Source organism: Lutra lutra, chromosome 3 (assembly GCF_902655055.1).
Source record: "Lutra lutra chromosome 3, mLutLut1.2, whole genome shotgun sequence".
NCBI classification, from domain to species: domain Eukaryota; kingdom Metazoa; phylum Chordata; class Mammalia; order Carnivora; family Mustelidae; genus Lutra; species Lutra lutra.
The window spans coordinates 195,880,363-195,952,451 of record NC_062280.1 but is presented as its reverse complement, the minus strand read 5'-3'; positions in this window follow the sequence as shown (position 1 = coordinate 195,952,451).

Below are 72,089 nucleotides of genomic sequence, written 5' to 3'. Positions count from 1 at the left end.
ACAGGGTCTACACCGCGTCATAATTCAAAACGCAGAAGGGTTGTGGGGAGGGGGCAGGGGTGTCCTATAATCCCGGAGGGCAGAGCCTGGCCCCTCTGTGGCTGTGACTGCCATCAAATTAGATGTTTATTTGCACCCAGGGGTTAGCTTACTAATGGAGAAGTCTGTAGCCTGGGGACCTCATGTCATTTTGCATATTTGTCAATGAATTGGAAGACACAAAACGTTGCCCAGGGTTTCAACTTGGGGATTCATTGTTGTTTGAGGATATGAATTCCTTATTTATTTATTTATTCTTCAAAGATAGAGGAAAGATTTAAAAAAAAAAAAAAAAAAACGTGTTCTTGAAACCCTGGTCTACTCAGGAGAAAAACACCAGCCAAATTCTGTTACCAGAACATTCTGCAAAGGACCTGGCCAGCCCTCCTCAAAGCTCTCAGAAACAAGGAAGAGCCCGAGAAACATTCACAGCCGGGAGGACTGTGGGCACGTGGTATCCTGGACGAGATTCTAGAACAAAGAAAGGGCACATGGGGGAAACTAAGGAACTATACAGAGAAGCTAAGGACTTCCAATACAAATAATTAGTTACAACAAATTGAGGCTGTTGGCAATAACAGAGAGTGGTGGATATTGGAAAACTCTGTACTGTCTCCATAACTTTTCTGTATATGTAAAACTGCTCTAAAACATAGATAGTATACTTAAGACTAAATGAAAAATATATATAGAGAGAAAGTCTGTTACTAAACCTTGATAATTACAGATCCTAATTATTATTATTGATAAAATGATCTTCGTGTTTCTACTTTTAAGATATTTTTCTTTTTATTGAACAAAAAGTGCTTCCTTCTTACTTGGCCAGTGCATTACTTTGGGACATTAGCATTCTTTATGATCTTAAATGTCGTTTTTTAAAACCTCACTCAGCCAGGCATTCTTTCTATTCATTGTAGCATATTTCTGTAATTATTACTTCAGTATAAATACCTCAGTTTCTCAGTTAAGAGCTAGGAATAATTTTAGGATGTCTGTAAGTGTTGCCAAATCCCTCCCCAAATTTGTGCCACTGTGCACTCAAATAAGCCACGACAGAGAGCCTCTGGGATGTCCCTTCCTTAATTAGATCGGCTATTCAACAGGAAAACATTCGAGATACACTTGTATGTACCATGTTCTCGTTGTAAAAGGCCCTGTGGTCAAAATATAAACTAGATTAAAGGGAATTTTCAAAAGAAATTCTTACATTTTGAAATAATCATGTACATTAAAAAATATTTTGGGTTCTTTCCCTCATTGCTCTATTAAAAACTGTAAATTAACATTTTTAGATATAAAATACATTAATGAAGGAGGAGACACGGACACGTCCTGGTGCCTATCTAAAATTCCACTTCCCTTCACAACGAGGCTCCAGCTAAAATCAGTTCGCGAGCATGTTTATAATTTTGATAAATTTGTAAATTGGAAATTGGTTTGGCTTATCATTGCTGCATATCTCTGGCCGGCTCCTGAGCTGCAGCCTTCAGTGTGTTTTACATAAAAGAGTAAGTATAACATAATTATTGTGGGAAGAATGCCTTTTGGCCAACAGGATGAAGTGTATAGGAAATGTTCCTTTATTTTCTGGAAGTCAGCTTCTCTGGCTCTCCGTGCCCGGTGTTTCCAGCCTTATGGGAAATGCAATCTCAGCTATGACCACGTCCCCCCATCTCCAGAACTGTGGAGCTTGTTCCAGAAGCAGCCACCCAGGTTCCCACATGGTCCTTGTAGGTTCGGAGGCTCTGATGTCTCTGCACTGGCAGGTTCCTTTCAGGGATCGGGTTCCTGCTGGGGTGGCGGGGGGCAGAGACTAAAGACCCCCCCCACCCTTCTAAATCCAGAACCAGCTCGTTCTCTACCTGGGCCCTCAGTCCACGCAAAAGCCAGTCCGGTGTGGCCCTGTGTGTGCTTTCTGCCTGCAAAAGAGAGACTCAGCCTCCAAGGGAAGCGGTTTTTACTTTTCAGCCCTGCAGAAATTCCTCAGGCAAAGTCTCCCAAAGCAGCAGCTACCTACAGAGGGAAACACAGAAGAAAGAGAAGACACAAAATCACACTTCAACCAATCAACTCCCTTTCTCTCTCCCTTTCTTTCTCTCTCCCTTTCTGTCTTTCTTTCTTTCTTCTTTTCAGAGGAGGATCTTGCCTAGTGTAGATAGTATTATCAGCTGCCCTGAGATAACTCTCTCTCTGGAAATCTCAATTGCTTGGGAACTAGCACTTTAGGGGGAAACAGAATCTGAGCAATTTCAGTACAGGAGAAACAGACAAAGAACACCCTGGGCTGGGAGTCACACCGAAGTCACGGCTTCTGTTGAGGCTCTGCTGATGCCAGTATGGGGGGGTCAGGGTCGCTGGAGACATTTCTACGACAGGGGAGGTTTGCCCTGCTTTCTCCTTCCAGGCCTGTTCTCCTCCATCAGGTGTTTACATTCGACACTGGCTCTCCCTCCTCCTTTGCTCTCACACTCCAGCTGCTTGCACTCTCCAGGGGCGCCCAACACCTAAGCACCGACACACGCGCCGGCTGCAAACGGAAAACCCACCTGGAGCTCCTCAGGGACCAAGGTGTGAGTGAGCAGCCTAGAGAGGCAGCTTTCCTAGAGGGAATGTCCTGCCTGGCTTTGGAAAGGAAGCGGCTCTTACACACCAGCAGAGGAGACGCTCGGGAGCACGCCCACGAGTCAGACCTTCTGCAAGCTCAGGAGTACGATGTTCAAAGAGCCTCCTGGCTCTGCCTCACCAGGAGCACTGAGTCACTCCACTCCCTTGAAAGGCCGGCCATGACCATGTGGAGCTGGGATGAGGGTAGGGGACTGCACACATTCAAGGATCTCTGAAGTAACAACCTAGCCAGGGAGGTATCTGTTGACCATAAACTTCTACATAAAAGTTTTCTCTTTTCCCCACTTAAACTGAATACCCAGTCCAGCCTGCTCCTGGAGTCAGAATTAATTCATCCATCTCTGGACCCAAGTGACATGTTGTTTGGATAGGCACTGATGTGCGAGGTTTGGTTCTGCCATTGCTGTGTATGTACTGGTCTCCTCTGGTAGGCTCTAAACAGCTCCGGAACAGGGGCCAGACCTCCGTCCTATATTCACTCACTCATTCAAGTAATGTCGTGTTCTCTGCTCCAAGGAGGACGGCAGCTAAGAAGCTGGCAGATTTCTTAGCTGGGTGATAGTAAGCCAACAGGAGGAGAGAGGACACGGATCTCACTGACATCGAGAAACTGACCCTTTTGCCCCTTGAGTCCGAGCACACAGCACAGCGCTCGGCATGCATGGGGGACCATGTTCGTGCACTGGGGCCCATGCTTGCCCTGCGAATTAAGTAAGTATGTGGTTGTGTCTACAGTCCGACTTTGATTTGGAGTCTTGGTAGTCATGTAACATGTGGCCCTGGCTCTGACTACTGAAAACAGATGATCTGTGTTAAAAACAAAAGGGGGGATTATTGTCCTATAAAATGATGCTGTCCTAAAGATACCCGAGCAAGCAATGCTTCTTCAATGTCAGTACTGGAATCTGTTTTCAATCTCCACAAAATAATCAGAATAGTCATGTCAGTGGGAAAAAGGTACAAAGAAATTATTTAGCAGTCCAAACTTCTGTGTGTGTGTGTGTGTGTGTGTGTGTGTGTGTGTGGCTGGGAACACTGAGTCCAGACTGGGCTCAAGATTGAGACATTGGAAAATGTCCTCGTCTCCATAATGATGGGTAAACACATCCATCTGGGGCTTTGAAGATTTTATTTATACCCCCACGATCTCAGCAATTAATATTTATAGATTACAACAGCTTTATGTTCTTTCTGGAAGTGTAACTAACTATTTAAGTTGTCTTAAACTTCTGTTTATATCTCCTATAGGACCACTGAGGTTTTGGTGTGAGAACTTAATCATTTGCATCTTTTATACTAATGTCCTTGTTGATAATTATCTGAATGAATGAATGAATGAATGAATGGTATCTTTAATGTAGACTGAATGCTAGCTCTATTTGGATTCTGCAGTACTGATGCTTTTTTTCAGTTTGAGCCTATTAGTCAACTGAGGGAAACCTTTCTAATCAGTATCGCCCCTTTTCCTCTAAAGAATCAGTTTCCTTTTTGGAAGTTAACAGAAATGAATTTGCAAAGATCTGAGCAGGGTCCTACATACAAATTGAATAAACAGACACAAGTTCTTGTGACCAATAAACTTGTATTACTTGTAATCAAAGCTCTGGTTTCTTTATTCAATACTTGGCTCTTGGCCCATACACAAAATTAACATAACACATTCCAGGGAAAAATTCTGTGAGATTGGGTGGGAGATATCTCACAATCTGTAACATCTTTAGTCTGTGCAAGCATTAAAAAGCAACCTTAAACACACTTCATCATTTGTAAAGACCAACGTGTTAGGATGGTTACCTTCCTTCTGTTCAGAAAAAGAAATGATTTCAAACACTTGTAAAGCCATTTTATACATAAGTGCTTTTAAAAATCACAACTGACTATTAACCATTCATGAGAAGGAGCCCTTCCGTCCCGATGAGAAGTCAATCATGTTTAGACAAATTTAGGAGATGACATTCTAGACCTAGCAACACCTAGAAGATCTCTTCACACATCATTTGGTTGTTTTTTTTTTTTCCTTCTTTTTGATGGATGGCTGAGCAAACTTTAAGGAACTAATGAGCAGACAAAAGTTGAAACGGGAATGGACAGTAATGATAAGACAAGTTAAAAGCTCTTCCTGACACCAGGTCCCAACACTGCCTCCCCAGCCGCTTCCCCTGTGAACTTTTTGTGTTTCATTCATTTTGCTGGAATTGGAAGTGGAGAGGCCAAGAAAAGGCCATCTCCTGCTTCATTGACTAAAGCTATCCTGTAAGCGAGTTTAATGGGTTAGAAGTTAATACAGTGACAGTTCTAAGGAAAGTTACAAGTATTTCCAGTGCCTGGAGAGGCTCCCTGTGGCTCTGGCTTCTCAGCCTTTCCTTCCACTCGCCTTGTCTCTTATGTGTGGAAGCTTCCATGACAAACCTCTCAGGAAACAAAGCCAGCTGCTAATAGGAGTGCGAAGAGCCTCATTAACGCAGGGTCTGGCGAAGAACTAGCTGTAATTACAGCTGACCTAGAAGTGTTGGTCACATGAGCAGATAAGCTCTTACGGGAGAAATCAAATTTCCTTTAAATTTGCGAACTGTTGTTTTCTCGTAGTCACCTTCTGAGGCGGGGTCCTCCTCTGCGGCACTGTAAACCCTCTCAGTTACACTCTGTTCTTCTGCGCCCTTCTATTTTCCCATCTTCTTTTGTCATTTTATCACTTTCTCACATGGTTTTCCGCCAAAGCACCTCAAGGAAGGGGCAACAGTGCCACGAAGTTCTTTCTGTCAACTGAGCACAATGGCGCCATCCAGACATATGCTCTGTGATACACAGTTTTGCCTTTTTGCTGGAGTAGTATACGTGAGAGAACAGCGCACAGTTCCTAAATGTGCAGCTTTCCAAGTTTTCACAAAAAGAAAACTCCCATCTAATTATCCTAGCACCCAGATTAAGCAAAGTATGTGGCCAGCTGTGGAAATGAGGGGCTCAAGTCTCCCAGATCTAGAGGCTAAGCATCTCCAAATCAAGGTGTTAGCAGGGCTGGTTCCTTCTCGAAGCTGTCATTCTGGCCCTTTCCCTTAGCTGGAGGGATTCCTGGAAATCCTTGGGGTACCTTGGCTGGTCAATGCGTCCCTCCAGTCTCTGTCTCTGTCTTCCCATGACCTCTTCTGTGTGTGCCCTCTTTTCTTCTTATGAGGACACTCTGATGGTGAGCTTTAACCCGATGACCTCAGCAAAAGCTCTTATTTCCAAATTAGGTCACACTCCCAGGTACTGAGGGTTATGGCTTCAACATCTCTTTCAGAGGAACATAATTTAGCCCATAACAATCAGTTTCTAGACACCCTCACACCCTCCTTTCCAATCACTCTCTCCTCCCAATCTAGGACCAACACTGTCATGACTTCTGACAGCACACAACCCTTTGTGCCAGGATATGATTCTTAAGGGTTGGCTTCCCAAATGTTACTGGTCATTCAGATTCTCTGAATTGGCTCCACAGTTAATACTCCTAATTAGCACTTACTTACATAAACAATATATAGTATTACGAATCAGTTAACCAATTATAAAATAATTATGCAATTATTATGGAAGAGAATTGAGGGGGTTTAGAACTCACTACGCCGAACTATGGCGCCTTGGAATATTGGAAATTCTGAGCTGAATGACTTTGAAAAATGGACGCCACCTGCCCCTTCTCTGGGACGGGTCCTAGGACCCTTGTGTGAGAAGTGTCCTCACCATACCCAGAGAAGAAGGGCATACTCTCTCCAAGATGCAGGGACACCACAAAGAAGCTGAGCCAACAAGACCTGTTGAGTTTCCTCCCGTTTACTACCTTTGCCTAATACTCCTTAACCTATCATATCTGTCAAGTACTGCCCACTTGGCATCAAACCTAACATAGAAACACAGTTCACTCTTTCTTCATGTCTTCATTTCCTTATGAAATGTCACATATTAAATATGTGTGTGTCCTGTGAATATGTCCTTGTCAGTCCAATTTCAGACCAAGCCAGGGACCCTAAAAGAGTGGAGGAAAAATTTTCTTCCTCCACAGAAGAAAGCAAAGTAAGCGTGTTTATAAGCAATGGTTCTATAGACATGGCAACACATTACACGAACTCATTAGATACAGTCAGTTCAGCTCCCCAATATTTATAGGATTAGGAGTGCAAGAAAGTCACCTCCCCTAATTTCTAGTTTTAAGCCAGCAAGCACTCCACTAGGACAGTAGAAACTTAACCACTGTAAGGGTTATGTTTCCTGGGAGTTGGCTCTAAGTTCTGGGGAGCTATGCAGTGGAGAGCCCTGGGGAAGGTTTATGGATCTCTGGGTCACCTTGTCTCTGCAGGTGTGTGCTGACATGTCCATGGCCTCTGACTCTGGGCTGTTAGTCCACGTTGGGCCATGGAACAGCTCAGCTCTCAGCTCTGTCTCCTGCACTTCCTAGTTTCCTGACAATCTTCCTGCTATGTCTAGGCTATGTGAGGCCCTGGGGTCTCTGAGCCCATTTCTTTGTTCCTGTCTGCCTCAAGCTTTGTGCCTCCCCAGAATTCCCCAGGGAAGGAGAAGCAGGTTGCAAGAATAGGCTGCTCTTATCTCATGTCCTTTCCCATGGCCATTCTACCAGCCCAGGAAGATCTGTTTCTCCATGGCAGAGAAGGGAGTTCTTTTTCTTGACCCTTCTCCCAACTCTCTCATCTAAGCCTTGGCTTCTCTAAGTTCCCTTAAAATTTTTCATTTTTCAAGTCTAGCCCTATTTTAAAACAATGACCACAATGTGGACAACCTGATTGTGTACCTTTGGACAAGTTATCTATTCTAATTAAAGACTTCCCTTGTCTATGAGGAAGGGATAAAGACAGTTTCCACCTCAGAGAGTTTTTTTCAGAAAAAGGAATTGAATTAGTTGAGTTTATTTCTGTAAACACTTATAACTATGCCAGGCACATAGAGAGATTCTATACTGTCAGTTGTTACTAATTCATGCATTTATTAATTCTTTAAATAGGGAGTGGAATATAAAATAATAGGAGGAAACAAATTCAGTCTGCAAATTAGAACAGGTAGTTATTTCCTAAACTTATAAAAGTCACTCTAAATCCAATAACAGGATGGTGGAAATGAACTGGAGTGAAATGCCAAGAAAGGAAATGTGATTTATGCTCTATTCACTCTAATATGGTAGCTGATGGTATTCTGAGAGTTTGGGGGGAACCCTCGCATGCATCCTAGAAAAAAGATTTTCCTCTCTCAGAGGTAAAAAGCTGGCAGGTAGATAAGCCAACATCACTTCTTTTCATTAAGGTTAAACCATTAGAGCATGATAAAGTTAAGGCACCCATTCCATCTAAAACCATGGAAGGAGAAACAAAGGCATCATGAGAACTATAATGAACTTTTCAGAGGAGTACAGAATGAGTCAGTGAAGTAAAAGCCATGGGTTGTCAACACCACAATTAGGCCTCCCATGCTGAGTAAACAGAAGGTCAAGTCGGCACTTCTAAATAGTTTCATCTTGTCACTTTCCACAGTGTCAAATACACTACAATTAAGACTCAGGTAGCACGTTAAGTGATCCTGGTCTCACTGAATCTAAAGATCACTTTCCCAGTAAACACTTTGTTTGGAGTGCCAGACACCCAGTGGGGAGAATAAATATTCAATGGAAATGATCCTGATACCCAAGGTGTCCCATGTCTGACATGTTGACAATCATCTCAGCTGGAAAGCATGGAAATCCAACTGGATGTCTATTCTACTCTGCTCGTTATATTCTCGGACAAGTGAGAAGCCTTTTGAAAGAGAGAATTAGTGACCAGCTGTTCTCCCTCCCCATTGAAAAGGTGGGGAAACGTAGCTAAAGTGCAGTGGGAGGGATTTTAGTTACATGGGAGATGGGACACGTTCACAGACAGTGGAAGATACTCAACCCATGCAGGTACTAGCAAGCGTAATTGTAGGATCTTCCCTAAGTATACTAAAAGACCAGAGACAAAATCTGTGAAGATACATGTACACGGATAGCAAATTAAGGCATACAGATTAAAGTGAACGGGTTAGAGTAAACTGAGTGCTGTTCTGAGATGTCTTCTATCCCTCAGGACTGTAACATTTTTAAAATGCAAGTATTGAAGAGAGTCCTACAGTGCTTAGACTTACCTCAAACTTTCTGCAAATCTTAGGAATTTGATTCTGCATTAAATTCTTGCAGGTCCTTGTTACAGTAAGTTACTACTACAGAATAATTTGGTGGATAACGTGGAGACTAGCAATAGCAAAAGGATTTATATAAATTCTATTATGACCATTAATGTATCATGTATCCTGCACTTTAATCATGAATTATCAAGAAAGTACTTTCCCAGTGAGTGATTTAAATAAGTCTGGTGCACTGTTTTCTTTTCAATAGAATTCAAAATATTTATTAGCATAGAATTCAGTGCAGTGATTATTTGTGTAGAATAATATTTAATGATTTGGGGAAAAGTTGCCAATATATCGGTCTTTAAAAAAAAAAGTAAATTACCTAACTATGTAAATTACCATTTTGCCTTTTTTTTAAAAGAGACATGTTTGTAAATAGAAAGAAAATACAAGGATAAAAAAATATAAACTAATATTTAGCAATATTGCTCGGTGACAGAATTAAAGGTGGATATTTGTCTTGTTGGTGTTTTCTATACTTTCTATAATGAATATGTATTAGTGCATAATGAGAAGCAAAAGCTATTATAAAAGTAAAGAACATTGTGTCTTAATGGTGAGGAACAGGTTAACATTCTCAAGAAGAAAATGTTGTCACGGAGTCATCACTGATTCTCCGCACCCCAGCCTTCTCCTCCAGCCCAAGTGGAGGCAAGAATGTTTATGGGACTGAGCAGAGAGGTGACAAACATCTATTTAAAAACATCAGCTGGCTTCACCAAATGTTGCAGAAATCGCCTGGCATTTCAGGGTATATGATTCACGCGGCGGCAGAGGGAGGGGAGGGGGGACCTGCTCTGATGAAACAGAGCTACCCTCTCAACACTGTGCCTCTACACCCCCACTCTAGTGTGTCTGATGCGACTTGTGATAGAGACCCTCACCTTATCCAGGCATACTCCTGATAATGTGGCACTGGGGAAAGCTTGGGCAAATTGTCACCTTAGCAAAATCTGTGCCTGTGTTGCAAATGAATTACAGCGCTGCCGACGTTAACAATTCACAAAACCCCTTTCAAACAGCGTCGCTTTTTAAAAATGTATTAACTCACGTTCCTCCTTCAACTATAATGCAGTTTTTAAAATAGTCATTAATTTCCATAAAACCTTCACATTAGAATCAGGGCAGGACCATGTAAAGGGTTGAGAGAGATGTCAGTTGCTCTCTAAACCTCTTCCAGATCATCAGCAAAGGGAATCAAGCCTCTGTGTGTGTACTTTGTGGAATAGAAACTAATTGTCAATATTTAATTTTTAAGAGTGTATTGGAGAGAAAATTGGATGTGACGAAGGTCTACTGCCTGGGCATAGAAAGTGGACCAGTGCCTTGTCCCTGGAGAACCACTCTGTGGTGGGAGGTGCCAGGACCTCAGGAGCTCTCGGGGAAATCCTGGGTTTCCTGAAGCATCACAGGGAGACTTCCAGGGTGCAGTCCCGGGCAGCCACCTCCTCTCAGAGAGGCCTCCCATCCCACAGAGCTTCTGAGCGCTGGAGTAGCGGCTCTCTCCAAGATGCTTCCGCCACAATAGTCACCTGCACCCGTGAAATGCACATTTGGGCCCCACCTCAGACCTACTGAATCAGAAACTCTGGGGTGAGGCTCAGCACTCTATCAAGCCTTCTGGCATCCCTGATGCACCCTTTGGCTTAAGAGCCACCGCTGTGGAGGTACAAAGACCGAGGCAGGCACCGAGTAAGACAAAAGCGGAGGTTATGAGCAGTTACCACTCCTCCCCAGATATCTTCCTGGGCCTGCCATGGGATTGCATTCGCTTCATCCTAAAAGTTAGAATAGCCAAGTGGTTTGCTTTGGTGGGTCAAATGTGAGTGGAAATGCCACGTGTCATGTTGGAGAAGCCAGCTGTCACACCTGCTGGGTCCTGGGGGGATTAGGAGCAAGGTCCAGCTGGCTCCTGGAGGATAAGTCACATGAGCAAAATGAACCAGTACTTCTTTACGCCACTGATTTTTTTTTAAAAGATTTTATTTATTTATTTGACAGATAGAGATCACAAGCAGGCAGAGAGGCAGGCAGAGAGAGAGAGAGGAGGAAGCAGGCTCCCTGCTGAGCAGAGAGCCCGATGGGGGGCTCGATCCCAGGATCCTGGGATCATGACCTGAGCCGAAGGCAGAGGCCTAACCCACTGAGGCACCCAGGCGCCCCTACGCCACTGATCTTTGAGGGTTACCCACCACAACATAACCTAGCCTATCCCAACTGATGAAAGAGATTAAAGGACTATGCGCTGCCACCCAGACCAGCCCACATGCTCAGCTACGTCCATCCCAGCACTTCCAATGCCAAGGCAGCATTAGAGCCTCCCTGGACTTCCCGAGAAAGGAAGGATGGGGACCAAACAGCGAAAACAAGCAAACTGGGAGAGACAAATTGTACGTTCAGAGAAAACTTAAAAACTGTATTTCTGATGACCGTACGTTGTAGCAAGGACAACTGTGCAGCTACTGTACACACATGAGGCTCAAAAATCACGCACAGTGGACCTCCTCTTGGCCGGAGATCAGTGCGAGGCCTTTCCATGGCGTCCTAATGTTGTGAGCCCTAAAGGCCATCTCGGAAGGAGGGATCAAGAGGGAGGAACAAAGGCAGCAGGAAAGACTGAGCATTGACATCCAGATCAGAATTGATGGAGGCAAACTGGGACTGATGGATTACCTGGGATTGGACTTGGTGGTGGTGATTTCTACAACTGATGCAAAATTAAGGCACAGGATCCTATTAAAGAGAAATGTGAAAGGCTACATTTGTGTGTATCTGATCTGTCCTGTGCTATTTTAAATCTAGTTAAGAAAACAAAAAATGACTCCATTCACAGTGTAATTTATGAGGCAATGGACAGAGAAGACTAGGCAGATGGAGCTACCTTACAAAAGGTGGGTCTAGGCAGCCTTTTTGGGAAGCAACACTTTAACTTTTGAAATTTTGAGCGAGTCTTAATGACGCCAAGGAGCCCGCTCTTGGAGGCTCTGGGAAAAGTGAAGTCCTGGCAACAGAGTGAGCAAATGCAAAGGCCCGGAGCAGGTATTGGCCTCCAAAGGACAAGAAGAACATCTCCGTTATCTACAAGTCTGGAAGGCTTTCTCCACCAGGATTGCCAGGAGAATTCAGTCCTGCAGGAAATGACCTGAGTGACAATATTCTCAGCTCTCTCAATTTTGATACCATTCTAGGTGTTCTGGAGAGAAGCCAGTATGCACAAGGCATGCTTAGGGCACTACTAATTCTCTCAAAGAACCACAACGGAGAAGGGCTAGCTGGAGGGAGGGATGTCGAGAACCTAGATGAAGTAGGTGAGGTAATAGGCAGTCATCAGCTCAGGACCATGAGTCTTGTGTATGCACAGTGGCAAGCGCTGGAGGGCATTAAGCAGTGAGATGATGCACTTACATTTATAGATCATTGGCTGCTGTTTGGAGAATGGACTACAGAAAGCCAAGAAAGACAAGGAAAAAGGCACTCAGTCGGGAGGCTTCTATGTTACTCCAGATGAGAGATGACAAGCCAAAGATAGCTGGAGTGGGAGGTGATGACAAAAGTCCACTTTAGAATATAATTTAGTATAGAGCCGGATTCACTTGTGGGCTCAATATGGGGCCAGGTGGGAGGAGAGGGCCAGGGAAGACACAATGAGACAAAGTCCAGAGTCAGACATGATTCCTGAGCAAGTCACGGTTGTGATGCCAGCAGAGGATGTAGGGAAGACTAGAGGGAGAATGGAACTCGGGATGGGAGAATGACGTAGATGTCCAAGTCAATAGCTGGATATATGAATGTGGAGCTCAAAGGAGAGGCCAAGTCTGGATATGTAAATAAGGGTATCATGCATATATGAAAGTGTTTAAACCATACAATGGGATGATGTCATGTCACCCTAATAATTTCTTTTAGAAAGCCAAACTTCCTTTTATTTGCACTGCCATTAATCTTTGCTTCCCAAAGCCCCACTGCAGTACTTCTGTACCTGGTGTGTGGTCTCTCTCCTCAGCCGTCCTTCTTGATCATAACTTCAATTTATCTTCATTTTGCACAAATTAGATCATTCTTTCATTCAATAAAATCTAAGTATACTCATTGTGTGCAAATCTCTGCTAGGCGCTTTGGTGACTCAAGAATGAATAAGAAATAGATTCTGACACTAGGAGTTTGTAGGCTATAGAAATGACAGGTTTGTACAAAAAAATACATATTTCTGGCTCGCAAGTAATAAAAGTCTTAAGAAGGAAATGCAAAAAGGAATATTGAGAATTTTAGGAAATGGAGAGATGACTTTTAGCTTCATAGGTCTACAACCTCTTTTTAGGGAAGGTCGCGTATGAGTTGGGAGGAGATGCCAATATGATGTCTTGGTCTTGTTGGTTAGGTTCATGACGCTCCATGGTCCCTGATCTTCCAAGATCTCCATATTTGGCTGCTCTTCTATCCTCTGACTGTTAAACATCGGGTTCTTTTTCTCCCTCCTGGTGCAACACTCATTCCCTAGGTAAACTCATCTACTCTGATGGCAAATCTACCATGCCCTCCAACTTTCTGGCCACACAACATCGTTTAAAAATGCAAATCTTATTCTGACACCCCCCTGCTTAAAATGTATCAACCCTACTGCTGTTAGGACAAAATCCAAAATCTGGTGCCCCACTCTTAGCCTGCTTTTCCCCGCTTTGCTCTCTGAACTCTAGTCTGAAGTAGTGTTCCTCTAATAAGACATGTTCTATCCTGCCTCAGGGACATGATCCATGAGATTCTTGGGGTTTGCAACATTTCTTCATTCCCATCTTCCTCCAGGAACCAGCTCATTCCTACTACCTCCCAGATGAAACAGCGACCTCAGGAGGCCTTCCCTGATTCTGCTGGACGTGCCTGTTACCCATTCTCACAGCAGCTTGTGATTTTCCTTCAATGAACCATCAGAAGTATAATGAATTTATTTGTGCAATAGTTGTGTTCTTGTCCCAGTAGCGCCACCAGACCTAAAGCCAGGGTGTGCTCACTTGTACAAAAAGACCCGGATCATGACACTTGAAGTTTTACCACTCAAGGTCTCTGTGCTACTCCTCGGTTTCCCAACCCAACTTTATGCCCCCTCATTTCTTGGACATAGCCACCCTTGACCGCTCCAATACCATTTCTCCTGCCATGTTCTACATCCCATTTCCACCTGTTAGGACTCGAGGCCTTTGGAGGTCATCCTCTTCTCCCTCTTGATGGAGAAATGTGCCTCCCCATTCACTCCTGCCCACAATGGTCTCCCTTCCTCTAAACCTGGGGTGCATTTTCTGGTTACTCCAACTGACATAGATCACTACTGTCAAGCTCTACGATGATCTGTGAGCATGTATGTCCCTGACTCCGATTTTTAAGCTGTCAGGTGGTAAGGACTATGTATTCTATAATTTTGATGCACTGCTAACACCTACCATAAGATTTTAGAATTTGGGAAGTATTCAGATCTCACTTGCAAAATGAATGGTTTAAAAAAAAGTTGGTACTTAAAGGGTTAATGTTAAACTATTCAGAAAATTCTCAAATAGAACAGTTTGTTCCTGAATGACATTGGATAAAGAGAGAATTACTGTTCTTGCATGTGAACTATGATTCCCAAAGAGCTAAAATATAATTTTCTTGTTCTCGGCTGTTAATCAACATTAAGTAGTTGTTCCTAATCCATTTGTTGTAAGGATAATGAAATCTTGCTAGAGTAAGGACAGCTTATATGACCTTCTATGTCTAAGTGGTCAGGTCCCCCTAAACCACATCATTGGGGGACCCATTAGGGGTATGCAGCTGTTTAGCTCATAGGAGGACATAATATGAAAGGGAAAGAGGCATCCTGGCTGTCTTCAAATATTAAAAAGTCTCTCCGATGGAAGAGGAAATAGACTTATCCAAAATGGTCCCAAAAAGCCTTTCTAGGAATAAAGAATAGCTATTTCAGGGAGATGGAAGTTTCCTTAAGATAGAGGAGACCATTACAATATCCAGAACGCTCCAATGAAAGAATGAATTACTTTCACTCGGTGCCGAGACTCCTTTCACTCGGGGCATGGAAGGAGATGCATGAATATTTAACAAGAACGTTATAGGAGATCTCAAACACCACAAGGCTGGATCTCATACTTTTCACACCTGAGATGCTTTGATTCTACCATAATGAGAGCAAAAACATACAGAGCATTAACCACAGGCCACATCCCGTCCTGAGCCTTTTACACATGTTACGTCATTTCATTGTCACAGCTGTTATTACACCCCTGCATGATTAAAGACAAGAAAATGGAGGCACAGAGACATTAAGTAATTTGCCCAAGTTCCCACAATGAGTAAGAGTCTGACACCGGGACATCTCATTTATGTTGCCTTTCAGAAGCACATGACAGATGTGAGTCCAAGAAGGGAAGGCACTTGCCTGGAAAGAGGCATGAGAAGATCGAGACATGAGTTGATCTCAGGAAGGGTGTGCTGAGAATGACTGCTCAGTATTGCACATTCCACGTGTGGGGTAATCCTGTTTCTGTCTTAGTCCCTTTCAGGCTGCTATAACAGAATCCCATAGACTGGGAGGCTTACAGACAACAGAACTTTATTTCTCACAATTCGGTATGTCCTCCCAGGATGGAAGGGACAAGAGACCTCTCTGGTATCTCTTTGATAAAGGCATGAATCCCATTCAGGAGGGCTCCCCCTCATGACCTAATCACCACCCAGAGACCTCACCTCCTAATCCTGGAGCTATGATTTCCCCAATACATTGGGGGTTAATATATTGGGGGGTAGGATTTCTATGTATAAATGTGGGAGGTGGGAATTGGGGGACACAAACATTCAGTGCATAACAGACAATTAAGCCGGGGATGTGGTCTTGGTGAGGGGGTAAAAATGTAGCCGTGTTGACTGAGGAGTTTGGACTCTAGGTATCTGACTGGATATCCTCATGAATGTTAAAGAACAAGATGATGGCTGGAGGCAGGGTAGAAAATGATGAGTCAGAAGCTGAAGTCCATAATAATTGGAGGGCATGTTCAAGACTTCTTCTGAACATGAAGAAGAAAGTTACGTGAGGGTAGGACCTGAGGGCAGGAACCTCAAAGGAGGAAGATGTTCTGAACATGAGGTTAGGGTCAATCTGCGGCCATGGCCTGCTCAGTTCTTAGTGATGCTGTAAAAACCACCACAGACTTACTGGCTTCAAACAACAGAAATGTATTCTTTTGTAGTTCTGGAGGCGGAAGTTCAACCTGAGTCTTCTGGGACCACCAGCAAGGATCAGCAGATCCTACCTCTCATCTCCTCTGGCTTCTGGGGGACCACTAGCATCCCCTGTTATGAGGCCTCATAAGAGTAGACTTTCCCTCCATGTCCGCATTGCCCTCTCCCTCATGCGCACGTGTCTGCCTCTCTCTCATGAGGAGAAATGTGGCTACATTTGAGATCTACCTAGATAATTCAGGAAAAAACCTCCCCACTTCAAGATCTTTAAGCACGTCTGCAAAGAGGTCTCTTTCTCTCTTCTTCTTATCCACACAAAGTAGCATTTGCAGGACCCAGAGATGAGGATGTGGCTATCCTTTGGGAGGTGTCTGTTTAGTCTATCACAAATGGTAAAGTAGAGGTAAGGAGGTTCCCCAGGAATGAGCTAGACTTCGGTAAGAAGCAGGGTCTGCAGACCACAGGCTGGAGGCCAGTGCCTGTGTGTGTAAACAGTTTTCTGAGAACGCAGCTGTGCCAACTTGTTTACACATCGTCTCTGGCTGCTTTCCTGCTACAGGGCAGCATTGAGTCATTTCGACAATAACCATATGGTCCTCAAAGCTGAAAATATTTATTATCTGGCCCTTTACAGGAAAAGTTTGCCAGTCTCTGGGTTAGACCAAGAATGTGACAGAATCATCCTAGGGAGGTGTTTTCATTTACAAGTGATCAGCAGTCATGTGTGGATAAGAAGGTTGGTGGGAGGAAAACCTACAAAAAAAAAAAAATCCTAGAAAATGCCCTTGGATCTTACAGTTCAGAGCTTATAGACTGATATAAAAATATTTTATTAAAATGGTGAATGTAGGAAATGGGTATTAAGAAGAAAATTCTAGGGGCGCCTGGGTGGCTCAGTGGGTTTAGCCTCTGCCTTCGGCTCAGGTCATGATCTCAGGTCCTGGGATCGAGCCCCACATCGGGCTCTCTGCTCAGCGGGGAGCCTGCTTCCCCCCACCCTCTCTGCCTGCTTCTCTGTCTACTTGTGATCTCTCTCTCTGTCAAATAAATAAAATCTAAAAAAAAAGAAGAAGAAAATTCTAAGAAAATGGGTATCAGTAAAATATTTTGTTATTGGCTTAATAAAACATTCGTTATCCTCTGTATTCATATACATATGTATACAATATGTATATTGACTAATTACATATTCACAGGTGAAATATATTTGCTTGAAAAGACTTTTCTCGAAGTCTGTGTATGTTGTTAAAGGGAAAAATTAGGATGGGAACATGTCGTGAAGAAAGGTGAAAGTTAAAGTAGGCTTAGGGTAATGTTTGATTATGTCAACAAAGACAGGAAAAAGTAGATAACCTGGGAGTGAGAGATTGATGGAACGGGGCGGGGATGGGAAAGTAGGGGTTGTGTGTAGCTCAGAGGGACCAAGGGGACAGCACTGGGGAGCTCAGGGAGGAGGGTCGCCTTCGAAAGCAACATGGAGCCCCGTCCCTCTCCAGGCACCAGGGAGGAGGAAATGGTTGAAGATGTTGAGGAAATGGTTGGAGATGCCGAGAAACCCTGAGGTTAGAGATCCATGCCACAATGGACTTTGGGAGCTTTATAACAAATGGAATGCATCGAATCATAGATTTTTAGCAGCACAAGGGTCTATACAGGATCCTGATGAAATTGAGATCCTGGAGAATTCAGTGAGAAAGTTTTATTAGAAACCCAAAGAGTAGGGTCGTCTGCTGAGTGGAAGGAAGACCAGCCTGAGGCTGGGCTGTGGGAAATGTGTCTGCCAGCTGTTGGAGGGAGCGTATGGAGGGTCCCCACGGGAGGCCCCAGAAGGGTTTAAGCTCCACTGGGGAGCACGGGTTTGACCCAGTCGGCAGGGAGGTGGTCCATGCGTGCGTGTGTGTGTGTGTGTGTGTGTGTGTTAAGAAAGAGAGAGAGTGAGACAGGTATGCAGAAAGAGAGCAACTGAGAAGCTCTCAGACAGAGTCCTGCAATCCTGGAACAGACATGCCGAAGGGCGACAGCTAGGGCTTTCTTCGGCCCATGGCTCCCTGCAGTGGAGTGGGCCCGGGTGAGGCCCCAAGGGACTCTGAGAGAGCAGACCACGTAACCCCCCGTGCTTCCACGTGAACACAGCAGCAGCGGTAGGTGCTTGGGGAAAGAGGAGGAAATTTTCTGTTCATTCTCACATCCGTGGTGACTAGAGCAGCTCCCGACACGAGGGAGGCGCTCGGATAGGTGGGGCCTGGATTAATGATGAATTATGCATCCGAGAGCCTACTGCTGTCCAAGCCCAACCCTCTCAAATAACAATCCCCCAAGGGGTGGTGTTCTCAGTGCCCTACACCCCACCCTCAGCATCGGCTGCTGTGAACGCAGGGCACAGGGAGCTGATCAGGTTTGTCGGAATTGACAGCAGCTCAGGGGCAGAGCTGGGTCGCGAACTCAGGTCCGGTTACCCACTCTAAATCTTTCCCACTCTCTCCATGCCCTCTGGAAAACCTGCAGAGGCCAGTGAGGACCTCGGGGCCCCGTGGCGGGTGGGAGAAGGGAGATCGACTCCCCTTTTACGCTCTTAGTGGAAGCTCTGAGTTTGTAGCTTCTGTGAAAGCTGGTGTCATCAATATCCGTCCTTGTCATCACCTGCTCCTCTGCCGTCTGCTTGTCCAAACTTTCTGGCGAGCAGAGGCCCTGAGAGGCTGCCCATGGGGATGGGCCTGGAGGAAGGGGAGACAGAAGGAAGAGCTAGCAACCATGGAGACAGTGTAAACAACATCAAAGGAGCCATCACCAGGGGCTGGGGTGGAGAGGAAATTCTCCTGGATGCTGAGGTTGGGGACGCAGCAGTGGGGGAAGCCAGGGCCTCCCTGGTTGGGACTCCAGGCTCCCCACTGGTCTGGGAGAGCAAGCATGAAGGGGATCGAGTCAATCTGGACAACACGGAGGTCATTTCCCTTGTGCTGTGCGTTCTCAGTGACCAGTCTGTGCTGGGATACTGCCTTCCCCTGGTCGTTTTCCAACTCGGGACTCTCCTCCTGTAACCAACGTCAGGCTCGGGACGGGCTTCTTAGACACCTGTCTTCTCCCTGCTGCGAGTCTGGAGTTTGCCCTCACAGCTGCTCTCTGTCGCTTTGAAAGCCACGGTGCAGAGCTGCAGAGCTCTCTTTGTGTGTGATAAGTTACAATTAGTTTGTGATTATTTAGGCTTCTTAGACTCCTCTGGGGAAGGCTCATAGCCCTTGCAGAAGACAGAAGACGGAGTTTCCAGAAGTGAAATTTCCTCTCAAGTAGGGCCTCTTGGAGTCTGTCCAGATCAGAGTTTTCCAAATGCCCAACATCACAGGCCTGAGGCCTAGTAGCCACCAGGCTCTCTCCAGCCTCCCACAGAGCTCTTACGACAACAAGCTCCCGTCCCACCAGCCTTCTCGCTCCTCCCCTGCGTCCAGTGAAATCTCACCCACCTCCTGCTGCCCCTGCTTTCAGGATTAGTCCATTTTTCATCCAGGAGAACTTCAGAAACAATTCAGAAAAGCGGGAAGTTTCATGCACGCTGTTCCAGTCCCCCTGGCCATGGAAAAGTGCAAGCCGGCTACACTTCCCAGGAAAATGCAGTGGACCAAACCAATTAGCACCCACAGCCTGGTCCCTACCTTCTGAGTGTGGCCCTGACGGTCGCCCAGCAGGCACAGGCTGCAGAGTCCGGAGCCGGGAGGAGGAGAAGCAGCGAGCAGATCACCAGTCAACCATCGGCTTTCCAAGCGAAGCCAAATAGGCAGTCGGCACTCAGATCCTGGGCTGTTTTCTTCTCCGAGGCTCCCTGCCCTCCCCCCTGCTTTCAAGCATACCCCACGTCTCTACAAACAAAAATATTAGGGGCACACGGGTCCTTCCAACAGAGCAAGATGTGGCCCCTTTGTGGCGGCTGCATCAATAAATGCGGGGCTCTCCCGGGCTCCAGAAGAGCAGCATCAGACGTGCGTGGGGATGGTACGAATGGGCAGTGCAGAAACTTGTTTTTCCTGTAACCCCTGGAGTAAGGAAAGTCCAGAGGGACAAGGAAGAACGGTGTTTCTTAAGTCTGTCTTTGAGATTTGTTTTCCCTCCGTAGCAGGGACCTGTCCGCCAAACTCCTAAAGTAGGAAAATGGAGATTTTTACCAAAAGGCCACCCGGGGGGACTCAGGATCTCACCTAGGTACACATCCATGTTCTCACAGGTCCCAGGAAAAGAGAAAAGGCCTTGTGGGTGCTTTTTGAGGGTTTCTTTTAAGAAAATTAATGTTGTAAAAATGAATGGTCAACACAACTCAGACAAATCATAGATGCATCTTCTGCTCCTGGGCCAACGCCATCACTTAAACCTGGAATCTTACTGAACTTTGGTCCAATTTGAGCTCTGCTCCTGCGAGCTCGTGTTTCAAACAGCAGCGAAAAGGCTTCATTCCAGTCCCTTTGTATGCAAGGGGCCCGCCCCGCCCACTTCCTTCCTTAGTCCCGGGCTCACACTTCTCCTCTTTCCTTGCCATTTTATAAGGGACTGATGGCGTTTTATACCTGCTCTGTGTGTTTTAGAGAATCGTGGAATATTAAAGTTGGAAGGGTTTTCAGCCATCGAGCCCAGGTCCCTTCTTTTATAGACAAGAAATTGGAGGCTCGGATACATTGAAACGCATCCAAATCCTACACCTAGTTAGCGGCCATGGCAGAAGGAAAGCACAGCCCCTTCACCGTCAGGCAGAGAACTGTGTGCATCGTTCCAGGGACTTCCAGATCTGCCTGCTGGCTCACATTCCAAAGGGCACTGGTGAAAAACACAGGTCCCGGTCTTTGCCGATCCCGAGTCCACAGTAACGACCTTCCCAGGCGATTCTCAGGGGCCGGCACTGTTTGGGAAACATTTCACGATGCCATGTTGCTCTACCCTTTTCTCTCAAAGGGGCCTTCCCTTTCACTGTCTGCGGGGGATGCCGTGGACAGAGAGCAGGGAGCAGAGGCAGAAGAGCCTGGCCTGGCTGTTGGCAGCCTTTCTGGAGAGGACAGGCAGAAAACAGGGAGTAACTTCCAGGGGCAAACACTACACCCCGCCCCCGACCCACAATTTTCCCTTTGTCCAAATTCCCCAAATCTTATTGCTTTTTAGGAAACGATCTTCTGTTGCCTGTTATTGAGTTAGTCTTCTATTCATATTTATTTCTTGGCCACGTTAATAAGTTGTGTGATTCTTAAGAAGAGAATGTCCAACTCATCCTTCTTATCTCTTAATATGTAACATATGCCTTATTAACTAATTGATTTAAGGCCCATTTTCACTTCCAATTTGCAGGACAAACAACAGGACAATATTTTCCTCTTCTCCCATCCTAACCACCCAAAGCAACTAGGAGAATTACAAAAGTAACGCACATTGGTTGTGTAAAAAATACTTACACCTGAAAAATCAGTAATATGTGAGAAAAAGCTGCTCCACCCAGTGAAGGTCAAATGGGGGTGGGGCGGGAGGGGGAGGGATACAGAGAGACAATGACCTGTCTGAGACAGACCTCAGACCAGAGTCAGTCAGGGACACTCGTTTTTTCCAAGAAACCGTCATGGCCACAGCCTGATGTACAGCTATGGGAAGGGGCTGGTGGTCAGAGTTACTGGAGTCCAGACACGCAATTAAGCCGGCTGAGCAGGAAATCCCACACACCATGTTCCCAGGAAGCCCTGTGCAGTGAGGCAGGGCGGAAGGAAGGGCATCTGCACTGAAAACGGGCCTCTGGCCCCTGCCTCTGGTGAAGGAACTCAATCATTCATACAATCCTCTCTTATAAGGAGAATTCCTGCTGGCCTGGAAGTCACCCCGTCCAAAGGCAAAAATGGCTAAGAAGGGAAGGAAGGAGGAGGGGGAAGGGGAGATGGTAGAGAAGCACAGAACTGTAAGAACAAAGGACAAAACAAAGGAACGCTCATCAGAAGACAAGGACACAAGCCGATGTAAAAGTACGACCTGATATACAGCCACACACACACTCAAAAAATGAATCCATCAAGTAAAACCAGACCAGGAAATTGCCTCTATAAAACAAAAGTCCCATGTAGTAATATAAAAACTCAGGGAAGATCTGCCAGGGAAACAGAAGTTGAAACTTGAGCTAGCAGAGATCAGGAAATAAGTGGGAAATTAACAAAATACTATCTCAGAGATGAAGGCCATATTGAGGTAGCTAAGTAGGAAACAGACATCTTATAGAAACCTAACAAAGGCCCTGGAAGGTATAATTTGAGGAACGTGAAATGCAAATGAACCAAGTACCAGAAGAATTAGAGAGAAAATGGTAATTAATCATGGGTAATGCAAGACAAAGGAAATCCAAGGTAGGAATAATAGTGCCTCGACTCCAAAGAAAGGAAGCTTCGTAAACTTTCCATAATTCAAAAAGACTTACTGAAATGGTGTATGTCTTAGAAAGAAACAATAGCAGAACCAAAATGCAGCTGTCAACAATAGGACATAAACCCAGTGAGAGCTCCTGGACTTCAAAGATCAGGAAAGGAAGGAGATTGAAGCCTGAATAACGAATCTGAGAACACAGAATGTGGGTGACACATTATTACTGTAAGGTCAATGAAAAACTAGATTTATCTTTTTTGGTCGGTTATAAAGATAGTAAACCTATAATGTTACAAAATTTGCCATCGCCTGAATTAAGCAAGTCTTAAGCACCATTAAGTAGTCACTTCCTAACCCCTTTCTCCACAGGTGAGAAAAGCAGCACAGAACCCCAACTGGAAACTGAGCCTGAGTGCGGGGCCAGAGCCCACCGCCGATGACCAGTCCTGTCATGTCCAAATGTCTGGAATTCCAAGGGGCCTCGCCAGCAGGGTCACTGACACAAACCGGCATTTTCTAATCATAATATGATATAAAGTATTAAAAAAAATAAAAAAAGCTATCCACTTAAGATTTTAAAGTTTTCCAACCTTAAACAACTATTGATAATAGAAGAGGTGAAAAACTATAGGTTCTAGAAAATATCATAGAGCTTAAATATCTTTTTTTTTAAAGATTTTATTTATTTATTTGACAGAGAGAGAGATCACAAGCAGGCAGAGAGGCAGGCAGAGAGAGGGGGGAAGCAGGCTCCCTGCTGAGCAGAGAGCCTGCCGCGGGGCTCGATCTCAGGACCCTGAGATCATGACCCGAGCCGAAAGCAGAAGCTTAACCCACTGAGCCACTAGCCCCCCTAGAGCTAAAATATCTAAATAGTTAATAGTCTATATAAACAGAAAATGCTAAATGTTAAGTATTTAACATTTTACATAATTTAATTTTAACATTATATAGCTGAAATATAGTAACGCCTAAAGCGTTATAGAAAAGATACTATGTTAAGCGTTTATATTTACCACAATAAAGAGTAAACATAAATGAGGTGAGGGTCTAACTCACAGAGTTAGAAAAGGAAGAAAAAAATCCAAACTGATTTATCACCCTGGAAAACATGGACACCTAATTTAGCAGGACAAAGGCAACAGTTACTTCTCACCGTATTTCCTTTTGTACATTTAGATGTAGCTCCACGGATATGTAGGTGTGTACTATCTTTTTTAATAGAATAAATACTTTCTCTCTTTTTTCTTTTCTTTTTTTATTTTTAGAGAGAGAGAAAGCAGGCAGACAAGCTGGGTGGGGGGGGGGGGAGCCAAGGGGGTGGGAGAAAGAGAATCCCAAGCAGACAGGGCAGGCAGCCCAACATAGGACTCGATCTCATAACCCTGAGATCATGACCTGAGTGAAATCAAGAGCTGGATGCTTAACCAACTGAGCCACCCAGGCACCCCAAATAAGTACATTTTTTTTTAAAGATTTTATTTATTTATTTGACAGAGAGAGATCACAAGTAGGCAGAGAGGCAGGCAGAGAGAGAGAAAGGGGAGGAAGCAGGCTCCCTGCTGAGCAGATCCCAATTTGGGGCTCGATCCCAGGACCCTGAGCTGAGCTGAACCCACTGAGCCACCTAGGCACCCCATGTAAGTACATCTTTTAAAAGCAGGTAATTTCTTCCAGATCTCAAAGGTTCTGATTCTGCATCTTGAACAGGAACCCACACGTCAAGAAGGAAAGACTTGAGGACCAGGGCTCCCTTTGCAGGGTATCCAGCATCAGGAAGGAGACACAGCAGTCCTTCCGGAGGACCCTGGGTCCCATCCTACGCCCTAAAGTGTGGCGTGGAAACCACTGCCATGCTCTCTCTAAACCCCATCCTGGATGTGTCCACACTTTCTCTAACCTGGGACACAGCTTAGCTCAGCTAAGACTCAGCAGGCGAAGGTTTGAAGAAAGGCAGAAGATAGGAAACCTACTCCGAAAGGCCAAGAGGCAATTCTGGAATGTAATCTGGAGTCCTATGAACTGTGTGATCCCCAACAACGCAGTGAGCCAGTTTTCTCATCTGAAAACTGCGAGACCCACACCCACATCACGTGGAGCCCTAGGTGCTGAGTGACGAAGAATGTGTCGTATCTGGCCCGATGAACACTTAGGTAGGAGCTCCCCTCTTTCTCCCTCCCAGAGGACGCTCCCTTCCCTGCTCAGCAAAAACTCGCCCCCCCGTGACACCAGCAGCCCGCCGGACGGATAAGACCGGCTTTCCCCAAATCAGTGAGATAGCCCCATACCCAAAGGGAACGCAGTTAAAAAGCTGAGATGGGCATTATGAGGATAAATTCTTCCAGACGTCACTCTGGTTCCCGTTATATAAATTGGCGGTTCTATTAGAAACAAACAAACAAAAAGGAAACAGGAAATTTAAAGTGAACATTTACTTTTAAAGTGAACATGCCACTTTAGGGCACCTCGGTTGGGAGGGACAATCGAGGAATAGGAGTCTAGTGCCAGCAACCAGATTGCTGCTCCCCGAGCCAGGGCCAGTCTGCGCTCAGCCCACCAGCTTCTCAGGCTACACAGCACCTGGGGTCATTCACGCAGCTCCTGTCGCAATCACCTGTGTGCTGATGACTGGAAACCTCATCTCCAGGCAGACGTGTCTTCTAAGCTCCAGACCCACAGAAAAACTTGCCTTCCAGACCTCTCCAGCTCGACACCTCGTGTTAGTCCATTTGGGAGGCTGTCACAGGCGACCGTGGACTGAGGAGCTTACAGACAAGAAGCATCTATTTCCCTCCGTTTGGAAGCTATGGATTCGGTATCTGACGAGAGCCGCTTTGCAGGCTCACAAGGCAGAACAGATGAGGGAGCCCTCTAGGGTCTGTTTTTCAAGGATACTAGTCCCATTCGTGAGGGGCCCACCTTCATGACCTGATCACCGACCAGAGGCCCCAACTCCACATACAACCACGTTAGATTTGAATATATGAATTTGGGGGGAACGTGAACATGGCCTATACCCCACCTCAAATTCAACATGCCCCCCACTGAAATGGAGCCTCCATGTTGACCCTAATCCCTTCAACTTGCTGCTTCTCTGTGGCCTGTCTCACCACATAGCAGAGCCCGATGACCCAAGAGCTGAGTGACGCAAGACCGTAATTTCTCTCTCTCTCTCTGAACCCTCAGATCAAGCAGATATCAGTTCTGTCCATTCTACTCGTGAGCACACTTCCACTTCCACCCCTCCTGTCCTTCCTCAACATTTGTAGTTCAGACCATCTCATTTCTCTCCAGGAATTACCTATACGAGATTCCTGAGTCTCGTGATGATGTCCCACTCAGTGTGTCATCTTTACCAACACCCCGTTGATCGTTCTAGAACCTAAAAATGATCAAATCGCCAACCAGGCTAAAAGATTTTTCCATGTTTCTTCATCACCTACAGACTGAAATCTAAAATCCTTTGTACAGCATATAAACCCCGGCAATTCTTTATCTTCAGCTCCCCATGACCTAACCACTCATTTTTGTGAATTAATTTGTCAAATGCTATATGTGATTTGGTGATGATTGGGAAAATCCAGGAGCTGCTCCTTTGCTTTAAGTCTTTGCATCCATCATCCTGTCCTCTTAGAATGTGTCCTAGAACCCTACAACCCAACTCATGAGTTGCCCTCCCTGCCAGGTCATCCCTCCAGCAGTTTCCTTTGCAAACACTCACCCTGGTGCTGTGAGCTCCCCCTTTTCTCTTCACCCTCAGAGCTCGCTGTGACAGTGCTCACCACCTCACTACAACTCTGACAGTGGGTGTCATGTCCCTTTGTGATCAATATAAGGGAAGGAATCTGTGGTCCTTGCATTGTGATTCACGCATAATTGGAACCTAATGAAACGTCACTGAATTAACAGAGGCCTTTCTTTGCTTTCTTGCAGGAGTTTGGAGCCTAGGCCACACACTCCTAGCTCACTGCCCTCTTCAAAATGTCATGACAACTGTAACTTTGCTGCCAATATTTCCCATCCCAGAGGACATGAGGACAGCAGGTGACAACATGGATGTCAAGATTAATGTGTACAGGACTGGATTTATCACTTTCAAGCATCCAGCTTCCTGTCCCTTATGTCTTCCTTTTATTAGTAACATTCCCAGTCCAGATCCTTAGTATCTTGGGGTCCGTCAGAGTCACCCGTCCCTTCCTTAACATTCGCTATTCCTTGGTATTTCCATTTTCAAAGTGGCCACTGCCTGGAGTTTCCTTCATGGGACTGATCCACACAAAAATATCACAAGGTCTCTCATAAAGCCATTCCTTCATCCTGAACTTCAACATATCTCTATTTATCTGACATTAAAAATCTCAGTCCTTTTATCATTTGCCCCCAAATTACACATCCAACTTCATCCAAAGTACGTTCCCATAGTACATTCCCTCCCTCCCTCTCTCCCTTTTTTCAGTTAGCCTCGTTCTTCCCAACAAACACCACGCTCCCACCTGTGTCCACGCAGCTTCACACAAAAACAGCTGACGGCTTCTTTCGTTGCTCACCCAGAGCCCACTCATTCTTCAAAGACAAACTCAAATTCTGCATTGTCCTTGATCCTGACCCTCTTGGAGTCCTGGTATTACATGCCTTTCATGCACATACATGCTTTATCCCTTCCTAGGTATGACTCATGCCCTAGTCAGGGTCACTCCAATAAAATACCTCAGACTAAGTGCTCCTAAACCACAGAAATTTACCCCTCATAGTTCTGAAGGCTGGAAGTCCAAGATCCGGGTCAGCACCAAGGGGGATGGCTCTCTTCCCGGTCACATGCTGTCTTCTCACAGTGCCCTCTCACGGTGGGAGGGAAGAACCCAGGGAGCTCTGTGGGGTCTCTCAAGGGCACTGATATTCTTCAGAAAGCCCTGCCCTCATGACTTAAAGTTCCCCTGTACTAACACCGTCACCTTGTGGGGTGAGAACTTCATTCAGCAAATGAATTTGGGGGAGGAGGACACATTTAGTTTGGAGCCGTTCAAGTGTTCATTCTAAGGGTTACCAAATATATTGTGTGTGTAATTTTATGTGGGTGTGTGTGTGCGTCTGTGCGGATAGAGGGAAGAATAAATATTCCATTGATTAGAAAAATAAAAATAAAAGAAGCAGCTGGAGCTGTGTTTGTTGCTCCAATTCCAGTGTGCTCCCCTTTAAATCTGAATCTTCACTGCGTAAATCAGAGCCACAGGAGTAATTAACACAGAGCACGTTGAGTAGTTGATCCTCCGTAAGTGGCTAGCTTGATTTTAGAAGCTTTAGTTGAAATGGGGTTTGCATATAAAAGGACAACTCTGAACAGATTAGGCTTCCTACTATTTCTGATGTGCTTTGGCATACTTGGGGAAGAATGGCGGGGGAGGTCTTATCCTCACCCCAACACACATGAATCATTTGTGTTGAAAGATGTTTCATTTGAGGAAAATCATTTGAGGGGTAAGGTCTACACTCATGAAACGTTCATATCTAGTCATGAAAACTGAGAAGACACATGAATGGCGATGCAGTAGCCATGGTGTTTGTTTTAGATACTAAGATATCCAGGTTGAGGGAGAGATCCAGTTCCTCAATGTCATAAGTCAAAAGGACATGGGTGGCAATTGTTAGACCACGTCGTATAGGAAAGTAATGGAGTTGACTTAGCACTACGTCTTGGCGTTACCCAAGACACTGGCCAGCAAACACGGCCTTTCATGAGCCTCCCTCTCTGCCCCTTGCCAGATCGTGACCCCTTGTCAGATCATGTGTACATCAGCTGCTTCCCAGACTTCTGGGATGGTCTCTTGGGGACACAGCCTACAAAGATTCCCTAAGTTCTGTGGGCCTGCATGACGGTAACTGTAACCTTGATTGTCTTCTATTTCTAGGACTCTTACCTGCTTGATGTTGATCAGGAAGGCTAAAAGGTATGATACAAACCAGTTAATAAATATCTTCTTCAAATCTAGACGTCAATGATAGGATGAAATCAAAATTAATTTAGGCTAACAAACTGGTATTTCAACTTTCACTGAATACCTTTAATTACTTTTCTTTAATCATATGCTTTGTTTATCCATTTTGAAATGAAATGGAAAAGAAAAAAAAAATTAGTACAGTGCTCAGGAGTACAAGCTGTGGATTAAAATCCAGGATGCCTCAGGTACTAGCTCGGCAATCTTAGACAAATTATGTAATGATTCTGTGTTTCTGCTTCATCCCCTGAAAGACAGTGAGGATGCGGGCCCTTCCCTCTGGAAGCCATGTTGTGTTGAGTCAGGAAGGGAACACACGTGATATCATGCCACTGATAATAGCTGGGATCAGGCTGGGATGAAGTACCACAATCATCATCTTATTATAGATCCACAAAACTCCTTCTAACTCACCTTGGTATTCAAGGCCTCACAAATACAAAGAAGATCACACCTAGCCAATAATCCTTCTGATCTTCTGACCACCTTCAATAAGTTTCCTGTCTAGCTCTCACCTTCTATTAGCTTTTTTGTTTAATCTCATTTACTTGCCCAAGTTCACAGAGCAAGTAGCAAACCTGAAATTGAACATGGACCTTATGTGCTATGTCTTTTGACCACTTCATACAGTTTTTTTTTTCTTCCCAAAGATCTAGTTCATTTATTTGACAGAGACCACAAGTAGGCAGAAAGGCAGGCAGAGAGAGAGAGAGGGGAAAAGCAGGCTCCCCACTGAGCAGAGGACCCCCCCCCATGCAGGACTTGATCCCAGAACCCTGGGACCATGACCCAAGCCGAAGGCAGCAGCCCAACCCACTGAGCCACCCAGGCGCCCCAGTTTTTAAAATTATAATTAATTGAAGGGGCACCTGGGTGGCTCAGTCAGTTAAGCATCCCACCCTTGATTCAGCTCAGGTCATGATCTGAGCATCTGAGATCAAGCCCCGAGTTGGGCTCTGCATTCAACGAACAGTCAGCTGGAGATTCTGTTTCTCCCTCTCGTCTGTCCTTCCCTCCACTTGTACAGCCTCACAGTCTCTATTTAAAACAAACACATAAATCTCTAAGAAAAATTATAATAATAACCTATTATAAATAATTATATTATAGTATAAGAATATCAGACATAAATTATATATTTATTATATAGTAAATAAATTAAAAGAATAAATTATAGTGAATTGTAATGATAATGTATATTGAAGAGTTCAGTGGTAACATGTAATTAGCCTCGAGCATCAGCATGAAAGGCGGGAAGGGTGTAGAGGTCTGGGTTGTGGATGCCCCAGTGGAGAGGGGTTGAGTGGGAGGGGCTGGATGGGGGCTCTTAAGTCGGCTGATTATCCTGGTATTTCTCTGTGTGTTGGTTACAGGAATGTAGATATTTATAAAAATTCATCATGCTGTACATTTACAACTTGTGCTCTTTACTTTATCAATGTTATCTCTCAAAAAGTGCACAAAGTATCTGAGAAAATTGTACAGAGCATACAGTACTTTGTAATGAATACGTGTGTTCACAGTCCTCATTCTACTGAATATGGGTTCATTTTAGATCAGGAGCTTACCCTGTACCACAGTTATACATAGTAAAGAGCAGATTGGGCAGTTACTTGTTTGAATTAGCATAGACAGCCAAACTTGAGCAGAAAAGAGATAAGATGTGGAAGACTGACCCATCGTAGATCGAACATGGTACCCTGAAGCTTGATGTTGGAGACACACCCTCTGCCCAGCAACCCTTTTGCTCCCCACATCCCACAGAGCATGTCACTTCAGCCCTGTGGGCTTGGCCACCTGCTTTCCCAGCAGCCACACAGCCAGCCTCAGAGGAGGGACCTGGGGGGCCAGGCCATCTTCCTTCCGACCTGGTGGCTTTGACCTTAAAACAGAGGGACATGGGCAGTTCACAGGGAGCCTCAGCTGTGAGTCCCCAACAGCACACCAATGAGACTCTTTTCTTAGAGCTGAGGATCCCCAGAGACTAAAGGAGAAAACAGCAAGTTCATTGCCTTCTGCAACCCACTCTGCATGTGAAGTAAACTGGGATTTGGGCAGATTCCTTTCCACCTAGGGAAACTCTGTGAGGATTCCTCAACAGGACAGCAGCACGAGCACCCGAGGAGGAGGATGGACCAAGGAGTGACCGTAGCCACTCTGTATTAGTAGAGTCTGCATGCCAGTACCCAGCTGAAAGGCCCCCCTGTGTGGTCCCTTAAATCTCAGGACACCCCTGTCTCAGCTGTCATTACCTCCATGTTACAGTGAAGAGGTCAGAGCCTAGGAAAGCTATAAAACACCAAGTCGGCAAGTGCTGGAGGGAGGAGTCAGTGGAGCGATGGGACATGTGGGGTGGCAGCGGGGAGCCCAGCCTGTCCCATGCAGAGTTCTGGAGCTGAGAGGATCCCTCAGACTTGTCACTAACCGATTCAAGGAAACTGGTTTTTCTATATCCCACCCTTGATTAGTCACTAGGTGGGGTCACCCTGAGGTAGGGGCAAGGCTTAGCCCAGCCAGCTTCCCTGTGTGAAGGGAGGCCTCAGGGTGGTTGCCTAGAGCTGCCTTAGCAAATTGCCACAAACTTCTGTGTGCCCTCTGTACATACATCCGGGTCCTGAAAACCGTGACCTTAGTTGGAAACGGTTTTTGCAGATGTTATCAAGGGACAGATCTAGAAATGAGATCCTTCTGGATTATGGGAGTGTGCCCTAAATCCAGTAGTAAGTGTCCTTACAAGAGACACACAGAGGAAGATATGGAAAGAGGAGCAGGCCAAGGGAAGTTGAAGAGAGATTGGAGCAGTGTGGCTGCAAGCCAAGGAGCTCCTGGGGCCACCAGAAGCTGGACAAGGCAAAGAAGGTGTCTGCCCCCAGCCATCAGGGGGAGCCTGGCCCTGCAGACCCCGGATCCCGGACTTCTGCCCTCCAGCACCGTGAGGGATGCACTTGCCTTGTTTATGTTTCCGTCATAAATGTCCCACCACCACAGGTAATGGTCGCCCTAGGAAAGGAGAGGCTGGGAGAGGCTGGGAGAGGCTGGGAGAGGCTGGGAGAGGCTGGGAGAGGCTGGGAAGCACCGAGTGGAAGCCCTCAGCGGGCCAACCGCCAGCAGTAGGGGGAGCCAGTACCTTGGTTTCCAAAGGAAGGACCTGAGAAGTGTACTCAGCACCTACCACACCACTACCACTGGCTTCCTTCTTTCTTTGCTTCCTGTCTTTGTGAAATCCCCACTGGTACGTACCTTTCTCACCACACACCTGGCTGGAGTGCCGGCTGTAGCTGGGATAATGTCAGGCTGTGGGCGTGTCCGCTGGGAAGGGGGCAGTCACTGCCCTCAGCCGATTCACAGCCTGGTAGACCAGTAAGACGTGTTGAAAAGCCTTGAAGAGCTTCGGTGGGGATGTGGGGAAACTGTCTCCTCTAACTGAAGGAGGAATGAAGACGGAGGGGCAGCTTCAGGCAACAACGACCTTTGACTGACTAAGCAGGCTAGATGAGGAGGGAACACTCTGGAAGACAAGACAGCAGGTGCAGGTAGCATGTCTGGACACAAACCTCCAAGGCTGGAGCGAGGAAGGAACCCGCGGGGAGCGGCTTGTGGGCTTCCGTGGCTGGGCTCCTCCAGGTACAGTCATGGTCCTGTGGCCGACGTCAGGCAAGCTCCCCAAGGTGAGCACTTGGGGGTCTGTGCAGGGTCAGCATGTCTGAGGGCATCCGCGTCCCCCATAAACCTGCCCTGTGAGTCCGTATGCACGGCGTCGATGCCTGTGGCTCTACCATCCTGGGAGAACTCACAATCATGCACGCTTCTCGTTTTTTAAAATAAGGAAATGATTCCAAACTCTTCCTATTGGCAACATAACTGCCATATAAAGAGGTTAAGCGGTTCCCCTCAGCTCAGGTCATGAGGATCAGGGCTCTGGGTCCTGGGGTCAAGCCCCAGTGTGCTTGTACATGGGGGGGAGTGTGGGGGGGGGTGTCCCTGCTCAGCAGGGAATCTGTTTCTCCCTACCTCTCTGCCCTCCTCTCTGCTCATGTCTCTCTCTGTCAAATAAATAAATAAAATCTTAAAAAAAAAAAAAGAGGTTAGCAATTTGTTACAAAAACAAGTCTGAGTTGTAAATCTCTTCGGTGGGTGCTCTATTCACATAGTAGGTCTGTAGGATCGCCTACTCATCACATCTCCGTATTTTACACGTACAGAATCTTTACCATTAGTCTCTCTCTGAGTCCGTGTAGGTGTCCTCGGTTTCTTTTAACAACGTGCCGATAAAACAGGATGAAACTATTCTCTCTTTTTTTATTGCGTGCAATCACATTGGAATCTCTTCGTGCGGCTGTAAGTGCAGGACTGCAAGCCGGACCTGCCTTCCTCCGCATCCCGAGCCCGGGACGCCTGTGCTGACGCGGCGGGAGGTCAAGAGGACCAACGGTGGTGAGGCCGTAGGAGGCTGAGCAGCAGAGGACATGCCCCCTGCGCAGACACACCCTGCAAGTCGGCGCCACTCCGCGTCCGCGTCGCTCCTGGGCCAGAAGGCACCTGCAGCGTCCGCTCCCGGAAGCCCCGAAACCCGCACGAACCGCAAGCAGCGAGCGTGCAGCGGAGCGGGGGCGGGAGCGGGGCTTCGAGTAGAGATGGTCCCGCGGATCCCGCGGGTCAGAAGCGGGACGCAAACAGCTGCTTCTTCAATAGACTCCCGGGGCTCCCGAGTGCCCCCGCACTTGTCCACAAAAGCTGCCTATTGTGGGACTGTCCCGTGCGGGGAGCTTGGGCCTTGCCAGCAAACGGACTGGCTTAGCCAGTCAGTGTCAGTCACGGCGGCTGGGGGAGTGTTACAAGTTTAATTAGTTTGCAGACGCTTTTGTTTTCTTCTTCTTCTTTTGGTTTGGTTTTCACTCTGTGATCACTCTAGTTCACTTTGATTTACTACATTTAGGTGGACGAAATTCCACATGCCTTTTACGACGGGGTTTTCTTTTTTCTTTTCGTGTGTGTGTGTGTGTGTGCGTGTGCGCGGGTGTGTGCATGTGTGCGTGTGTGCATGTGCGCGTGGGTGTGTGCGTGTGCGCGTGTGAGTTTGTGGCCCTGGCAGCAGTCTCAGATCCTGGGTGTCCATTCCCTTTCACCAGCTTCGGGCAGGCTGCACGCGCGCTTACGGACACCTGTGAGAACTCAGCTGGTGCGGGGACAGGAAGGAGCCGTCCTCAGAGCCTAGCCGGACAGGCACTTTGCTTTCTTTCTGTGTCCGTCACCAGCCCACGCAACGCATGAGCGTGTCTTTGAAGAGGAATCATGGGGAAGCAACTAAGTAACAAGTGATCATTCGTTCGGTCCTTCTCAAAGGAAAAAAAAATAGATGATGGAAAGCACAGAAAGTATACATAAGGAGATGCAAACGAGACTAGGAAGCGCACATAAGGAGAGTGATTCCTTCACACAGCTTCTGTGTTCCTCCTCCTCAGTTGACACAAAGGACAACAGGAAGAACATTTATGGACGAAGCTCCAAAAATCTCCAGGATTTGTAGCTCACCGTGGACCCTGTTGACATTTCTTTAGCTACGTGCCTGAACTCGGAGAGCCTTCCCTCTCCTCGGAGACAAAGGTGCCTCCAGCAAGGGGTCCCACTGAGCCCAGAGAGAGCATCACCTGCGGAGAGCATGTCCAGGCAGCAAGGGCCCTGTCCCATCACATCTGCACGTGACCATGTCTCCTGTTCCTAACCAACTAGATTTCTCAGACCCCTGCCTAAAATGTCCACCTTTTGTTTACAAAATATTATCTATATAAAGACAAAAAGGAGGAAAATAACAGGAAAGCCAGCATTCTTAGCCCTGTCAGATAAGTGCAAAATTGGCTTTTACAAGCTGGAAGGAAGCTGCCTTCAGGGTGTCCGAGGAAATCTGCACAAGGACGGTCTATTTTCGTATCAGGGCATTGAAGCAGTGCACCTAAAATGGATACAAACCATCTCCTGTGTCTGAAAAACACACACGACCCAACGGGAACCTCCAAGACAACTGTTTAGATATTTTCTTTTTTACAATAGTGTGCGGTCCCTAGTAACCTGAGTGGTGTGGTGTCAGCTAATAGCAAAGCAGAGGGAGAGGGGTCTAGAAAGAAGAGCTCTGAGCAGAAATACCAGTGGGGAGCTTGAGGGAGCTTCCTCCAAGGAAAAGCCCACAAATGCATTGTCCTCAGTGCCTCCCTGTCTCCCTGCCTCCCTGCCCACACCCACTGCCACGGCAATGGCCACGGTCATGGCCAGGCTGGGAGGAGCCCAGTATGTTAGCATCATGGCCATGTTCCATGGATAATACCTACTGGAATTATCCCAACCCTATGTCCAACAACAGAGGGTTGGTTAGATGAAGTATAATGTCAGTTGTGGAAAAAAAATGGCATCAGAAAATATTCTTCTGATAGTGTTGAAAAGCAAATAACACCACAGGATCCCCTCCTGAAGACCACTGGCATTGGTAGATGAATACAGAGCTACCCCAAGACAGAAAGGTGCACAGAAAATGAGGCAAACCAAAATGTCAACAGTGCCTATCAGTTGATGAGAAGATTACGGCCGACTACTGTTTTCTTTTCATTTTTCTCTGCATTTTTTTTTAAAAAAGGTCTATATTCAATATTTACTGATTATTATTTTTTTAATTTCTAGGTTTCTTTTGTCCTCCCAGCATGCAGAGCTCCTGTTGCTACTCCTGTTAGAAATAATTTCTTTTATCAACGCCAAATTTTCATCTCCTCATTTTCAAAAGAACATTAAATTAAGGCACATGCTGACTGTCAGGTACTAATAAGCAGTCACTTTATTGATAATAAAGATTGGCTGAGTAACTTATTTTCCATATTAAGAATTGTTTTACTATTTTTTGTGACTCAGTCTGAAGGAAAGGTATTAGGCAGGTATTGGTTTCATTGAAGTTTAACAGAGAATTGGAAAAGAATCACAAGTTTCGGAACTTTCTTCATGTTCGATGTTGATTCAGCGTCACCTCTGTGTTGAAGTGAACATCTCCACATGTACACACACGCACCCAAAAATGCCAAAATTTTCAGTCATTTCTAAAAGCATACGTGCAAAGCTGTGGGCTTAAAAATCATTAGAATAAAACAACTTGTATGGGCAATATCCATTTCCTATTGTATGAACAACTTCTTCCAAAAAGCTAAGGCATGTTTTTTTAAAAGATTTTATTTATTTATTTGACAGAGATCACAAGTAGGCAGAGAGGCAGGCAGAGGGAGAGAGAGGGAAGCAGGCTGCCTGCTGAGCAGGGTGCCATATGCGGGGCTTGATCCCAGGACCCTGAGATCATGACCTGAGTCCCAGGCAGAGGCTTAACCCACTGAGCCACCCAGGCGCCCCAAACTAAGGCATAATTTCAAGAATCATTTAACCAGACATGGTGCCTCACAGGCCATTACGGATTTACCCTGAGTAGTGTGAAAATACAGAACCCACGTGGCATCAAGTACAGAACTACAAGTCACCCACCAGATTTTCATGAAGCACTCGATCTTCAGAATGCGTCCACTTAAACCCTTGTAGAATGAGCCACAACGTCAAGGCAACTGGACGAGAACAAAAGGCTTCTCCCTCCTAGTGAAGTCGCATTTTCTTCAAATATTTGTTTGTTTTTACTTGCCAGGATATTGTTTTGGGGGGGGGGGGAATAAAAGGTCCTTGTGACAGGCAGCCGCGGAGAGAAAGATGACATCTCTCAGCCTGTTAGTGTCACAATATCCACCCCAAGTTCTTCATCAAGTTTGTTTCAATTCTAGACACGATACTGATCTCAAGTGAGAAAATGCCTTTATTACCAACATTCTGATTACTCTGCTGGCTTCTATTTACTGCTTCTCCTCTCTGTTTCTCCACCTGGATTTCCTCTTGTTTTTCATCCTGACATGCACCCAATCGATTGTTAATGTGCTTTCTAGAATTTGGCTTCTAGTTGCATTTCTTTTCAGCTAATAGCTTGGAGTAGGCAAGCATGAGCCCATAAAAATACAATCTTTAATCTTAAGGACTTCCTGTCCAGAAAGGCGTCAGAGCAGACCCAACGGCACCAGGCGAGCAGCATGACCTGCCATGGCTCCCAGTGTGGATAAACAACTCTGATTAAGAGTTACACTCTGTTAGGGCTATTCTCAGGGTTTCTGCATCAGAAATAGTCATCTTGCCTATGCTAAAATTTCAGTTTGTTTCCCCGGGAATAAAATGAAGCCTGTTCAGAGGGTGAATGCCACAGAGTGTTGGATTTCCTTCCCTGGGTTAGAGAAACACAATAACTCTGTTATGGGCCTTCCCTCTGGTACCTAGAAACCACCAGAAGGGCAGGGAGAACCGTTTGACTCAGACCAAGCTGTTAGTTTTTCTTGTAGCTCCAATGTCCTGACACATTTGCTCAGTTGCTACCCCCTTAGCTTTTTAAAGGTCTCACAACGTCCCTCTGTGCCACCGAGGAAGCGGTCCAGCCCCAGCCCTGCGCGTAAGAACCCCGGACTGGAACAGGCGTCTTGACATCATGCCGATCTACGACTTCCCGCCTCTCTGCAGCATCTCACTTTGGATTCTCTCCTACTCCTGCGAGAAACAGATACCCCCCCCTGAAAACAATGGACTGTAAATTGAGAACAGTTAAGAATCAACATCAGTTTCTCATAAATCTAATTTCCAATTTCCCACCAGTCTGGGCTCTGTGTACCAAGTCGAACACACACACTCCCCCGTGGGAATTGCCTGCTCGTATTCAGAGATCCACCTTGAGTTTTTCCGCCGGCTTTTCTCCTTGGTGGAAAGAAATAATAGAATGCAGCAGAAGGATTGTAGAAAGGAAGTTATTAGAAACGGGCAGATTTACTGTAATTTCTTTTTTCTATCCTGACTGGGTGTGGGAGGAAAGATATACTTGTCCAAACCAAATGTGTATGAACATTTTCCCAAGCTAACTTGCAGCTGCCTGGCTGAAGTCTACATTTTTACCATTCTGTAGAAAAATGCAGTAAATGTATCTAAAAGAAAATCCACTGACACAAAATAATCATTCATGAGCTACAACCTAAGAATATTTTACTCCTTTTGACACAACAGGGAAATATAAAATAAGATCCTAGTTTTACTAATAAAACCAAAGCATCACACAAATATCGGAGTGGACATAGTATGACTTGTAACTGAAAATGGTCCTTAAACAGTTTGCTGTCACTGCAAGTTCAGATGCAGTGTGAATCCTTTATGTTAGACTTCTTAGCAACTCAGTTCACAGAGATATTTTATTTATAAGCAGGGTATGTTATGTCAATTCGGTTGTTATCCTTTCCTTCCTTTTGTGACAACAAATGAGAGTATACAATGCCAAGATCTAAGAAGCACAGTGTCTTCTTTTAAAGCTGCTATTGCTCTAAGATCCTTGTCATCCCCTCTTTTGAAATCATACGGTCCAATTAACGCTTCTTAAAAGCTTATGAGGAAATGTCGACATTTAGGTCTATGGGCGCAAATAAGCTTTCTCCTGCGACATCTCTACCAGGATGGCTTGGGGTTAGCTCTCATGGGATCCCGTAGCAGTTAATGATTCACACAGGTTCTAGATCTGAGTATAAAAATTTTGGATAATGACTTTAATGCCAATAAAAACCTGTGGCTGGAAAATAAGATAGAGAAAGTGGCTTATCTGCTAACCTTTATCTTCAAAATAAAGAAAATCTTGCTAATGTAGATGTGTCCTGGAATTAAAAAAAAAAAAAATTCTCCTTCAAAATTTGTTCCTTTTAGCAAGGGCAAAAATGAACTATTGGGATTTTATCAAGATCAAAAGCTTTTGCACAGCAAAGGAAACAGTGAACAAAACCAAAAGACAACTGACAGAATGGGAGAAGATATTTGCAAATGACATATCAGATAAATGGCTAGTGTCCAAAATCTATAAAGAACTTAGCAAACTCAACACCCAAAGAACAAATAATCCAATCAAGAAATGGGCAGAGGGGCACCTGGGTGGCTCAGTGGGTTAAGCCGCTGCCTTCGGCTCAGGTCATGATCTCGGGGTCCTGGGATCGAGTCCCGCATCGGGCTCTCTGCTCAGCAGGGAGCCTGCTTTGCTTCCCTTCCTCTCTCTCTGCCTGCCTCTCTGCCTACTTGTGATCTCTCTCTGTCAAATAAATAAATAAAACCTTTAAAAAAAAAAAAAAGAAATGGGCAGAGGACATGAACAGACATTTCTGCAAAGAAGACATCCAGATGGCCAACAGACACATGAAAAAGTGCTCCATATCACTCGGCATTAGGGAAATACAAATCAAAACCACAATGAGATATCACCTCACACCAGTCAGAATGGCTAAAATTAACAAGTCAGGAAATGACAGATGCTGGCGAGGATGCGGAGAAAGGGGAACCCTCCTACACTGTTGGTGGGAATGCAAGCTGGTGCAACCACTCTGGAAAACAACATGGAGGTTCCTCAAAATGTTGAAAATGGAACTACCCTATGACCCAGCAATTGCACTGCTGGGTATTTACCCTAAAGATACAAACGTAGTGATCCAAAGGGGCACGTGCACCCGAATGTTTATAGCAGCAATGTCTACAATAGCCAAACTATGGAAAGAACCTAGATGTCCATCAACAGACGAATGGATAAAGAAGATGTGGTGTATATACACAATGGAATACTATGCAGCCATCAAAAGAAATGAAATCTTGCCATTTGCGACGACGTGGATGGAACTAGAGGGTATCATGCTTAGCGAAATAAGCCAATCGGAGAAAGACAACTATCATATGATCTCCCTGATATGAGGGAGAGGAGATGCAACATGGGGGGTTGAGGGGGTAGGAGAAGAGTAAATGAAACAAGATGGGATTGGGAGGGAGACAAACCATAAGTGACTCTTAATCTCACAAAACAAACTGAGGGTTGATGGGGGGGGGGGGGTTGGGGGAGGGGGGGTGGGGTTATGGATATTGGGGAGGGTATGTGCTATGGTGAGTGCTGTGAAGTGTGTAAACCTGGCGATTCGCAGACCTGTACCCCTGGGGATAAAAATATATGTTTATAAAAAATAAAATTTAAAAAAAATGTCAAAAAAAAATTCGTTCCTTTTAAAATTTTAGAAAGAAAGAAGGAAAAGTGGGGGGAATAGAGAGAAGTCAGGACAGTAGCTGGGAGCCCTGGGCCCCCACCCTGACTAGGCCAGTATGACAGCAACAAATCACTTCCTTTCTTTGGGCCTCAGTATCCCCTTCTGTGAGTCTCCTCCAGGATGCACAAGGTCCATGCCAGACCCCAAGGGCAGCACTCATTCTGCACACCTAGCACATTCCAGCAGCTTTTCACACACTGACTCCATCCATACACCCAAAGCCCATGAGGCTCGCACTGTTGGATGAGGTCACTTTGGCCCAGAGGAGCAGAGCTCCAACGGAAACCCAGAAAAACGACAGGACTGAGCTATTGATCATCGAGCTGCCCAACCTTTGGATCTGGGGCTCTAGCTCTGGTTTGAAAGAGTCAAAAAAGACACTGTTGGCCATAAAGGTCCATGAGGCATGTGCACAAACTGGGGCGGCTGCTCTGTCACTGTTCGCACTCTAATCTACCTTACTGCAGTTGGCATCTGGGGTTGGGCATGCCGTCGTCGCTGGGGGCTGCTGGGCACAGGTGCACTTTCAGGAGCAGTGCCAGGGTTGAGTGACCAGATTCCACCAGCTTATCCTGAGCCTTTAAGTTGAAGAAACTGGACTTAAAAATAAAAACGAATCGAGTGCCTCCAGATGGTCATCCTTATAACAGCAGATTTAGCGCTTACAAGAGGGATGGGGCAATGGTTGCACACACCCGAGAGCCACGGCCGTCACTATGAAGGAGCTGTCCAAATTTTCTTTGTCCCTGCCTTGGTGTTCATAGTCTTGTGCAAGAGTTACACAAAGTAGATTTAAAAACAGCAACAATGCAGCTCATATTTTATCAGCATTAGTAAGCAAGTGGTAACAATTGCAGGTGTGAGCACAGCAGGACGGTTTCCTCCACTCCCAAGTTCCCAGGAGAATTTCAAACCATCTGATGTTCCTGGGATGACTCCAGTCTGTTTTTCTTAAAGGTACAAAGTCATTGACTGTAAGAAAAGCCTACTCATGGTCTACTATTTCTTCATGGACTCTAGAGTCAGTTTCTAAAACTCAAAACTATTTCCATCAATTTGTGTTTCTTTTCAAAGATTTGGAAATCATGGTGCAGATGCGGTCCCCCCCCCCAATATCTTTTTTACACAAAGACTTTAATATCTTAAGCTTGGATTGTTTCATTTGTTTGAGCTGCTTATAGATTATGAGGCTAATTACTTGAAGATTTAGGAATTGATACACAGGAATCTGTGCATTACTTCACATTTAGCTATATCTTTTTTCTAAAAGCCATAGTGCTCCTGAGATGTATTTGGGGCACCTGCCCTTCTTTGTATCACGGTGTGGCTCTCCAAACTGCCTACATGATCTGCGCCAAGTGACAAAGGGCCGAGTGATTTGTTCAGGAGTGTGTGGACCCCAGACACTGTTCCCGCTCAGTGATTCTAACCTGGCATCCTCCTGTCAAGATGATAAATTGTGTGTTCAATTCATAGTCAGAGCAGATGGGAGAGTGCTGGTTATTAAAATCCAAATCTGTTTTCCAAACAAAAAGAGAATTGTTGACCTCTCAATGAAACATAGATTTCTCATAAAGGGAATTTTGGATATTACAGTTTTGGTAACTGAAGCAATTATACAGTTAGGGACACCTAGACTCTAGTAAAATTAAGGTTGGTTCTAAATGAAGTTAAATAGAAGGTATTTATTCATTTATTCCCCAAGTTCACTTGAATGCCGGCTAGCTTCCAGGAATAGAAAGATTTACCAGAATATATGCTGTGAAAATAAATAATATTTTTCTTTCCATTAAATACTTAATTTTTGGGCAAATAAACCTTATGTTAGTACAGCCTAGTCACATAGAGACTCTTTTAAGACGTGCTCTACAACAGCAAAAAAGAGACGAGACACATTTGGCTTTTAAAATACTAGTGAATTCACTAATCTTCAAGGCTATTCGAAAAACCCAGATTTCAAAATTTAAGCCTATAGTTGGAGAAAAATAATGTAAAAGGTAAACTGAATTGCATTTGTTGGCCCCAGAGTTTTAGTCCAGCCAGGGTAAAAGAAAATCAAGAGATTTCAGATCAGATTTATTGGTTTATTCATTCATTCTTAATTTAGCAACTATTGATTGAGCTCTAGTAGGTGACGGTATTGTGGAAACTTCTGGAAACTGTCATTAATATATTATTGACCCCAGAAGTCATCTTGGTTCCAGATGCATTAGTTGTGTCTTTGGTGAAGCTGAATGTCATTAGTCAGCTTGATTACCTAGATGAACTCCAGCCCCGCATCGGGCTCTCTGCTCGGCGGGGAGCCGGCTTCCCCCCCACCCCCGCCTGCCTGCCTGCCTCTCTGCCTACTTGTGATCTCTCTGTCAAATAAATAAATACAATCTTTTTTAAAAAGTTCTATTTATTAGCCTACTATGTGCTGGACACTTTTCATTCATTGTCATGTATCTCTACAAGTCTGAGAAGTTTCAGATGTCGCTCTCCCACTTATAATTAATGAACCTGTATCTCAGGCAGGAAATTCTGCTCAGTATCTCACAGATTAAGTGGCAGAATGGAACTTGAACTTGTTGACTAGCTCCAAGGTCCCATCCCCATTCAGGGCACCGCACTGTCTTTCAGAGAAGGGGCAGAGCTCTCTATCTAGGCAAGCAGGCAGTCCAGATCTCTGAATTCCTACTGAAAAAAAAAAAAAAGTGCACTATTCCATTTTGATGTTGGTATTGATTTTTCTTTAATGAGTTACAGTTGAAGCATTTTGTTTTCAGAAAATGTAACCATAAATTCCTATGGGCCAGTATCTGCCAAAACGTACCAGAGATACCCAGTAATTGAAGGGACAGTCTAAGGGGCATGTGATTTACCCATTCCTCCATATTTTCTAAGCCATATTCCTGAATATCAAACCCCAAACAACTAGATTATATTATCTCCTTTCTCTTAGAGAAAGTTCTTTACACAAGTTGAAATTCAGTATAATGTTCTGAGATTTGAAGGGGTAGCATAGAAGGCTTTCATCAGAAAAATTCACTCATTCAGCAAATCTTTACTGGGTGCTGCTTTATGCCAGCCCTGTGTCTGCAATACAGGGCCGAACAAAAGTACATTTGGCCTCCATTCTCATCAAACTTACATTCAATGAGCGCAAGATACAGAAAATGCTCTTGTACAAATTACAGCTCTGGTAAGGAGAGAAACATGATGCTTTAAGAGTGGAATATGATGGGATTTGACCTAGGCAGGAAATTCTCCTATAAACCCATAGTCAAAAGTGATCCTTCAGAATATAAACTGTCTGTTTTTGTTAGGATTCATATATGAAACATTCTTTGTAGAATTAGGTCAATTAAAACATGTTTCAAAAAATTATATTCCACTACTTGGTTGTGTGTATTTTTTGCAGGATTTATTTATTTGTTTTTTCATTTATTTATTTTTGGCCTTTCATCTGACAAGGACCTAATCTGATCTAATCTAATCTAATCTTGTCCTTAAAACATACTTTCTAGAAACTCAAAGCTAAGTTCGCTGTTCAACAGTATTAAGGTATAATTCATCTCTGTCAGCTTCGTTCTCCAGTATTTTAATCACTGTTTTAGATATGCTTTAACATTTAATATGCCTCAAACTTTTCTTCTGTAAATTGTTGAGTAATTGTTAAGAGAAATTATTACTAAATTGCTTGTTTTTAATTATCACCAGATTTGTTGCAGGATTTTACTTTTTTTTTTTTCTTTTTTCTTTTTTTTTTTACTGCAACCCTAGTTGAACCTGAACTAGGAGCTGAAAATTCCTCTGGATTCTTGAGAAGACTTCAAAGGAGCATTAACGGGTGAATTTGTAACAAACCCCAAGGCAGTAAATATCCTGGAATTGTTGAGAACAAAGGTCTTAAACATCGTTCTGAAGAAAAAGTAAAAATTCACAACAGTCTTTCACTTTTCAACCTTCTACTACAAGGCGTGGAATGTGGAATCAAAATGCCTGGACACTTAGTCATCTTTCCACCTCACACTAGATTCGCAAGGAACTGCTTAGGGATAACTTGCCCTCCCAGGCTTAGGCATGAGAGAGGAAGGCCAGTCCACAGACATCTGGGAAGGTCAGTAGGGCTCTGCCCGTGGTACTCCCTCCACCGACAAAGCAGCATCAGCATCTGCACCGTCCACTCGGAGAAGCCTGACCACAGCCAGCATCAGGGGCGCACGCTCACGCACACACACCTTACACCACTCCTAGCTTGAGAGGAGAATGACAGCTGCTGTTTGAGAGTCACACTGGTCCCATGAGCTTTTGTCCCTGTCTGTTCCACTATCGAGCTACTTTTACTCCTAAAGGAAACTTTCTTTAACACAGTTAATGGCCCTTTTGAATTGTTTCCACCTGTTTTTTAAATTTTTATCCTTTAGTCTTAGAAGTTCTGATTGTCCTTACAGAAAAATCTTTTGCTGACTTTGTGAGAGATGCCCATTAAAGGAAAAAAAAAAAAAAAAAAAAAAAAAAAAAGAATCCTTTAACTTACGTAAGAAAGATAGTTAGAAATACTTGCTGTACCTGGTGCATACTCTAGTCCAAAACCTTAGCAAACCAAATCTGCGAAACGACAACCATCTTTTAATTAAAAAATTAAATGTATGTCTCTAAAACGTCAATGAGATCAGGAAAGTTCAGGTAGCCGCAAACCATCTCTTTCCTTATGTTCTCTTTCTACCTTGTCAAAATTACATTTTGGTCATTGAGTTGAGCACTGAGAATGTGTTCCAGGTCATCTAGGGGAGCGTGGAAGATATAGTGTCAGTGAAAGATTCAGACACAGGTGTGATATTTACACAGGATCATAATGGAAACATTTTAGTTAAGAAAGTTTTTTTCTAGTCCATCCGGTATTCATTGTGTCACAAAGCAGATGGTCGTCCTTCTAACTTCCTTTTTTGTTGTTGTTTTGTTTTGTTTTAGCATTTATTTTATTTTTTTCAGTGTTTCAAGATTCATTGTTTAAGCATCACACCCGATACTCCATGCAATCCATGCCCTCCTTAATACCCACCACCAGACTCACCCAACCTCCCAACTGCCTCCCCTCTAAAACCCTCAGTTTGTTTCTCAGAGTCCACAGTCTCTCATGGTTCATCTCCCTCCTCTGATGTCCCCCAACTCACATTTCCTTTCTTTTTCCTAATCTCTTCTATGTTATTCCTTATGTTCCACAAGCAAGTGAAACCATATGATAATTGACTTCCTCTGCTTGACTTATCTCACTCAGCATAATTCTTTTGTATTGGATATAAATGGGGACTGTCTTGAAAGTGAACTGGTCACAGTAATATACCTAGTCACCTTGATAACTTACTCAAAGAGTCTTTTCTGTGCCATTTTTTTATATTGTGTGTACCTTTATCTTTGTCATGAAATCTTACAACTACAGAGTAAAATAGTTATTGTCAATTTGTTCAGTAAAGATTAGAAAGATGAACTGAAGCCAAACTATATTCAGCTTGAATGTAATGAGAAAGAAGCAATGTCTTCATTGGTCCAAATTTAGTTCAACTTTTTAAAACAAAGAAACCAATCTACACGGCATGTGGCCTGGGAGCTGAGCTTCCGCAGAACAGTATAGACATTCACGTTTCCAGTATGAGTGCATCAGAACCAACTACAGATAAGTCATCACGCTCATAAGTCCACAGAGAAATGAGACATTCATGCATCATCTACATTTACCTCTTTCTTCTAGGTCATCTGCTTTCTCCTCCCTCAAATGTCACTTTTGCTTCCAAATGTGGCTATACTTGATAATTAGTTATATATTTTAAAGCACATAAGAAAAATGATCACTGGGATGCCCTTCCAGCCAACACACGAGAACATCAACGACTAACAGCTTTTAGGTCTAAATTCCCGGAGACCTAAATCAGGTAAAAGGAGGTCTCCACAGTCTGCCAATCAAGGTCCAGGGGTGCTCGAATTACTTCAGGAAATCTGCCCCCAGACAAACCTCTCTTCAGTTTTCAACTTCTCTGTAATGAGGTGCATACTGCCTGAAATCTTTCTCCTCTTGAGTTTCTCTCTGGAGGATTTATGTTTCTTGTGTTTCAGGAAAGTCAAGCTAACTTGATGAGCTATTTTCCTTCCCCACTACTCAACATTCATTAGTCCTAGCATTATGTTTAGTATTATGACATGATGTTTAGCATCATGTCATTGGTAGGTGGCTTTCGAGAAATGACATAAGAGTTCTAGGCGAAGCTTGTCCTAGAAGAACAGTAGAGCTGTTCACCCATGGATCAACTAAGAAAAAACAGTGGACCTCAAGGGCAATAAGGCAAAAATAATAAAGTTAGGGAACACGGAGAAGAGTTGTACATGAGGAGAGAACAGTGCGGCTCACCTCGGCTCATTCAGAGTTCCTCATGTTGGTCTCCAACATAAGACATCTTATCAAGTCAATCTATGAAAATGAAATCCATCCCAAATGAACGAAAAATAATACTTTTAGAAAAGAATAATCTAAGAAGTCAATAAGAAAGATAAACTCAGCTGTGGTGACAAGAAAAATAGAGGTGACAGTGAAGAACAAATTGTTGGTGACAAAATGGTAATGACAAACAAAATGGTAGCCAGCCCCTCACACCCCGGTGTAAGCCTTCCTTTTCTTAGAGTGGAACCGAATATCAAAGAAATGTCAATAAAAGCTCACTGGTGGTCTCTTGTGAAAAACTCTTCCCAGAATGATACTTTTTATTCCTATTTCTCAGACTTTCTCAGTTTAAAACTTTCTAACTTCTTTTGTTTAAGTGCATACTTTGGTGTCAGATCTTTTCCATTAAGACAGCATCTTTTAACATTTGAAACCTTACCTAAATGAAACTTCTAATGGGAGGCACTAATGATGCTGCTTTGGCAAATCCTCCTTTGTCATTCACTGTTTTCAAATCAAGTAGGAATTGGATCAAAAAGCGCCAACTGCCGGAATTGAAAACTGTTGTATTTCTGTGAAAATCCAAAGGGCAAACAAGATGTGTAAGCAGGGAGAAGGGGATTTTACGCAAAGGATGTTTTCCAGCTTACTGCAAGGAGCTAATAAATGCGTGTCTTAAAATTCACTTAGAGCGACCCAAGAAAAATGTTAAGCTTGGATTAAGCACAGTGAGTCTTGTTCACCAGTAAAATTAAAATAAAATAGTTGATATCCTGGATGTGCCTAAGTAGTTAGCTGCTATAGGAAATTAACCAAAAGGATATCAGCCCCTAAGAAACTTATGATATAAACAAATGGACAGAGAGAAAGCGTCCATTTTTATGAGAACGCAGCATTGGGGAAATGGATGCAAACACCAGACGTCCCTTTTCTAGCAAGCTAACGAATGTGTTTGAGCATAGCCTGAAGACTGCTGAGCCCATCCCCCGCTGTGATGTAAGATGGGCCGACAACGGACTGAGGAGCAATGGCGGACATATCTGAGGGACAGATGTGAAGTTACATACAGTGGTTTTCACAAGAAAATAAAAAAGAGAGTTTGAGGGAAAGACCACAATTAACAAGACACAGGGCAAATAGAAGGCTCTGTGTAAAGAAAGCAGACTGGAGAACTGAGGTAATCCCACAGATTCTTCCTACAGAAGGACTGTGTTTGGGTGGGAATCATTCCAGCCGTGGGCCTCTGCGGGTAGTGTGGTGCCTACACACCTCTTAATTTTTTGTTTCTGTTGAAAATATCCCAGCTACCCTATTTCTCTTGACACTTTTATAGCACTCCTTGAAAATAACATTTAAAAGAAGGAATTACAAGTTGGCACGTCCAATTTTTGGTGAAGACCTATGATTGCCTTGCAAAAGTAAATTTTTCATGCTGGTGGAGGAACCAAAAGATTGAACTTTAAAGGAAGTTGGGAATCCTTGGGGCTTTTGAAAGTTGGAAGGAAGATAAAGAAATAAACTTGTGGCTCTATTTAAATTAAAAGTATTGTCGGGCAGAACACTGACCTTTGCAAAAGTCCCACAACAAGAGGACTGAGTCTGCTTGGAATGAATGGCTCCGTTAAGTGAAGGAAAGGCTGGCAGACAATGGTTTTAATTATTCTTCCCCCGTACCATTCTGCAGGCACTTTGCCAAGTATATTTCCAAAAAGAAAATGCAAACACAAAAATAAGATGCAAATGGCTCTCGAGTGTACTAGTATGTCTTACAGAAATGTTCTGGGACTTTATTCATGTTTTTAAATTTGCTACTTGTCCTTTAAAAGCCATCATGTTTTTCACAACTCTCTTAAGGTCGAACACTTGAAACTTCTTCAGCTCTATGAGGGGCTGTCTATATTTCACTAAATGCATTTTCTCAAAAATTCTGATGACTTTACCATCAACTTAAACTCTTAAGTTCAATGTCAAATGGAATGGTAGAACTCTCTCCAAAGCTTGTGAAAACCGAAATTCAAACATTAACTGAAGATGTGGTTTCCAAAAGGTTATAAGGAGAAGATGGGACATGTCACATATTCCAGTGTCAAGAGTAACTATTTAGGAAATGTGTCAATTTTTATTCTTTATTCTTTTACAAAGATGAAAGTTTAAAAATGCTCTGGTTTTGTAGCGTGATATTGCCGGCTGTCTTTGCTTTTGACAATGTGTCAGGGTTTGGTTCCTGTTTACCTAAGTCAAGGAAAACAAGGTTATTGCGAAGGCTACAAGGGCTGTTTACATGACACAACTCTGATCCGGGAACGGGTACTGCTTCCTGCTCAAAACTGAGAAGAAGAAATGGGCCACATAGTACTCTGAGACACTAAAATCATAGCAGCAAGGATGATCAGTACTGCCTTAGGTTAGTGAGAAATCTCATTAATTAAAGTCACAGTGAGAATTAGACTTTGTTGCTTTGCTCATCTTAATGCCCACAAGATCCTGGGGTTCTCAATTTTTTTTTTTTTTTTTTTTGGCCACGGGAGCGACGTGTAAGCGATATAGTATCTGGGTCCTGGCTGGACAAAGAGCTCTGACTCCAGAGAAGACTGAGCTCATGCACTAGCAACTTTCCTTTGTCGAACCTCGGCGACCCTCATGGGCCACACTGTGAGCAGTGCCATCCCGATACTTGGCAAATACCTCAACTGGGGATCACAGCACCCTTCGTCCTGCAGATGCTTAAATTCAAAGCAAAGACAGAATCCAACACACTAACCTAAGGTTCGGTGGGTTGATCAAGTGAAGTAGAGCACCAAAATACATCCCTTTGGCAAATTTTTCTTTCCTACTCAAATGTGTCTACTTCCAGTCAACAAGGAACAAGATTTAGTCACACTGGCCTTTTTTTTTTTTTATTATTAACTTTAGCCCTTAATAAGAATGAAGTAAGTTGGCCATTTTCTAGAACTGATTTCTTACAGAAATCTTTTCTGTGGTAAGAGTTGAAAAGAAAATCCCTAATTATTGTTTGGGTAGAAAAAAATTTAAAACCCCAAACTAATAGATTCAACCTTGAAGTAGCATTGTGTAACTATTTCCTGGATGAATTGCATTTCCAAAATACAGCAGAACAGTGATAACTTGCCATATAAGCGGAAAGGATCATATCTTCCTGAGGGCTGATAAAACAAATTTTTCTCACTGTCCCCTAGCCATGCTATGGTATAGCTAAGTGTGTCGATGCTGACAATATTTTAGGATCTTATCATTACACTTCATATACACTTTAATCTTTAGAAAACACATGGATGTATCATTGCCAGGATAATACCCTATTTACTCACACTGGCACATAATTATTAAAAAAAAACTAATTTATAAAACTTTGTGCAAGGATACCACAGATTACAGCCTTTTAGATAAACCAAAGTTCCTAAAGAATAAAAAACAAAATCTTAGTAAAAGAGCCTGTTTTGAGGAAGAAAAAGATAAACTGTCAAAAGCTTCTGACCAGCAGTTCTTCCTCCAAAATCCAGGAGGTGCTCCCAATGGTGACACGGAGGTGGCGGTCCCCTGTCAAGGGAGGTTTAAACCCTGTCCTCCGCACACCGCCCCCCTCCTGCTGGCCTCCCGCAGCTCAGAACTCGGTTCCAGACACAGAATTTATCTCGTATCTGCCTGGCTGCAACTTGGGTCTGAACTCTTGCTTTGACAGAGTTTCAAAGTAAAACAAGATAAGAAGCACCTTTTCAAAAAGAATCCTTCCAATCAGTTCTGTGATGTGTGCGACAGGAGCATGAGCCCTGGTGTCTTCTGGGGAGCAATTTCTGGTGCTCTGAATAGATAAGAGAAGGGAACTCACCTGCAATAGGGTGCGGGGGTGGGGGGAGAGCGTCACCAGATAAGAAAGAGAGGGGGTCTGTTCCCCCCTGGAGGGGATATGTTGGCTGGACCCAGGCTACCAGGAGTCTGTGAAAGACAGTGAGAGACCCACGGGGTGTTCAAGTCCCTGAGATCTGTACCAGCTGGAGAGAAGGGGGCCCGCCTTATAGAGGGGTAAGAACACAGTACCTGTTCACGCAAATCTTCCTGCACCCGATCTCTCCAGAACCTCTCTTCTTTGTTGAAAAGGCAGCTGGTGGTCACAAGCCTGGTGTCCTAGGAATGGGCGGGCGAGAGGTGTGGGGAATGGCCTGGCCTGGGCTGAATCACACAATGAAACATGTTGAAACTGTCACAAGATGGTTTTTTTCGTTTGTTTTGGTTTAGTTTTTTCTGAGATTGACAAGGTTAGGTCTGGCTGGTCCACACTCCCCTGGCACCCCGTGGAGTGTAAGTGATAAATGCACGCAGGGACAGCTCCATCACTCTGGGAGGTCATGTGCTCTCTGGCCATCTGAGCTAAGGACGCGCGGCCTTTGGTTGTTTACCTGGGTCACTAGGTTTATACACACTGGGCAGTGTTCGCCTTACTAAGATTTATTAAAAATCTCTGCCTACAACCCATTTTGTTGTATGTGGAGTTTTTAAGAATGTACTTTCTAAAGAAGAAGTTGTTTAATTTTCCCATTTTTTTCCTATCCTTAATTTAGGAATTTTTTGAGCCATTAAGGTCATGACTAAGACCCTGATATCCCTCCCCACTATTTTCCTAAAATAAGTTTCCTATAGTTTCCTTTAGTTTGTGGGGTTTTTACCCCCTTAAGTAGAAAAACTAGTCATTTTTATTTTATTGAAGAAAGGAAGAAATTTTTAATTACAGAGTTAAGTGTAGGGCTTCATGGTGTATGATTTTAATTCTCAGAAAGTCAGTCTGAACCAACCCCTGTTCTTACTTACTCCACGGCAACTGTAGGCCTGGAACTATTTATTTCTTCTGCAGTTATTTAAAAGTAATTCTGCAAAATGTCCTTTCTATAAAAGGTTGAGTCATACTACTAAAACATATATTTAAATTGTCAGAAAATGCCAAAGAACATACGGTGGGATCTTATTTGTAAGATTAAAGAAATTGACGTAATAGCAAAAGTGAAAACTTTGAAGATGGATACTTGATGATACCCTAGCCAAGTCATTGATCTTCTCTGAGTTAGATATTCTGTATCATAAATAGAGATGGAGTTTGGGATACAAAGTAGGTAGAGGCTCAAAACTATGCAGCTGAAATAAAAGAGAAAGTTAAAAACTTGACTTTTCTTATATATTTGCAAAACTTTCTGGGAAAGCATTGGTTTTAGTAAAAATCAATCTGACCTTCAATTGTCATTCACTACAAAATATGCTATGCTAAGGGTGCCTGGATGGTTCAGTCAGTTAAGCATCTGCCTTCAGCTCAGGTCACCATCCTGGGGTCCTGGGATGGAGTTCCATATCGGGCTCCCTGCTCTGGGAGAAGCAGGCTAGATCCCAGGACCTTGGGATCATGAACCCAGCCTAAGGCTCAACCAGCTGAACCAACCAGGTGTCCCAAACAAAATCTTTACCAAAAAAATACACATACACACACACACACACACACACACACACACACCATGCTTTACATAAGTAGCTCTTTTACTAAACTATTACTGTCAATCGTTTCTAACAACATCAAGAGCTCAGAAATAAATCAGAACACTTCTAGCTCCCAGAAGTGCTGTCATGAAATCAAGGGCCTTAAGCTCACTGTCTCAATCTTAAAAGAGTCTCTTACATATTTATAGAAAACACGGCCACAATTTATATGTAAGATGCTCCTAGAAATAAAGAGATAAAGGGAACAACTATAGAGTAGTCGTGCAAGAAGAAACATAAGTTGCTAAGAACAAGTTTCAATTTCAGAAGTAATTGAAGAACTACAAATAGAAATAAAAGGCATATTATTTTAATTGTTCCATAAGGGAATGTTTACTTGTAATGATTATACTGAGTGCATGCAGTCATTAGGGGACAAAGGGAAGTCTGTCTCTCCCATCTTGGAGATGGACCCATAAAGTCCCAGAGCCATTCTGAAAAGTAATGTGGGAAATATTTGTTACATTCCTTAAGAAGAGTTATCCTCTTTAACAAGGTAACTCCTCTTCTAACAGGCTATTTTAAAGGAACAATTCTGGAAAAAAGAAAAAAAAAAAACCAGACAAAATTTGTATACAAAGATGATTCTTCCAACCCTATTTATAATAGCTAAAAATGGAAACAAGATAAATTCAAAAATAGGTTCAGATTTACGCAAATTAAACTACAGCTATGACTGAATTATGCCTGCAATTTTAATGGGAAAAAAGGTTCTAAAAAATTATTAACATCCTGGGAAAGTGCTCATAGAACAATGCTAAGAGAAGAATGAATAAGGCAAGTATTACAGACAGCTTTATCCCAGTCGTGTAAAAATGGTATAATACAGATGACAGCATTCTATGTGTAAATAATGCCTGCATATTTACATATAAACACAAGATGTATTTGCATGTTTATGAGTAAATATATATGGAAACCATCTTAAAGAGACTCGGAAGGTAGTAGTATCATCTGACTAGTTTGCATATTACATTTTCCATTATCCTTTTCTATTTTTGTCAGTTTCCACAGCGAGTCCGTTATTATTTTATAATCAACATTATACAATCTACTTAGAAAAATGAGTCATTATATAATTAATTTAAAATGCCACGCAGAGCCCGGTTGCTATATGTGATGGGCCCACTTCCTTTGCAGATGGCCATGTGGTTTCCTGCTGCGTAAGTGATTAGGATCTGTGCGCAAAGAAGCGGAGGGAGGTGAGCAAATTGCATCAAGGCTTCTCAGCAAGCCCCACCCAGAGGGGTCCCTCTCACCTCGAGGACATCGGGTCCTCGCACTGCTAAGTCTGATCCTTTAGCAGACCCTCAGAGAACCAGAAATGCAGAGTGGAAGCAAATACATCCATAAAATGTGGAGAAAGGCTTATCTCTGCATATCAGAATTGAACACGCGACAGGACAGTCGAGCCCAGAATCAGGAGAGCTGGCTAGTAACCTTAATTTTGCCACTTGGTGGTAAGGAGATCTGGTGAGACATTTCCATCTTTCTGGTGCTCAGTTGCAGATCAGAAAAATGGGGATGAACATAGTTTGTTCTTATGGGCACTAAACTTGAAGGCACACTGGACTAAAAATATTATAATTATAATTATAATTCTCTTTTAATATATATAAGCCGCCAAGGAAGAGTTAAACAATGTTTACTAATTCTGTGTAGGTAGCTGAGAAGTGCAAATGCCCTCGTAAACTGATGTCTGACAAAAAATGAAGAAATAAAACTTTGTTTCTAAGTTCATTTTATTTTAAAGAGAGAAGCTTCCGTTATCAGGAGCATTTGTATATGTGGGAGACGTCATTCCTTGAAGATGTTAGTTGAAGAAGGCGTCTCTGTGTGCCTGAGTGGCTCAGTTGATTAAGTGACTTCCTTGAGCTCAGGTCATGATCCTGGAATCCCAGAACCGGGTCCCAGGATGGAGTCCCGCATGGGCTCCCTGCTTTTTCCCTCTGACCTTCCCCCCGTCATGCTCTCTCTCCCTCTCTCAAATAAGTAAATAAAATATTTTTTTTGAAGATTTTATTCGCTTATTTGACAGAGAACACAAGTAGGCAGAGAGGCATGCAGAGAGAGAGAGGAGGAAGCACTCCCTGCTGAGAGCAGAGAGCCCGATGTGGGCTTGATCCCAGGACCCTGGGAACATGACCTGAGCCAAAGACAGAGGCCTTAACCCACTGAGTCACCCAGGTGCCCTAAATAAATAAAATCTTTTTTAAAAAAAAAGGATGTTACTGTAACAATGTCTGCTTGGGTATAATATAATATTACCTGTTGTATCACAAAAATAAGATATTTGCTTCAAAATAGAGTTGAAAGTTCCCAAATTTTCTAAGCTATAGAGAGAGTCTATCTATCCATAATCAAGTAAATCGGTCCACTTCCAAGCAAAAAGGACATAGTCAGAGGTTATATGCTTAAAATGATAAGAAATACAGTGTCTGATTTGATTTTTTTTCTCTAGACAGGTTTTCTTATTTACTCTCTATACTTCATGAATGCAAAGATTTTTTAAAATTCGTGTTTACTATCACGATAGCTTTATTTGATGTCCCTGTATTTTCAAGATGCATTCTGGTTCAGAAAGCCCAGTGCTTTTGTGACAAATCCACGGGCTGGCTCTCCCGATCACGTCCATGTGGGCCAAATGCAAGCCCAGCACTTCTACTCAGGCTCCTGGCATCCTCTGGGGAGTCACCCCAGGTCAGGACAGAACATTCGTCAAACCCCCTCCACGCACGGTTCAGGTATAAGGGAAGGAAATTCTACACAGCGAAGTGCAGACTTCCATACATATGCCATAATTGCTATTACAGCAGATTTCTACCCAAAATCCAAGCATTCGTAACTTCAAAAATTTTCCCCGTAAAATAGCTTTACTTCAGTAAGCATTATCAAGACTGATTTCCATGTCAATTTTAAATTTCAGAATTTTTATCACTCTAAATGCAGATTAGCAAATTAATCTAATTTATAGACTATACCTTACTTAAGTAGATGATTTTGTCTAAGTTTCCCTGAAATAAATGAGGATTTTGGATGACACTGATCTCTTTAATTATACTAAGGAGACAACCATTTATTTTAAGTGCATGCCATTCAGAGTTATTTTTAGTTCATGGTAGATATCAAAATATTCAGTGGAATAGTTGAAGAAATCCAGGCTTATTAAATTGGGGGAAGATAAATGAGCAAGCTCAGGAAACTTTTAAGACTATGGCTGCCAGCAAAAGTACTCATGTCCCCATCCAACTATGCCCCAACTTTCCATTAAGTGTCGCTCCCGTTCTCATAGACAGTTGTTTAATGACCAATACAGCAGACTTTTAACACATCAGAGGTCAGGATGATTTAGACATTTGGGGGGTATACCATTCTGCTCCCAAGCAAAAAACTCAATGTCAACTAGTTGAAGCCATCATGATGCTGAAAATAATAGTACCATGGTTTAGCCTCCATTAGTCTCTCTCTCTCTCTCTCTCTTTTTTTTTAAGATTTATTTATGGGAGAGAGAGCACGGGCAGGAGGGGCAGAGGGAGAGGGAGAGGGAGAGAGAATCTCAAGCAGACTCTGCACTGAGTGTGGAGCCTGATGCCAGGCTTGATCTCACCATCATAAGACTGTAGCCTGAGTCAAAACCAAGAGATGGTTGCTCACCCCACTGCACCACCCAGGCACCCCATTAGTCTCTTAAAAGCTCATGGCCATCTGCCTTGCCAAAATAGTACATTAGGAAGCCGAACAATGAGAGAAGTAGGTAAAGTTTGGAAAGAATATGAGTTAACACAGGTGGGTCCCTCTCGATGACATCAACAGGGGCAACCATGAGGGGCTCATCCATATGGAGTCATGGATGCCCCAGAGGAGAGCAAGAGACTATATGACCCCAAATAGTAGTTGTTATTTGTCTTGGGTATGTTGGTTAGAGATATATCCATCTGTAAAGTGGTAACGTTTTCTCTGTAATTACAAACATTCTAAAAGCTACATAAATAAATAATGTGATGCAAAACACCTGCAGTCCTTTCTATAAGGTAGTTCATTTGAAAAAGGCCTTATTTGTTTAAAATGCCATGGCTGGTTACTGTTTTTTTCATCCCAATTCTGATGAAAACTAATATTCTAATCATATCAAATAAAATTTGATAAACCAAAAAAATTTTTCTAGCTAATGATACTGTACTTACTTAATTGTCCTCCCTCTAAATAAAAAATTTAAGGGAAGAGGTTTTGATAAGTTGAGTGGAATCAATTTTGCAATGCAGGAAAGACAAACAAAGGAAGCCTCCCGACTCCGTTCTTCCATTCATCATATCATGTATTTCCCCCAGGAAAGACTCTCAGTCCAATGTGGCTGCAGGCTTATGTCTAACGGACTGAAGTCTTAGGTTCCCCCATAAATTCATACGTGGAAATTCCAACGTCCAAGGTGATGATATTAGGAGATGAGGCCTTTGGGAGGTGATGAAGGTAGAGCCCTATTGATTGGGATTAGTGCTTTGATTAAAGAGACCCCAAAGCACTCCCCAGCTCCTTCCATCCTGTATCGACTCAGCAAAGAAACCAGGCATCCAGGAATTGGGTCTTCAACAGACCCCCAATCTGCCAGTGCCCTGATTTTGCACTTCCCAGCTTCCAGAACTGTGAGAAATAAATGTATGTTGTTTATAAGCCACCCAGCCTGAACAGACTGATGGCGGCTTTCTCCAGCTCTTAGAGTTCTGTAACCAAGTATGGCTAAGCGAGGGGTTCCTACCCGCTCCTCCAGGAAGCCAACAAGCTCAACTCTTGAAGGCAGTTGCACAAGCCAATACCGTGCCCCCTCTCCCAGCTCATTCGCTTCTCCTCCAACCTTGAATCTAAACCCCTTTCCCACACCTTTGTGCACTTCTGCTGACTCTCATTGTTAAGGAGGAAGAAGCAATTCAGACTCAAATTAGATTCTCCCCAGAGCCACAGTAACGCCTTGTAGGTAAAAGAGGCTAAGTTAAGTGCATTGCTCCTTTATTCTATTATTATTGCGTTTCCTAGCTTTTACCAGTATAAATGCAGGTACTTGCTAACTGAACTCTTCCTATTAGAGTTCTCTCTCCAAACTCAAGAACCCAGTAGATTTGGCAACAATTTCAGGGATTCATTTTCTGAAACCCAAACACTGATAGGATTCTAGGATTTTGCTAGTTAGCAAGAGCCCTGTGTGCTAGTTTATCCCACCATCTTTTATTATCTGGGGAATGCTGAGCATGTCATTTAACTTCTTTGGGTCTCAACTGCTTCATTTAGTCTAATTCAACAAACACTCTTCCAATACCCACTGTCAGCTAAGCACCTTGCCAGTTTAAGGAGAGGACCTATGCCAATTACTTGAACTGAAACTCTCAGATGCTCAATAGCGTGGCTAGTACACAGTGGGAGGTTTGGGGGCACCCTGTGTGGCATTTAAGTGTCCAACTCTTGATTTGGGTTCAGGTCATGATTTTGGGGTCATGGGATCGAGTCCCCTGTCGCCCCCGTGCTGGGGTGGAGACTGCTTAAGATTCTCCCTCTCCCTCTGCCCCTCCCCCTGCTCCAGAGGGAGGGAGCTCTCTAAGAAAAAGCAAAGAAAAAAAAAAACAAAAATAAACCCTTGAAAGGTGGCTAATGAGACCGAGGAACTGAATTTCAAATTTTCATTTTCATTAATTGAAATTGAAATTGAAAAGCTGATATTTTATTGAGTCATTGGAGAACCTTAGTATGTTTGGAACAACTTACGCAGGTAAACTTAATTTTTAGCTGTTGATTTTATGAAACCTTAATACCGATCAATTATACCTAATGAAAATTCCATGTCCAAGCTGGGGTGTGCTATAAGGAACACCCATTTTGAAAGCTAGTAAAAAGAGGAGTGCAAAATACCCATTAATAATTTTTATATTGATTATATGTTTAAGTGGTAATACCTTGGATATGCTGGGTTAATTAAAACATATTTTAAAAATTATCTCGCTGGTTTCTATTTCACATTTTTTAATGTGGCTGCCATAGCTCAGATGTAGTTTATGTCATAGTTTTATTGGATAGTGCAGTTCTAGAACTCCCAAATAAATGATCCCATATAACACATCTGCCTCACCTCTAGCTAACTTCCCATGTCCCATGCAACCTGTCTAGGTTTTTTTCCCTTGGAAAACCCAACTGTATTTATCTTCAGTCCTTTGTACCCTACTTATTTCTGAGTCTTCTATCAAAAACAGCTGGTCGCAATACATTTGCTTGTTCTGTTCTTTCTCCCAAACCATGAGAATTCCATGGGGAAGCGAGCAACCTGGTTTGCTATTTCTCCCTCAGTCTCTGGCATGGCAAAATGCCACACAGAGAACAGGTGCTCACACGGGTGTGTATAGAATAGAAAGTATACGTGTTCCTGAGAAGAGTATACATTTAGCTCCTCAGGTACCAAGTTATTGTTGTTGTTGTTGTTCTCTTTAATATGACAACTTACCTTCAAGTAGAAAGTCACCTAAACTTCTTTAGAAAAACTTCCCAGTGTTTTTGAAGAACCACAGAACAGGAGTTATCTCATCAAAGCCATAACTTAATTCTTAATATTTTTACCCCAATAATTTGAATTAAAGTTGGCATATCTCTAGAAGCACACAGAGCATTTTTTCCACAGATACACACAAAAATAGTAAGTACACAAATTAATTTCTCCCATTGCAACCCTTCTTCAATATACAAAGAAGTAGTACTGAACTCCTTGATAAAATCATACATTAGTAAAGCAATTTGGAAAGAGACACCCAGTTCAACCCCTTATGTTCCCTCATTATATGCTCTGACTTGTGCAAAAGGGACAGAGAATGACTTCCCTGGCATCTTTGACTGTCACTTATGGTTGACATAATACATAGTATGAGGATTGATATTTGTGGTTTAATTAGATTGAATTCCCACTCATAGTGTTATATGTGTTTCCATGTTATTTGCTAAAATGTAGAAATAATAGAGCAGTATTCTTTGAAAATTTATTTTACAATCTTAACATCCATTACTAAATAGCTTTTGGTTTCATTTGTCTTTTAATTTAATTATTATAACAGCCATATTATAATTTAAGAAGAAATGAGTTCCATTCTCCCCTGTGTATGCTGACATAGTTTTACTAAGAACCCGCTGGATTCTGATGAAAGAGTACCTGAAAAATAAATAGAGCTCACAGCTGTGTCAAGAAAAATATGGTCTTGCTACCATGTTATCCACCAAAGCTTCTACCCCAAAAGTTAATCATTGATCAGATACCAAAAATGTGAGTCCCAGGACTAGAAGCCATGACAAAATATGCTTTCATTGCAATGTAACTCTTTGCCAAAGATACTCTACCAATGAGCTCTTAATGCAAAATCCCAATACTCTGGAACTCAAAACACAAAAGATCCATTGGATTTTATAGTTATCTTGACATTAACAACAACAACAAAAGATTAAAAGAAGCACTGGACTAATGCGTAGAATGAATTAGTGGAAACCAGATAACATATACACATTAGAATACAATGTCCGAGAGTCACTTCGGGAATGGCAAGAGCATCTGAAAGTCTGCCTCTCCATAAAAGCAATGACAACACTGGCAAAATGATCAAAGTCAATTTTGTCAGAACTTGTGGAAATTACCCAAGACTTGCAACAATCTGAAGAATGTTTGTTCAATAAAAACAGCTGAATCTCGGTAAGAACAGTGAGCTTTGGGACACTTTAACTTGCTCTATTTCTATCCTTTACTCTCCAGCTCTACAGGAGCCTTGAAAACCAACAGCTTTGCAATCATGATAGCCATGAAAACTAGTAGCCTGGCAGCCACTGGTGGATGCAGAAAGAATTTGGAATTACCCCAAAATCCCCCTTCACAGAAAATTGTCATTGTTTGACCTGTCTGGAAATTCCATGGGAACCCTGACTTGTAAAGCTTCTCTTCATTTGACAGTCAAAGTAAGCTCACTGAAAACAGTTTCTTCCAAGAACTTTTTCAAAAACAATTGCTCGCAATTGCTTAACATTGTGGCTGCCTGAGGAAGTGATAGACTTGAGACAAATGAGAAGCTGATCAAGAAACTTAAGGGAAAACCTGAGGAATGAGATGTATGTAGAATCTTTGAAGCACTCTTACATAATCCTGAAAATCAAGAAGTCCACCTGTGTAGGCAGTACTGCGGACAGGTTTAGGAAAAACTGAGTAAGCCTTAATATGTCACTCTGGTGGACCTTGAGCTTCTGCACAAACAGAAAGTAAAATCTATCAAAGAGTAGTAAACTACCTCCTGGAGTGTTGAAGCTAGACACTCCAGGAGGCACAAAGAGCCTGTTGACAGGGCTGAGATAGTTATTCATTCAAGGCATTTCAAGAAATCTTGGTGTAATCATTAGCAGCCACTAACCTAACTGAGCATAGACCTCAGTAGTCATAAACAAAGAACAGAGACTTTACAGAATTAGTTCAATAAAATCATCAAACAACAACTCTGTAAAAGAGGAAAGGATGGCCAACACACATCTTGCAAAGAGCAGTCAACAGAAACCTTCCCTGAAGATGCCTAGATACTAGACTTACTAGACAAGTACTTTAAATCAGCTCTTATATGTATAATCAAAGTACTAAATGAAAACATGTCTAAAGAACTAAAAAAATATGAAGACGGTGTAATGCCAAATAAAAAATATGATTAAAAAGATCCAAATTATAAAAAGGAACCAAGGAGAAATCCTGAAGCTGAAATATACAGTAACTAAAATGAAAAATTCACTAGAGGTCTCAGCAGCAGATTTGAACTGGCAGATAAAAAAATCTGTAAGTTTTGAAATAGGTCAATTGAAATTATCCAGTCTGAAGAGAAGCGAGAAATAATAGTAAACAACAACAACAACAACAACAACAAAACATGAACAGAGCCCCAGAGACCTGTGTAACACAATCCAACCTATCAACACAGTCATAATGCTAGAAGGAGAGAGAGAAAGAACATTTGAATAAATAATCACTGAAGACTTCCAGTATTTGATGAAAAACATTAATATACATATCCAAGAAGCTCAACGAGTTCCAAGTAGGATAAGTTCAAAGATACCCATACCTAGATACCTCATTTAAATAATCAAACTATAGAAATACAAAGACAAAGAGAGAATCTTAAAAGCAGCAAGGAAGAAGTGTGAATCCTTGCAGGTATAGCATCCTCAGTAAGATTTACAGTTGGAGGGAAAAAAAATTAACAGTTGGTTTTTCATCAGAAACCATGGAAGCCAGAGACAGAGGGATGCCATATGTAAAATGCTAAAAGAAAAAGATTGTCAACCAAGAATTCTGTTTCAGAAAAACTCTTCTTCAAAAATGAAGGAGAACTAAGACACTTCCAGATAAACAAGCTGAAAGAGTTGCTCACTAGCATAACTGCTCTATAAGGAATACTAAAGGGACTGAAATGAAAGGACATTATACCATACTCAAGTACTCACATGAAGAACAAAGAGCATCAGTGAAGGTAACTCATAGCTAAATATACACAGCAATATAAATGCACATTTTTTGTTTACAGGTCCTTTTTCCTTCTATCTGGTTTAATAGATAATTGAATAAAATAATAATTATTATAAAGTGGTTTCCATGGGTTTATAATGTGTAAAGATGTCTTTTGCATGACAATAATAGCACAAACTATAGAAGATACAACAGAGCTCTGTAGAGGCAAAGTTTTTGTATACTATTGAATTTAAATTGTTACTAATCTGAACTTGATTACTAGTAACTAAGATGTTAATTCTAATCCTCAGAAAGGCATTAAGAAAAAAATTCAAAAAATATAATGAAAGAAACAAAAAGGGAATTAAGATAGTACACAAAGAAGCATCTATTTAACGTACACAAAAAAGGAATAACAGAGGAAAAGATGAAGAAAATAGACATCAGACTTTTAAAAAAACATAACAAAATGGCAACATCTTGGGCTGAATTCTGTCCCCCCTAAATTCATGTGTGGAAACTGTAACCTCTAGTATCTCAAAATGTGACTGTATTAGAAGATATGTTCTTAAAAGAACTGATTAATTTAAATTAGGCCATTGGGATGGGACTTAGTCCAATCACACTGGTGTCTATTAAAAAGGAAATTCAGACATGCAAAAGAAACATGAGGGATGTACGTACACAGAAAAAGACTGTGTGAGGAACACAATGCGAAGGCAGGACAGCCAAAACAATCTTGGAAAAGAAGAGCAAAGTTGGAGGATTCACACTTCTGGAATTCATAGTTTACTACAAAACTGCAGTAATCAAGACAACGAAGTACTGGCCTAAGGATAGACATATAGATCAATGGAAAATAACTGAGCATCAAGAAGTAAACTCCAGCATTTGTGGTCAGTTGATTTTCAGCAAGGGTGCCAAGAAAATTCAATATGGGAAAAAATCATCTTTTTAATAAATGATGCTGGACAACTGGATATCCACATTCCAAACAATAAATTCCATCTCTACCTAGACCACATGCAAAATTTAACCCAAACTAGATCACCTAAATAAATGTAAAAGATACGTTTTTAAAAATCTTGTAAGAAAATGTGGACTGAAATCTTCATGAACTTGAATGAGGCATAGTTCTTAGGACACTAAAATATAAGTAATGAAAGGAGAAAAGATAAATTGACCTTCTTCAAAATGAAACCCTTTTATATCTTAAAGGACTCCATCAACAAAGTGAAAATACAAGTCTCAGAGTAAATAATATTTACAAATTACATATCTGAAAAGGTTCTTGTATCCAGAATACACAAAGAACACAACTCAACAATAAAAATACAAATAATCCAATTTTAAAATGGTAAAAAGATGTGAACAGACATTGCTCCAAAGAAGATATGCAATTGGCTTACAAATTCTTGTAAAGGTGCTCAACATCTTTAGTTATTAGAGAAATGCAAATAAAAATCACAGTGAGATGTTGCTTCACACCCACTATGAGGGCTATGATTGAAAAGATGGACAATAAAGACTGTTGGCAAGTATGTGGGGAAATCAGAACTCTCATACATTGCTGGTGGGAATGTAAAATGGTCAGCAACTGTGGGAGAGAGTTTGTCATTTCTTCAAGAAGTTAAACATCACACCATATAACCCAACAATTTCACTCTTAAATATGTATCCAAGAGAACTGAAAATATACATTCACACACAAAAAAGTATACCTGAATATTCATAGCAGCATTAGTTTCAAAAGTGAAAACAATCCAAATATCTGATGAGTGAATGAACAAAATGTGATCTATCCATACAATGGAAGATTATTCATCAGTTAAAAGGAATCAAATATTAATTCCCTCTACAACATGGATGAGACTTTCTCAAAGTTCACATCATGGCCAGTGATAGAACACAGTTACATATGACCACCCACTATATGACTCCATTTGTATGAACTGCCCAGAATAGGGAAATCCATAGGGACAGAAATCAGATTAGTGTTTACCAGGGACTGGGTAGAGGAGAGAATGGGAAGTGATGGCTAGTAGGTCCAGGATTTCATTGGGGGTGATTAAAGCATTCTGGAATTAGATAGTAATTATGAATATGACTTTATATCCATGGGAGTCTAAAATACTATCTAGTTCCACGCACTAGAAGCAATATTAGCAATATGTAGAACAGATAAAGGGAAGTGGCTCTGTAAGCCAAACACCTGGATCTTGCCACCTCAGGCCTGCCTCCCTCAGACACCCACTGAGGGAAGTGATGGCAGCTGCACAATCTGAAATGGCCCATACTCATTTTAGAGATGAAGACACTGAAAGATGAAGGTCGAGTTGCCATCACTAGAACACACAATTCATTCTTAGCAAAATGTGTCCAGGCTTCGGGGGAAATGACAAAGGCAGAGATGATGGGCAGAGAGTGTTTGGGAATGTTCAGGAAAAGAATAGTGCAGTGTGCAGAGAGCCAAGACAATTGCATTTCTGCGATGAAGTCATGTAGACCTGCTGGGAGTTTAAAACAGGCAGTGATGTAAGCCCCGTTGTGTGGGAGCATGTCTCATACACATCTGTCTTTCACAACGCTCTGCACACAATAAATATTTATTGATTCAATGAATGAATCAATGTTCTCCTTGGGTTTGTTCAAGGGCAGCTCCTGTGGTGGCATCTGCTATCTGTCTCCAGGATGATCAGAGGTGAGCCCTCAGCCGGGAAATAAAACACTCTTCTCTATTCCCACATGCACCAGACCACAGGAGAAGTCCTAAGGGAGGGATTCCAGAAAGGTTCTCTCTCCTCCAAGCTTGAGAAGGAGGGAAGTAAGTTTCCCTTGAATGCAAAACAGAAAGCAGGGTACATTGTACCCTATTATTTCCTTTTTTTTCCCCTCTTAAGATCATATTTATTTATTTGAGAGAGAGAGGGATCACAGAGGAAGAGGGAGAGGCAGACCAACCCAGTGAACAGAGAGCCCGAAGTGGGGATCGATCCCAGGACCCTGAGATCATGACATGAGCCGAAGGCAGATGCTTAAACCCCTCTCTGCCTTCTTATTTCATAATGGCCTGATGAAAATATACAAAGTCCACACTTTGGTCCTCAACTTTCATCTTTTTGGTCAGCCAAAGGCAAAAATGAACCAGTCCATTCTATAAATACAACAGGCAGACATTTCCAAGGAGTCCCCACCAGTCCTGCCTGACCTTCATTCAACACCCCAATGATTCATACAGTCTTTGGGGGTGAGTGTCTCTGAACTTAGTCATGGCCTTGGTTGAATGGGGAGAAAAAAGTATATGAACTTAACTGAGAAACAAAGACTGGTGAAAGAAAGAGCCTTCTAAGCTGGAAATGAGAGAAAACTTTTGTGAAGACATTTCCTAGTTTTCAATGCCCAGGGAAGACGTACACAATAGGGAAAACTCCAGCAGCCTGAGAGGAGGAAATCTATTTATTTGCACTGTATTGTTTCTTGCATTAGCTCATGATTCCCAGGAAGTGCTGCTGTGACCGTTTGAATTCTAACCATTACAAGAGGCAAGCTGTGCCTCAAGATGGTAATATGAACACCAACAATAATGACAGCTCATTTTAAGCATGCATGCGTTGATTTTAAACATACAAGTCATGGTGATATCCGGTAAAACCACTATCACACCATCACCGAATAGTGGGAAGCAAGCACCAGCTTAACCATGGGGATGTGACCCGAGATCACAGGGCTCTTCTTTACTTAACCACCTCAAGGAAAAAGTCTGAGCTAATGTCTGCTTGTCATGATAGAAATCCCTGGCTCTTTCTTTGTTGGACATTAAAGCTATTAAAGGGTTTCTATAAACACCGGATTGTTTTATTATTATTATTATTATTATTATTATTATTCAGGTATACTCTTCTATTATTAAAGTTTATCTGAAGAAAGAATTTCTTTGGGGAAATCTATGGCAAATTGTCTTTCCCGAGGATGCCAAAACACGGAAAGATGTAAAAAAAAAAAAAAATTTTTTTTTCTTTTGCCAGAGGGGAAAATCCTCCTGACATTAGCCATGATGCACTTTGTTCTCATTATCATAAAATACAATCACTGCCCATAAACCTTCATAGAAGACATGCAGGGAACGTTCCAATCACTAAGGAAAATTACTCATCTTCATCTCCCCAAGTGGCTGTCAGCTTTGGCACAAGGGCGCACACCCAGAGGATGTTGTCGGGTGATCAAAGGCCGGCTGCCCTGGTCCAGGCCTCCTCCAGCAGGATGGGTCAGAGGTGTCCCTCGGACGGAAATCGAGCTGCTTCAGTTCCACAAACGTGCCCCGGACCAACCCCCCTCTGCTCCTACATGGCTGACCTTTGCTTCCTCAGGCTTGTGTTTGGCACTGCTTTTTATTCCGTTTCAGAGCAGCTGCAGAAAATCCCTGTTTAGACTCCTTACCCTCCGTGACACGCCCCCCCCCTTCCTCTCTGCCCCTTCTTTTTCGGAGGGCAGGAGGGAAGCATGTAAAGTATCCCTTTGGATCTGAGAGTCAAACTAGCCCTCCCCGTAGCACCGTCGTAAAGGACCGGGATGAATCAAAGCATGCTTCACATTTTCAAAGAAAATGCCTCTTCAAATCAGATTTTTGATGACTTTAATTTTCCCCTTTGAGCCTCCAGTGGAATCATAATTCCCTTTATGCGGAAGAAAGTACATTGACTCCATTAACCAAATACTGCAGAGCGGCTGAGTGGAGAGCCGGGGACGGCTTGGCAATCAGATGCTTATGTAAAGGCTCTTGTTTTCTAGTAGCTGCTTCTAACATGCATGACTCTGCGCCAACGAGGAAGACGGGCTCCGTCTATAAAGCTCGTTAGGAGCTTATCAGGAAGCATCCTGCTCCATTAGTCCTCAAAGCACTAGGCTTTTTGTTGTCGTCTCTCATCAGCTTAGTGGGCTGCTCTGCTCAGTGTGGCATGCTGCTCAATGAAATCAAATCAAATTAAAACAAACAAATAAAAATGGAGCTGATGAGCACCAGCCTCACAGGTTACCCTGTGATTTCTATATAATCTAATTATCACATCGGCTAGCTTCTCTTCCTCTTCTTTTTCATCCTTTGTGAAGGATGAGGAAACTCGGGTGACTCTAACACTAGTTTAAATAACTTGGACGCCAACTGGATGGCACCCCAAAATTATGAAGGGAAACAGTCTCTGCCATCGTCTTGCATTTTGATTAAAGGAGGTTTTCTATAAAAATACTCTATCGTTTTTTGTTTTTATTTATTTTTTAAATTTTTTGAGCGCAGTTGGCATACAATGTATTTTTATTGATTTATTTTTGTCTTTTTGGAATGGATGGGTAATTGACATATAGCATATTTGTTTCAGGTGTACAACACAATGGTTCAATATGTGTATATATTATGAGATGATCACAAAAATAAATGGTTTAAGTAAGCCAGATATCACTGGATTATTCCTTAGAATCTGGAAGACGCTTTCCCCTCTATATATTCAAGGTGAAAAGAAATTCCTTTCCCCCCTGTTTTTCGCATTGTTCCCACCAGGCATGGGGGCTTGGTTGCAAACCTCTAGGGGAAGGAGGTCTCTAGCTTTGCATATTCCAAACCTTTGCTTAGCCATGATAAATTGCCCTAAATCACACTGCGTTGTTTGGTTCAAAGTATTGTTTTCATTGCTATTGCTTGTGACCATGTCTTTAAAGGCAAAAAAAAAAAAAAAAAAAAGTGTGTGGGGGGGTATAATTATACAGATGACCCAAGCCAACATCCAGCCCTGTGCTCCTCAAGAGTCACCCAAGGAAAATTACTGGGGCATTGAATAAATTGCCTGAGTTCTTCACTTCATTTTACAAGCACAGAAGTGGCCTTCCCGGGCACAACCTCTCTTAAAGAAAGCTTGGCCATGGATATAAACATCTTCCCTCCATCCTTCCCTTCCTTGACTTGTCTCCCAAGCACAGCACACGAAGCAGAGCAGAAAGACCTTGAGCTTTGGGGTCTCGCTTTGGGACCTAAATTTGCACCTTGTCTCCATAACTGAACTAGCTATGAGACTGAGTACATTACTTAGCTAATAGGAGCCTCGATTCCACGTTCCTAAAATGAGCCAAATGTAACTTCAAATCCATGCCGTAGGGGTTAATGAGACAGCATTGTTAATGAACAGTTGGGAGAGTGTGAATGCAATAATCATTATTTTGCTTTAATTTGGATTGGATCCTTAGAGCAGTATGAAGAAATGCAAGATCCTGTAAAGATCCTTACTCTTATAACCCCACCCCCCCAACCAAAACCAAAACAGAAAAACAAACTAACTAAAATCACACAAGTGTGTCTGAGATGCTTCAATACGATTAGAGTAAGTCTTCACAGTTCACTCAGACACACTGTCGGCTTCTTGCCTTGCGTCAACAAATTCCGAAGTCCTCCATCCCCGTGCTTTTCTCTATGTCCTTGGGATACACGGGAGCGTGGATTACCAGGCTGGCTGTTCCATCAGTGGTTCACTTAGCCATTATTAAAACAAATTCCCAATCCAATAAAGCCGCTCCCTTTTGTAAACGTAAATTATATTTCACAAGCCTGGGAACGAGCAAGATTGCCAAATGTGAAGCAAGAAGCCTTGATGACTTCAGTACGTTCTCAGCCCTTGATTACGATTTGATTTCCTTTGGCATCAAAAGACAAACTATTTTAGTGAACAATGCTCTTCCTTTAGCAAGAGTGAGATCTAGTTACTTGGCAAAGGGTCTGCTCATTCGCCAGACAACATGTCCCCCTTCTCAGCAAAAGCCGAAGCACTGAATTTGATTTCAGAGCAGCACAAGGGGTGGAGAACCACAGGAGGTCTGTGACTCCTTGACATGGGCATGTCGGAGGGCTGGCTCGTTCATGACCAGTGTCAGCATTGGCTTCCCAGCGGCGTCCTTGCCGTGAGGTCCCACCTAGGACTGAACGCTATGCCTTTCGCCGGTGCCTAGGCTGGGCACTTTTGTTAGTTATGTTTTAAAATATTATGCTCTGCTCGAAATGATTTTTCTTTCCCTGATGATTCTCAGAGTCATTTGGGGTTAAAAGCTAACTGTGTCTGTGATCTCTTAGAGAATCACCCAAACTCTACCTCACTTCATACCCTGACAAGTCGCTCTCCCAAGAACTTTCACCTTCTCATGACAGTGTGAACGTCTTTCCTGGGAGTTCCTGCTAGGTTTCAGTCTGTGCGTGGAATCATGCTTGATTACCTGGGGAGTATTGTTAACAGTATGGCTAGCCTCATGTTAGCAAGTTGGCTTACCTCCCATTCTACCAGGAAGGATTTTCCTTGTGTGTGTGTGTTTGTGTGTGCATGAGGAAGACCCAGAAGCATTTCTGCTCTTGTACTGGGCACAGAGAGAAGTATGAGGACATAGACACCCTGCGTTCCCTTTGCATTTGTCACACTGGAGGAGAACACTGACCCCATAGCCTGTCCCCACTACTTTCCACTTTGGACCAGTACTATTCCAAAGGAGAAAGCCCCTAGTAGCCACATGGGGCTGCTCTGTTCACAAGACAGTATATGAGCCCATCGCCACACCTCTCTGGAATCCATAATGTCTCTCACCTAGAAGACTATTTGCAGGCTCTGGAAACTGATCCAGCCTTAGGCCGGCTACATAGAGCTCTCCAAACCAGCTTGTGCCAGAGGACTTTCCCACGCCTTAGAGCTCTTCAGTTCTGTCCTGAAAACATATCTGTTCCCTGTCCTATTCTCACAGAAGGCTGTTCTTTGCTGGTTGGTGGTCTAATCTGATATGTATGTCAAGCCCAAGGTACTAGCAGATCCTCACGTATTAACGCCCCCCCACAACCTGCCATGTGTTTTATTTGCATCTTAATGGAAGCACATTACAGACAATGAATTTAGTCCTACAACCGTTGGCTTAATTTGGTAGGAGTTTCAGGCACTAAGACAGAACCTCAGAGGGAAAGACACATTTTGAGGCAAATAGGACTTTGACATTATTTAATTAGATCATATAGGCGTATGTCAAAGTTGGTTTAATTATTTGCTAACTAACCATAGCACAGAAATAAAACGATCTGAGTCCAGTGTGTGAAACACCAGAATTATCCATATTTGGGCACCCAGATGGGAAAATCAGGCCATAACTTTTTTTCATACTTGAAATTTCTGTGACATTGGGGTGCCCGGGTGGTTCGGTCACTTAAGCATCTGCCTTCAGCTCAGGTCATGATCCTGGGGTTCTGGGATCAAGCCCTACATTGGGCTCCCTGCTCAGTGGGGAAAGTGCTTGTCCCTCTCTCTCTGTCCCTCCCCTGTTCCGTGTGTGTGCATGCACACACACACATGCTCCCTCTCTCTCAAATAAATAAATAAAATGTTTAAAAAAAACCTTCTGTGATCAATTTCACCACTAACAATACAATAACAATCTACTTTGCCTGAATGGATTTTATAATGCTTTTTTCCTTTCTTTCTTTTTTTTTTGTTTTGTTTTGTTTTGTTTTAACAGAAGAAGGTCCATTTCATTCAAGAGGTACCATAAATTTGACAGGGAGAAGGAGGAGAGATCTAGTAACACTTGAATGTCTTTGTCCTCATTCTGACACATCTGAGCAAGTCACTCAACAGCATTTTTAAACATCTCTTAGATAGGGGTAATTCGACAATGATAGAGGCTGTAACTCCTGACCTCAGGCTGTTTCTAATCAAGCAAAAGAATTAAGCATACGTATGTGACAGGCAAAATACGTTCTGATAAATCAAGAAGATAGAATTTCTGAGAAACGTAGGAATGATTTAGTCATCTGGAAAGTTAGCAAAGGTGTCTATAAAATTATATTCTTTTCTAGCAGTTCTGTACATACATTGTAGAAAGTTTGGAAAATACAGAGTGGTTCATGGAACAACATGTGAAACAGTAGAAAATCCCGCCTTTAGTGACATGACGAATTCATTCCAGGCAAATAGCAAATGTACTGGGTACTTACATATATGTGTGGGACGGCATTTACGTTTTAGAGAACTGAGATATTACATAGGATGCTATCATGCTTCTTTTCACTTATCCTTAAATTATAAACATTCCCCCCATACAACATAACTTTTTCAGAAACATGTGTCTCATATTTTTGCCCACACTGCCTGTTAGCATTACCTAAGCAGATGATGGGAGAAAATCAAGAGCAAACCACATATCAGGTTGGAAAACACCAGCTAAAACCATCCTCATTTAAGAAAGAAATATACTCAAAAACACACACAAACAATATTAAAATAGAAAGGTCGGTGAACTCGAATGGGGTCTACAAAAAAATACCCAGGCAGATAGCATATTGGAATATCACCTAAGAACTCAGAAGAAAATAGCATCTTTGAACACTATTAAACAGAACCCATAAGAAAGTCTTCCAAGTTTTTTTAATTCTTTCTAACAATCACATTGTTTACAGTTGTTGCTTCTGAACTTCATTAGGAAAAGATTCTTATTTTTCATACAAGGGATTCCACGATAGAAAATTTGATAAAGGGCAGGCTTGGTGCTGGCCAACCACAGGTGGTCAACAAAAATTCAGGCTTGGTTTCAGATCAGTAGCTACAATCGTGAGCACAGTCCAGCACTGTTATTACCGGGAGATTAGAAATTACCCACCCTCCCGACTCCTTCCCACCTGGACCTTTCCTAAGCAGTATGCATTTCTGCGGAACGTCCAGATTGAGGATTTCAACCATAATATTTGGAAATGTCCTCCTAAGAGTCCCTCCCAATTTGAAACAAAAAGCAGGAGGATAAGGGAGTAGAAGTCTCTCTGTTGACAAAGTACAAACAGATTGGGATTTGTTTCCTGGTCCTCCCTCAGCTGTCATTGAATGGGGTACAATGTGAATGAGTTAATAAAAGCCAAGGTTATATTATGCCCTTGCTTAACCTGTATCCCACGCAATTGATTTTTATTATCTTTGTTGGATTCATAGGTAATTGAGGCTGTTGGCACAGGTGGGCTGCTTGATCCCAGGGGTCTCCTTCGCAAGCCCGAGCTCTTCTCGTGGCACAAAAGGCAGACTCCACATACAGGGGTCCTTTCAAAAGTCATTTTAGGGCAATTCTCTGAGTTTTACCATTTCATTTCCCTACTGTTTGGGCAGATTAGATTTCAAATCAAATCAAAAACTTGCATAAAGGAAAGGCCCCAAAAGAAATACAACACATTACCTTTGTGGGGTGATTTCTAGAGGGTGGAACAGAGTGATGTATTTTTTATTATTTTATGTATTTGCAACATGGCTATTAATGAACTCATAATGGGAAAAAAACAATCAGTTTATTTGTTAAAAAAGGGAAGTATAGGTTGGTTAACTTTGTTTCTCTGTCAGGCACACATACAGAGTGCACGCGGGAAGAAATATACATACATGCTGAGGATTTACAGTTCATTTTTTTCCTCTATATTTTAAAAATTTCTTAGACTTTCTGTAATGACCAAAGAGTAGTTTTACAAGCGAAGACTATGATAAATATCGTTTCTCGATAAAAAACAAAACAAAACAAAACAAAACAACTGCCCATTGTTTTCTCCCACATCCTATCTAGGATACAGCAGAATTGAAAACAATTGAACCAGACAATATCTCCTGCCAGCATTTATAGGATTTCTGTAACCCACACGTAGGACTACAGTGCATTAAATAAACAGAGTCATCAGTTTTAGGAACTTTCTACATGCCAGGCGCCGTTGGTCTATACATGATCCAACAGTGTACATGATCCCTTTAAATAATGCAACAGTCCTATTAGGTACACTCGGTTATGTACTTCCAGGTCATAGATGAGGAAACTGAGGCCTTGAGCTGAGGTGTCAACAGCAAGTTTGTAGAGGCTGTTGAGCCCAGGCAGTCTATCCACAGACCTTGCCCAAACCCTAAAGTGGCCTTTCCTTAGAGAACACAAAGTCAGCACAGAGTTGACGAGGGCTCCTGGGATCCACCAAAGAGACCTGCTCACAAGCCAGTGCACATTCCTCCCTGGCAACT